General features: G+C 42.5%; 3 protein-coding genes across 6 annotated transcripts in view; 2 read left to right on the top strand and 1 right to left on the bottom strand.

Annotated features, from left to right (window-relative positions):
* Positions 1–7,948: 7,948 nt before the first annotated feature.
* Positions 7,949–55,087, bottom strand: hip1 (huntingtin interacting protein 1). Of its 3 annotated transcripts, none has more exons than XM_010873636.5 (32): positions 54,987–55,087; positions 54,764–54,902; positions 35,840–35,903; positions 33,993–34,135; positions 32,814–32,870; positions 31,250–31,330; positions 30,545–30,621; positions 30,009–30,070; positions 29,043–29,183; positions 28,396–28,453; positions 28,154–28,229; positions 27,856–28,005; positions 27,634–27,734; positions 27,424–27,496; positions 27,093–27,276; positions 26,698–26,786; positions 26,329–26,445; positions 25,644–25,745; positions 20,563–20,757; positions 20,325–20,472; positions 18,643–18,729; positions 17,258–17,365; positions 16,953–17,089; positions 15,412–15,522; positions 14,899–14,957; positions 14,603–14,696; positions 13,420–13,520; positions 12,915–13,020; positions 11,964–12,087; positions 11,780–11,841; positions 11,584–11,701; positions 7,949–11,235 (listed from the first exon to the last, which is right to left on the bottom strand). In XM_010873636.5, the coding sequence occupies exons 2-32, from the start codon at positions 54,881–54,883 to the stop codon at positions 11,231–11,233; spliced, it is 3,150 nt and encodes a 1,049-aa protein (XP_010871938.2). In that variant the 5' UTR covers positions 54,884–54,902; positions 54,987–55,087; the 3' UTR covers positions 7,949–11,230. The 3 variants fall into 3 exon arrangements, with proteins under 3 accessions (XP_010871938.2, XP_010871930.2, XP_012990632.2); XM_010873628.5 differs by having other exon boundaries at positions 7,949–11,241; XM_013135178.4 differs by lacking the exons at positions 54,764–54,902; positions 54,987–55,087 and adding an exon at positions 43,778–44,370 and having other exon boundaries at positions 7,949–11,241.
* A 3,694-nt stretch (positions 55,088–58,781) lies between these two features.
* On the top strand, positions 58,782–64,610 carry bcl7bb (BAF chromatin remodeling complex subunit BCL7B b). Of its 2 annotated transcripts, none has more exons than XM_010873615.5 (6): positions 58,782–59,374; positions 59,853–59,928; positions 60,087–60,174; positions 60,398–60,568; positions 61,291–61,361; positions 63,679–64,610. In XM_010873615.5, the coding sequence occupies exons 1-6, from the start codon at positions 59,283–59,285 to the stop codon at positions 63,745–63,747; spliced, it is 567 nt and encodes a 188-aa protein (XP_010871917.1). In that variant the 5' UTR covers positions 58,782–59,282; the 3' UTR covers positions 63,748–64,610. The 2 variants fall into 2 exon arrangements, with proteins under 2 accessions (XP_010871917.1, XP_010871909.1); XM_010873607.5 differs by having other exon boundaries at positions 58,783–59,374; positions 61,291–61,382; positions 63,679–64,609.
* Positions 64,611–66,346: 1,736 nt separating this feature from the next.
* baz1b (bromodomain adjacent to zinc finger domain, 1B) overlaps positions 66,347–72,089 on the top strand; it is a 16,547-nt gene continuing 10,804 nt past the window's right edge. The window contains exons 1-6 of the mRNA XM_010873595.4: positions 66,347–67,157; positions 69,535–69,651; positions 70,343–70,487; positions 70,639–70,849; positions 71,347–71,468; positions 71,709–71,906. Of these exons, the coding sequence (XP_010871897.2) occupies positions 67,039–67,157; positions 69,535–69,651; positions 70,343–70,487; positions 70,639–70,849; positions 71,347–71,468; positions 71,709–71,906 (912 nt within the window). The 5' untranslated portion in view covers positions 66,347–67,038. The remainder of the gene's footprint in view (positions 67,158–69,534; positions 69,652–70,342; positions 70,488–70,638; positions 70,850–71,346; positions 71,469–71,708; positions 71,907–72,089) is intronic.

Raw genomic sequence — 72,089 nt, forward strand, 5'->3', positions numbered from 1 at the left:
TCGTGCAGAAGAATGCAAATTGTGTGCCAGTATTTTCTGATAACATGCTGCATTCATCTTGCCATAAATTTTCACAAGATTCCTTGTGCCTTTAGAGCTCACACACCCCCAAAACATCAGTGAGCCTAACACCTCAAAAACATCCACGTGAGAGCTAACAAACTCATTGGCTATTTATACACACACATTAATTGCAATTTAAAAAGCCACAGGTCTGGGAAATTCACCTTTAATGTCCATTTTCACCTGTGTGTGTATCTGTAACAAGGCCAAACATTCAAGGGTATGTAAACTTCTGATCAGGGGCATTTGGGTGATTTCTGTTGTCATTATGATTTGAAAAGGAGCCAAAGAACTATATTATAATAAATGGGTTCATATGATCACTATCCTTAAATACAACACAGCTTTTTCGCATGATCAGTCTTATTTACAAAACCAATACCTAAATTTCACAATTTCTGCCAGGGAATGCAAACTTATGAGCACAACTGTAGGTTTTGCATTTGACATTAATACTCCTTTCATGACTCCTTGTTATAATAGTGACGTGTGTCTCCATAATATCAGATATCGGTAGACAGTGCTGATTCAATAATTGCCTGCCAAGCAGTGTCCAAGTAACAGATTCACCCACTCTCTGCATCAAATCACACATGGATGTCAGTGTTTTTGTGCCCACGTTTTATACGTTCCTCTCCATTTCCAACAGCATTAGCCCTTCTTCAGGTTGATTAGCTAGACAAACCAGTTACGTGCACAGGTATGTGCGATATGTAAAACACAGATTTGTGATGCACAATTTCGTAACTATGGTCATGCCTCTTTTCTGCAACACCCAGCAGGCGAGCCAAGCTGTAGACTTGTCCTATGCACATTTTGCCAAGCTGTTCTGCTTTTGATCATACCATTTGCTTGACCAGGAGGTTTTTGTCAAATCTAGTATTCAGAGAAGTCTCAATTGTGCTTGCAGGTGCCTGAACCATCACAAGGAGTCACTAGAGTGCGACAACTTGATTTAACCCTGTGCATCATCTCTACCACCGACAGCGTCTGGTGCTGAGCCAATTTGCAAACCCCTCTGCGAGATACCTTGGCACTCTCAGCCTGTTTTTAAAAAGACTCCTGATCACAATGGCGGTATGCAAGTGTTTTTGACCCTCTCCATGCTGCCAACCTGCTTGACAGTACATGCTTTTAGTTTTCATTTTCCTAGACAAGGATATTCACTTGCCTAAACACTTGCTTGCCAACCTAACGTCCTTTCCTGGCAACGGTGAGCCACAGGGGGCATGGGTTTGTATTGCATGTTGGGGTGGTCAGGTCAGAAACGATGGCCAATATTCTTCTTAACCAAGTGGTCCCCAGAGGAAAATGTGCCAGGCCCTGGCACAAAAACAGATTATGAAACTCTCAGCTGCACGCTCTGCACATACTGTGATGGGGATGTTGTTTTGCTCTGGTAGAGATTCAGCCATGGGCAAATTAATTAAAAATTATTATGACCGAGAGATAAAGCAACAGACATTGTTTAGGGTTTTAGGGAAGCCTGGCATCCAATGGCCTTTATTGAATACACACCACTTGGACATCCCATGCCCAGTTGGTTGGAAGGAAGCAAACATGGCGTGAGTGTTTGACAACAGGAATTTCTCTCTGACTTTTCACTGCTGCTACTGTTTCCCAGCCTTGGCTTGTGGACAGAGTCCAACCCACACAGACTGACTCTAAATAGCAGGGAAAGAAAAATACACAATGAATGTAATTTAAACTCCTACTTCATTTATGACATTGCAGTACAAGGCTCCACAACAGTCATATCACTCTGTCATCCTTCTGTAAACAGATTAGGAAACATTCCTATGCCTTTAGGAAACAGTGATATGCCTGTAAAAGATTCTTAAAGTTGTGTGGTTTTGAGGGTTGGATAAAGCATCACTGCTTTCTTATCAATATTGCTTTCTCATTTGATTTTGGGTACACTGGTGTGAAAGCTAACCATAAAGAGCCCATGAGGGGCAATGGCAAGAGTTGGCAACACTGCCACAAAACACTAACACACGTGGTGGCTATCTTTTATCAGTTATTATTCAAATGCCCAGTGTCAGCAATGTGTGGTGAGTAAACATGGGTCTACTCATTCACCAACACTTCCAGTGTCAACAAGTTCCCAAGGAGAAATGGTGGCAATTGATTACTTCTTCCCAGCTATGAAAACATTTGATTGCCCAGTGCTTTTTTGTAGTGTCTGGGGCAGGGGGGCTTTTAAGTCAGCAGTGGTCAAATAGCTGGATGATTTGTATCGTGAAACTAGAACTGGAGCCAGCCCATACCAGCCACAAAGTAATAACCAGGCTTACGAAAGAATTAATCAGACACGAACACACATGCACACTGAGAAAATGACACACATACACACTGAGAAAATAACCGACACACTGAGAAAATAACAGACACACATACAAACTGAGCAATTAACAGCAGCCACCTTTGGGAAGAACAGAAAACAGCTGCTCTTCAAGCCTCCAACCATACGGTCTCAGCCCAGGTGCCCCCCCACCCATACCAAAGTCTGGCCCACTGTCCAACCACGTTGCAGACACTAGCCCCAACCCTGCGGCCCTGGAAGCCTGACGGTTTCCATAGGAGGTAACTTAAAAAAGGCGACAGGTGCGGTTGTGCGCCTCGTGCGGTTGTGACCGCTCTACCGTGTGGACGCAGCTCAGCGGACTCAAACTGCAGAAGTGGCCCGTCCGTCATGCAGGGTATGTTCACCGGTGATAATGCACCGCAACCACGCTTCAGTCAGAGCGCTCCGCTGATTAGCGTTTTACGCTTGTTGTGGGAAACCTTTTGCCTGAACCAACAAAACAAAGGCTTTTTAAACCGTTGCGTGTAAGTGAATATTTCACATGGTGAGGCGATGTGCTGACAGACACGTGCACACATCAGATACACCGCTCGGTAAGGGAGACCATCAACACGGGTCTTCTAATGCAAGTGTAGACCCATTAAGTAACGCGAGCCGGTTCGCTAACCTTACCTCTGCTTGCGGGGCTATGATGATGAGGTTTTGAAAGCATAGATGGTTGCGTCTTTGGGAATAAAAATACAACATTTCATGATGACTGTGTTGCCTATTTTAAATTTAAATCGAAACATGTCGTGCAACTGTGGCCAGGGATTGGAATTTCCCTCGTCAACGTCCCCCAGTGGACAGCTTTCCATGTCGGAGTCTGTCATCTAATTAGCTACGTCTGGGCTCACACTCGGATGCAGATTTAATGGAGCGGCAAGGAACACCCAAACTCAAATCAAATCACGAAACGACTTAAGACAAAATTGCTACAAAATTGTAGATGAAATGTAACGGAGTAAAGAGTACGATTTATATATATTTTTTTAAATACTTGAGTAAGAGTAAAGAGTACAGCCACCAGAAAGTAACTAGAAAAGTAGTCGTTCCTCTGAAACTGTACTCTTTTACTCATTTGCGTTACTTGTAATGCGTTACTACCCACCCATGTAAATAGTATATTTTAAGTGTACTAAAGAATGAAATAAGTGTCAATTTTAACACACTTCAGTATTCTTATTATTAAATAGTACTTACACTATTTTATACAATTTATTATACTAAAGTGAAACTGAAGTGGTTCTAAAATAATACACTGAAGTATAATAAAAAAAAATTGGGCCTGGGAAATGGGTCTGGCCAGTTTCAAAATTACAGCTACAAACAAATGATCAACCACAGAGGAGCAGGATGCCCCGGCGAGAACGTGAGTCATGCCTAATCGCCCAATATAGGTGTCCCACCTCAGAAATGCTTATGTGGCAGAATGGAAGCAAATACCCACAGCAATGTTTAAAGATTTAGTGGAACAATCCTTCACAGAATTGTGGAGGCTTCTAAAACAGCAGCCGGGGACCAAATCCATATTGACGGCCATGATTTTAGAAGATGCTGGACGAGCAGGTGTCCACATACTTCTGGTCATGTAGTGTAACCAAAGCCCCATATACATCCATCAGAAGCCCGGTATCTGGCCAATAAATGAAAACATGAAGCACCCAGCACTTGTGTACATCAAATAAACAAAACAACAAATGTGTCAAGAGCCTACATCTGTGATGAAAACAACTGGGGGGGGGGGGGGTTATAGTGTAGTCTGAATGAATGTGTTGTTTGTTTGCCCAGCTCAGATCCCAATGAACCGCAGGGAACTAAAAATAGCTCCGCCTTTTTCTGAGCTGCTGACTGTCTCCTTCTCCATCCCCTACTGGTAATGGAACAGGGGACACACAGCAACACTGCATTGCCTACAAAACATATCAGACAAACGAGCAAACAGCATCCTCCACATGGACACGAGACCCTAAACACTGTGTCTGGTCAGATGCCGTCTCCAGGTCCGGTCTCAGGTAGAAAGAAATCCAGACTCAAATTACAGTGAACTAAGGTGCCTAGAAACTCCCTCCGGCCTGTAACATCTACGCACTGTCAGGGTAGAAGGGTTGTTTGTTTTCTGTGCTGGTAAATAAGTAAATTTAAGTCTGCCTTCCTTTAGTATGATATGTTTCTTATGGTGTGTATTCATTTGCTGAAAGGTTAGGTATTGAGGCAAAACGATTTGGGTTAAGGTTAGCTATTAAGGTAGTACATTATTACGGTTGCCGTTAGGTATTTAGGTTTTAAAAGGTCCCTCAGAGCAATTTAGGGAGGAGAGGCTCTGGAGGAGCAGCTGGATTAGGATTCGTGGTATCTCTAACGCTGCATGTGTGTAATAATTTAACGTTATAATAGTCCTGCCAATCAGGCAAAGTGCTTGCATTTTTAAAACTTAGAGCATGTGGTTGGATTTATTTATGAGGCCATTTTTAAGGGTTCAAAGGTCAAAGTCTGGTGGAAATTAAATCAATAACGTAATCAGGCAAAAATGTTTAATTAAAAGTGAGTAGATTATCAAATGCACACTAAGACTATGAAATGGATGCATTCATGTTTAACTGACATATTGTTTTCATGCTTTAAGTCATGCAAATATAGTAGAAATATCAAACATCAGGACCATTCTCAGATCATTCCCTACTAAACCAGAATCATTTTAAATCTAACTTTTGAGCCAGATATTAGCCTGCAATGTAATGTGATTTCTAAGATGTGAAATGTACATGTACAGGTGCATCTAAAAACAATTTGAATATTGTGGGAAAGGTCGTTTTTTCCCGTAATTCACATCAAAAAGTGACACCTCAATAGATTCTAAATTCATTACAAAAAGTTATTTAAATGAATAATACAGAAATGTCGACCTGAGAATAGCTCTAATCAGCTAATGAACTCAAAACACCTGCAAAGGTTTCTAATGTATGTTAATTCATGCGCTTAATACTTGGTCGGAGCTCCTTTTGCAGAGATTACTGCATCAATGTGGTGTGGCATGGAGGCAATCAGCCTGTGGCACTGCTGAGGTGTTATGGAAGCCCAGGTTTCTTTGATAACAGCCTTCAGATCGTCTGTGTTGGGTCTGGTGTGCCTAATTTTCCTCTTTACATTACCCCACAGATTCTCTATGGGGTTTAGGTCAGGCGGGTTGGCTGGCCAATCAAGCACAGTAATACCATGGGCAGCAAACCAGTTACCAGTTGTTTTGGCACTGTGAGCAGGAGGCAAGTCCTGCTGAAAAAGGAAATCAGCATCTCCATAAATCTTGTCAGCAGATGGAAATATGAAGGGCTCTAAAATACCCTGGTAGACGGCTGCATTGACTCTGGACTTGATAAAACTCAGTGGACCAACACCAACCGATAACATGGCACCCAAATCATCACTGACTGTGGAAACTACACACTGGACTTCAAGCAACTGGGATTTTGGGCCTCTCAACTCTTCCTCCAGACTCTGGGACCTTGACCATTTTCCAAAATTAAATGCAAAATTTACTTTCATCTGAAGAGAGGACAATGGTCCAGTTCTTTTTCTCCTTCACCCAGGTAAGACGTGATCTCTGGTTCAGGAGTGGCTTGACACCAGGAATGCAACACTTGTAGCACATTTCCTGGACACGTCTGTGCATGGTGCTTGATGCACAGACTCCAGCCTCAGTCCACTCCTTGTGAAGCTCCCCCAAGTTGTTTAATTGGCTTTGCTTGACAATCCTCTCAAGGCTGTGGTCATCCCTGTTGCTTGTGTACCTTTTCCTACCACACTTTTCCCTCCCAGTCAACTTTCCATGAATATGCTTTGATACAGCACTCTGCAAACAGCCAGCCCTTTCAGCAATGACCTTCTGTGTCTTACCCTCCTTGTGGAGGGTGTCAATGAGTGTCTTCTGGACAACTGCCAAGTCAGCAGTCTTCCCCATGATTGTGGTTGTGTGTACTGAACCAGACTGTATTGTATATTCTTTATTCCAATATTTTTTTCAATACTAGATTTTTGATTTCTGTGAGCTGTAAGCCCTAATCATCAAGATTGAAACAAAAAAGGCTTGACATTTTTCACTTCATCTGTAATGAATTTAGAATATATGGTAAAACTATGTTAAAAAACAAACAAACAATATTCTAAGGTTTTGAGATACACCTGTAGAAAAGAAATCATAGATACTGACCAAATGTACAGTAGAAAATCATAGCTATGGAATTTTAGCTTTCCAGCAACTCAACGTGGTCTCCTTGCCAGGCTCTCTTACATTTCTACAAGTGCTGTAAACTGTCATTTGTAATGAAGAAAGATCAGATTACAAATGGACTGATAAGTATGACTTCAGAATAGAATTGACTTGAATCAGGTATGGTTTCTGTTATTTTTAAACCGTTTGATTTTTTGTTGTAGTATGATATTGGTGTATCAGTCTACTCCCAGATCGATGACAGAGGATAAAAGGACCACAATGTTGTTTTTCCCATGCAACAGACCCAATCAATACTGTCCACAGAGACTAGCTGAACAGTGAAACAAGAGACATTGTGCTCCTGTCCAGGCATAACGCCACGTAGGCCTACAGTTCAGCTGTGTTGAATATGGTTATATAACACACGGTTTGACAGGGGATCTAGTGGGTTAACATGGCCACAGTGCCCTGCTAAGTATTTGTTTATATTTTTGACGCAGAATGTTGTAACATCTTGGTATCATCAATGTCAGATAAAGGAAATCCAAGTGAGACCGTTTAAAATCTGTAGTTTTCCTCATCATGTCTGATGCTGCAGATCACGGAGCTATTTATAATTTGAACAGACATGTCCAAATCAACTAACTAGCCAATGTCAGCTACAGGGCGTTTCTAGGTATTTTTTTGTAGTGATTAAATCACTATTATCTCATGGAATACAAAGTAGAGGTGGCAGAATGTTGAATATTTGCTTTACAATGTCAGAAACCCCAAGGAATGTTTATTTCTCTGGCAAGAGGCGTGACACGGCTTTTTCATTAAATGAGTATCAAAATGTGTAATCTGATTACTTATGTTTTATCTAAGGTTTCGCTTGAAAACATATTTAATAAAACATTTTGAAAGAGCATCAAATCAGAAAAAGGCCAAATGCATTCTAACAACACCTTGTGTCTTGGAATTGAACAATAATTTCCCACCTACAGTACAACTAATCACTTACGTAACAGTATTGCAGGAAACCCCAAGGAACTTGCTACATTAAACCATAACTTAATGTTAGACAAGACATCACTATGATTAATAAAGGCTTTGCAATATCCCCATGTCCCAAGTGGATTACATCATGAAAGTGGACTATCTAGAAATAATTAAGAAAGTGACTTGTGGGTTATTTGAATTATCTATTTTCTTAAATCACTTGATTAACAAACAACACATCCATGAAACAATTGTGTCAACAGACATGTCAAAAACAAAATGCTGGCAGCTCACTTTGACTAGTATTCATTAAAGTGAACAAAAGAAATAACCAAAACAAGCATGGGAAAGGTATTAATAAGTTGAAATATTTATTTTAAAAACTGAAAAAAACCACATACATATTATTTAGTATATCATAAAAAGACAATATTATTTTGAATATTGTTTGTTTCTCTTTAACTACAGTGAGTGGCAGTTCAAAAGGCTGGCTGAGCTGTTTGGACTACAGACAAACCAAAGGGTGAGAAATTAATGACCAGGAAGTAGGGAGAGAAGAACAGGGCTAAATCATCATTAAATACCCAGTGTCACAACTTTTTATATACAACAGCCAAAAGCATAGCAGGATAATACAAACTAGGTAAAGGGTCAATAAAGAAGTTGGCTTTCTTACAACTAAATCTCTATTTTTGATGACATGCTATAAAAGGGTCTCCAACATTTTCCACAATTTCTCAAGTTTTTATTACCTTTTTTATTTTTTTTTACTTAACCCAAACATCAATCCCAAGTCGTTGAAACAGGGAAAGGTAAGAACGTTTTTTTTTGCAGTGGACTGGTTTTGAACTCATGCTGCAGTGGCACAATGAACTGAAGGCAGCGTCCAAATCACCCTGAGCCACGTATTCCAGCTTCTAAAAACATTACATCGTTTTGGGTGCCATTGTTCCTGCTTCATGGACACCCTGCACAATGATGTAATGAATTGTTGTTTGGGTCACTTTCTTTCAAGAACAAGTGAAATTGCAAAAATAATGTGAGAGCTTTCAATAACATGGTTTGATGGTAAATAAAAATTAACATTGTTATAAGACACATAGGAAGACTAACTCCATAAACATGACACACAGAGACAATATACCGTTATGAAATCAGATCGTGGTTCAAACCGGATTAGTTCTTTCAAAAACTTTAATTCAGTTCTGTTCCCCTGAACCTGCCTGGTGTTCCAGAAAGGCGTGGTTGGCTGTACGCTTGGGAGTATTCCATTGGATCCATTGCACCACACAAGCTCCAAACCGCAGTTAACCGTATACAATTTTTTTTTATAAGTATAACAAATACAGGATGAAACCCTGATAACGGAATTTGTGGCAAACCAAACAACGCAATGTTCCCATTTACTTTCATAAAACCAGATTGAAAAGCAACAGTGGCCATGGGCAAGAGTGGAGGAACATATTTCATGATGAGTCTTTATTATAGCAGCTCTCCTGTGGAACTCTGCCCTCTAGTGACAGAACTCTGCCCTCTAGTGACAGAACTCTGCCCTCTAGTGACAGAACTCTGCCCTCTAGTGACAGAACTCTGCCCTCTAGTGACAGAACTCTGCCCTCTAGTGACAGAACTCTGCCCTCTAGTGACAGAACTCTGCCCTCTAGTGACAGAACTCTGCCCTCTAGTGACAGAACTCTGCCCTCTAGTGACAGTGTAATCTCAGATCATCACCTGGAGCCCTTATTGACACATTTTCATAAGACACCCATTGCAGCACAGTTGGGGGGGGGGGGGGAATGTGTGTGGTCACTACTGTAAGCTCTGGATCAAAGAATCTGCTTAATGTTTTAAATGTAATTAGGCTACAGGTGTGAGAATTGTGAACACCACTCGGCCATAATTGGTTCTGTGGACTGGTAGTGTTGATGATATAAGTGTCCACTGGCCAGCCCAGGGTATTTAACTCCAACCCTAAAATGTCCGGAACCTCATCATTAATTACACCCACCTGGTTTCCCAGGTCTAAATGAATTCCTGTTTGGAGTGTTGCAAACCTAGAGGAACTGGCCAGTTGAGTTTCAGGCGATTAGGCTTTACATATTCAACACCAAACCAACACTCCAGGTTTCCTCCTCTCTCTCTCTGACCAGGCACTGATACAGACCAGGCACTGACACAGACCAGGCACTGACACAGACCAGGCACTGACACAGACCAGGCACTGACACAGACCAGGCACTGACACAGACCAGGCACTGACACAGACCAGGCACTGACACAGACCAGGCACTGACACAGACCAGGCACCGACACAGACCAGGCACCGACACAGACCAGGCACTGATACAGACCAGGGACACCAGGTGAGTGTAACAAAGTACCCAGTGGAAACAAACCTTGAAAAGCTTCAGCTCCAGGAAGCGAGTAGAACAGCCCTGCTTTATAGCTACATCATCTGTGAAAGCACCAGACAACACAGCAGGGTGGTTTGTGCAGGGCTGCATTCAAATTCCCCACCTTTCTCCTTGGAGTGTGCGCACTGGCTCATTCCACAATATTTCTTACACTAGTTAAACCAATGATGTGCATCCTCCCAAAATGCCAGTCTGGGAGAAGGGTAACGAATCTGACGGCAGCCAGGGAAGAAAGTGCTCACGCCATATTAATGAGCCCAGGAGTCTCAGAGCCACACAGCCATTCAACAGGCCAACATGATCAGTGTCGGGCAGCAACCCGATTTTCACGCCATGTTCTCTAACGCACACCACCCAGGGTTCAAAGCCACCCGCCAGCATCATACGTCACTTCAACCCCACCCTCAAAGCCAGGCAGTCGCCCCTCAGACACTCCAAACTAGCCTCATTAGCGTATCAACAGGCTACCTGGGCCAGCTGTAATAAAAACAGTCACTGTGGTTTTTAAAAGAGGGTGAAAAGGCATAAATCTGTATCCCGGTGGGAGGATAGCTCCGATAGCGTTTGGGTTAGAGATAAAGGAACCGGGGGGGGGGGGGGGGGGGGGGGGTCTGGGGACAAGGAAGGAGGAGAATAAGAGTTCTCACTGATACACAGTGGAGAGGTTAAAACCCCTAAAGCGCAGCACCACGCCACCATTTAACACAAGAGGCCGTTATGCTTACACTGAAGAGACGTGCGCGGGCCAGGGCTAGATCCCAATTGGAAAACAGTCAAATCTCCCTCCGAGGAGCGAATGGCTCTTGTGCAATGCATCCTGGGATGTCTGGTTGTGAAGAACCTGTGCTTGTGGTGGGTCTCTCCGCGGTGACACTGGGGGTGCTTTGACCGCATGAAGGGAACCTTTGGATAACTGAAATAAATACTTGGCAGACGGGGGGGGGGGGGGGGGGCCTGTCTGCATGTGTGCTATTGGTCACCAGTCCAAAGGGGGAGGCGCCAGGCAGGTCGTTCGTCCACCGTTGCGGTCCCCTCTCATCACCGTCCGATTGGAAGCTCCCGGGGGTGGGAGGAGCATTTTAAAAAGCACCTTTTTATTTGGCTTTAATACATTTTTTTAAAGAGATAAGAGCAAGAGAAAGACTGAAGAGAGTTATAAAGGGGGCGAGAGGGGGGGCGAGAGAGAAGCCGGTCTTCTGGTTGGAGGAACGGAAATCAAACTGTACCTAGGAACAGAGGAGGGACATTAGACTGGGCTTCAGCATACCTCAACAACACGTTAATGGGCTTCAACATACCTCAGCAACACAATCCCTATTTAAGCAATGAGGCACACAGGGGTGTGGTATGTGCCCAATGTACCACCGCTGTTCTCAGGCAAGACACGGTAAGGAGCACAATATGCCATAACCCCTGTGATACCTCACTGCTCTTATAAGCCAGTTGTGAATGCAAGTCCCTTATACCACAGCTGTCAGCCAATTAACTTTCAGCACTCCAAACACCCGGTATATGTTACTATACAACAGTCTTTTACACAGGAGATCAGCGTAACCACGGCGACACACCTTCGTCCTCCTCCCCCCAACCCTCAGCCACCCCGGCCAGCTCGTAGTGTTTCTTCCTCAGCTCTCCCAGACGCTCCCTCTCCTTCTGCAGCTTTGTTTCCAGTTCCAACACGGAAACCTGACAACACACACAGGTGTTGCTTAGATCATGTCTCACACACACACACACAAACACACACACAAAAACATGTTTTACCTGTGAGTCCATCTCCTGCCTCTTGATCTGAGTCAGGGTCATACTAGAGAAATCCATGGTGTCTGAAGCACACAGTCATTGGAAGAGAGAAAGAGAGAAATAAATGCAACATTCACTAACGGAACACATGGCTGTCCCGTTACTTCCTCACTGTAACTCCACGGGCACCTGTTAACCCACTGACCTTTCTCCTCGATCTGGGATTTCCCTGACTTGGTGGAGGCCACGACCCCAGCTGTGGCTTGTGTGACCCCCCTGGAGGCCAGCTTTAGGCGGCCAAGGTTGGCGTTGTCTTTGTCTGCCTTCACCTGCATTACAGATCAGTGTGGCTTACCAATGGGGATAGGCAGTGTGATCGTTGTTAGTAGAGCATAAGTGCTTCCAAACCACATTTCTTGGTTTGATTCCCATGAGGGATTAATATAGAACTAAATACTTAGAAATCCTTGCACTTAAATAAGTCCCTAATTATGTCAACACAATTTTTTAAGGAAAAATAAATTTGTTTTTGTTATTTTGGTAAAAGTAAATGCAGAGGTTTGAAAATTAAGACCAACAGCATGGAGAAGATCGAAGGCCTCTAGTACACAGCCAAAAAATGCTACTTGTAGCAATCAATGAGCTTGATGCACCTTCTACTGGAAATGTTCTCCAAACTGTTGTCTTCCATGTTCTGTTTGGATGTGATTCAGGTATGGACTATTCACTGGCCAAATAAAAGGTCTAGAGCTTACTCTTGAACCATAAAAGGGTGCTTTTTGCTTGAATTTAGGGTTGTGGCCCAGCTTAAGACCCACAGTCTTCAAACGAGACTGTATTTAGACAGTGGGTTAAACAGCTCTCTGAAGGCCCTTGGCAATTCAGATTGTCAGATGTCACATGCATCCCAGAATCAGAGCCAGCAAAACAACACAGAGCATTACTGAACTTCACCAATAACTATTACTTACTTAAATAAAAGGTACCATACTTCTACCACTACCACACATAACCAAGCAAGCCTTTGCACTAAGGGGTGTTGAACAGCATCATTTTTCATTCATTTTAAATCTAAAATGACACAAGCTTACAAAAATGTAATTGATTCTGCAATTTTTAAGTTCCAATATCAAGATAGAAAAGAGTCCTGTCTCACCTTGGACGCAGCCACCAGTTGAGCGGTGCTGGCTGCGATCTCATGTGAACACACCATGAGCTCCTCGTACTTGCCTTTGCCCTGTACCACCAGGTCTGCAGCATCCCTGTGGGAGGCACATCGCACGCCAACGATGATGTGATGGGTTCTGTCCTACATCACATGACTTTCACAACCAGCCAGAACAAACGCCAGCGCTGCCATGCACTCGTGTAGCACTCGTGTAGCACTCGTGTAGCACTCGTGTAGCACTCGTGTAGCACTCGTGTAGCACTCATGACCAACAGTCTTTGCTAACCATCTGGTCTGACTGCTCCAAAAAAAAAAAATCCAGTTCAATCACTTTTTTCCTGGTTGTGTCATGTGGTCCGGCACAATGAAAAACCCCTGGCTCTTAATTCATTTATAACAAGAACCCAGTAGCGCTGTGAAATAAAAATGCTGTCCATACTCAGTTCCAATGCAGTAATGGTATTTGTATTTAAGAAAAGGTGATGCTACTTACACCAAGACAGTGGCACCCCAACCCACAGCTTTGGAGGCTGAGATCAAGCCTTCCGTCCAGCGAGAGTTCTTGGCATAGAACTCCTTCATGGAGGCTGCCCCCTGGTAGAGAAGAGAGGGACCCCATGATTTGAACGTGTATGAAATGTCATCATGTTTCCTTAAGGAGATACTACAAATACTTTCTTTTTCCCCCCATCCACTTTGTTTAGTCACAAGGGATGATTCAAACAGACTGAATAGAATGTTTGTATTATTGAAGTGCTTTTATTGATTTTATTTTGGACTAATTAAAAACACTAATTTACCTTGATTAGAAAAGTAATCACCCCCGTTTCATGTTAGAAAGAAAGGCAGCAATAAAAGCTAGGAGTTGTTTTGGGCAAGTTGTTAAAAGCTCTGACTTGGATGGACAGTCTTTGCATAACAACACAAAAAATAAAATCTTCAGACTCTGTCAAGGTGTTGTGAATCATGGCCACACAGCAATTCCTCCACAGATTTTCAAGCAGATTAGTCAAATAAGCAACATAGACAATCGGCCTTGTTGGTGTCTTCCTCTGTGCTTAGTTCATCCAGTTTCATTTTATCCCGGAACACTCTGCCTTCATGATTTACAATAAGTAGGTCGCAAATAAGGATTTGCAGAAAACATAAGGCTGTGCATGCAGGCCAATAATTTTGCCAGGATTAAAAAAATATCAGCATTACTTTCTTGTCTTAAAAGTACAGGATGCATGTTTGGGAAAATGTTTTATTCTGTGTATTGGTTATCTTCTTTTCAATCAGTCGATGATGTCATTACTGTAGAGTCACTACAATGCTGTTCATCTATCCAATCAGAGCCATTAAACTCTGCTGACAAATGTAAGCCCCACCCTCCAGTGTTCCACCATGACGGAGTTCACAAGCACCCAAGTCGCCACAAGGAGTCGCTAGAGCACCAAGTGAGGCCACCGCATTCGATTCCTATAGCCGGACTGTGGTGCCCAAAAGCACAGCCCTCTGCAGAACCCATCCGTGAGCAGAACTGGACCCTGGTCTCGCCAACTCCGAGGCACTGGGTACACCACTGTGGCACTTCAAGTGGTATGTAATATGTAGCTCCGTCAAAACAACCATGTTGGACTTTCAGCCAAGATGTGAGTGACTATGTGCATGTGACTGTTGTTTTGGTTCCTCACCCTGCCACTCTCCACAATGTCCCTCTGCAGATCTTTGGAAGACAAAACAAGCTCTTTGATGGCCTGCATCAGGTCTGTACAGGAGGCCAGGATCCTACAGAGGGGAGGAGGGGAGGGCAGAGGACATATTTGTTTTGGTAGGTCCACTGTTCGACATTTAGATCTGACTTATTTCACAAATTCATTCATCCGGTTTTCGAAGGGGAAATGTCATCATGCGTTTCATTTGCTGGGTCTAGGTATGTTTCCTTCAGTTCAGTGCCCAATGAACAACGACCCAGTATTGGGGGACTCACCTCTCATTGACCTCCATCTTGACCCCTGTGTCGACAGCACGTGACTTGTTCAGCATGCCCTGTTAATTCAGAAAAACAAAGAGGCAATCAGACACATTTTGGTTTAAGGCAGAAGATCAGCTTCACAAAGTACATTTTTGTTTTGGTGTGTGTTGGTTAAAACGAGGGGATGGCCTCCATGGTGACGGTTAAAACGAGGGGATGGCCTCCATGGTGACGGTTAAAACGAGGGGATGGCCTCCATGGTGACGGTTAAAACGAGGGGATGGCCTCCATGGTGACGGTTAAGGTGAGGATGCACACACACAGAGCTGGATACCTCTATCCTCTAACCTACCTCTAACCTCCATCCTACCTCTATCCTCTAACCTCCGTCCTACCTCTATCCTCTAACCTATCTCTATCCTCTAACCTACCTCTAACCTCAGTCCTACCTCCGCCCTACCTCTTACCTCTATCCTCTAACCTACCTCTATCCTCTAACCTCCGTCCTACCTCCGCCCTCCCTCTTACCTCTATCCTGGTGGCTGCTGACTCGACCGCGGCCGAGGTGGCAGCCATTTCCTGCTCCACCAGATCTCCCAGCTCCCCCTGCTGCAGCTCCAGACCCCGAGGACGCAGTTTCTAAAAGAGAGAGAATATAAAATGTACATAAAACCATTTATCTGGACAACTCAAAAGAGTGAAATACATAGTTGGATGTATGGAAATGTAATCTTCACTTCAATAATAGTAGAAGATTAACATAGCCTAATTTTTACAAATTAACGAAAAACCAATGGAAATGCAATTTCTCAGTGCTCAAAAAATATGAACACCCTTATCTTCATAACTGGTGTCGCCTCCTTCAGCTGAGAATTTCATGTAGCCATTTCTTGGTTTATCAATCTCTGACAGCACATTGACTGTGAGGAATATTTCTCAACTCTTCTTTACAGTACTGCCTCCTCTGCGTCATGTTTCTTCTTTGAGAGCAGCGGCTTCTTCGTTCCAGACCTCTCATGTAAGTTAAGTTTGTGCCGTCACTTTCTTAACTCGTGCACTTTCTTAACTCGTGCACTTTAACTCGTGCACTTCAACGATGAATGTGGCAAGAGAGGCGTCTAGATCCCTAAATGTTAGCCTGGGGTTCTTAGTGACTTTTATGAGCACCTTTCGGTCAGCTCTTTGGCTGTTCCATGTCTTATATCTATGGTGTCCAAATATGTCGAACATAAAATATAACTTTCCAGGGGGTGTACTTATCTTTTCACATGACTGTATGTTATTCAAATTCAAAGCATGCCAGAAGAATGAACATCCACAGGCCTTAACTGCTACTTTTATGTCCTACTGGTGCTCTCACTGGTCTAAGACTCTACCCTCCTAATGAAGGAGAGACGAAGCGAAGAAATATCCATCTGAGCATCTTTCCATGCAAGATATTTTGGGGTTCTTGTATATAGCGGCGCGAAGGCACCCTTCCCCCAAAATATCTGCCTCCCCTCGGGACCTAGTCAGGGGAGGTACTTGAAGGACCACTTGGACTTGCTAGACACGCACGCTATGGTCCTGTAAACAAGGAGTAGGAGCGGATCGACATCCTAGCCTATTGGTTTTGTACATAGTGCAACATGATCGAAGGCAAAAAAACCCTCACAACATGTCAGAACTGTGAGCGATGGATTGCAGGTCTCTTTTCGCTTGTGATTCCTTTACCGATGAGATGCAGTGTATAATGTCATCCTTGTCAGTTTTGTTTCTGTCCACGGCGAGTTCCCCTGGAGAGCGAGTTCAAGTTCATTCATGAATCCTTCCACGTAGCCAGACGACAGTTTTAAATAATTCCGTATCATTAGTGTCACCACCAGCAATCTGGACACACAACGGCACAGTACGACAGTAACACCATCCTCACTAACTCACCAGTAATTGTGTATAACATCCAGTTTACGTTTAAACAAATTACTGTAATTCCACCGTAACTGTGCCACATCCTGACATTTACTCCTGAGCGGCAACAACAAAGAAAGGACAGCAGCGGCCATGACTGCATTGAACAGACTGGAACTGACCTCTGCAGTGGCCAGGACACCGTCCAGCGCAGCCCTCAGGGTGGCGCTGTCTGCCGCCGCCAGGCTCTCCTGCTCCTTCATCTGAGCCAGCAGGGCCAGGGCCTCCCCCCCACACGCCTTCACGCTGTCTGACAGGGCTGTGGAGAGATACAGAGCTCACTCCCGCGGTCATCGTGACACATCGGCAGAAAACGCGAAAACCGATGTGGGCCCAGACAGGGTCAGGGCTGCTGGTCTGCGCACGTTCATAGGCGTTCGCGAAACAGCGCACACATCCTGGACGCGTGAGGGCGACGGGCACTCACCGTCTGCCTGCTCCACTGGCACCATGTGAGAGGTGGCACTGCCCTGCACGATTGTGTCACCCACCAGGTGGGCAAACTGGGTCACTGCCCGCACCAGCTCTGACAAACCTGGAACACCAAGGGTTGAATGTCAAACCATCGTACAACCTATTAGGGCTGCCACGACTAATCCATAATAAAAATGGACGGCAACAAATTTCGTTAATGATTTGTGGCTACGTGAGATGGCAAATAAAATAAAAACACTGAGGAGACTCAGTAAACCTAGAGTAAACCTAGTGTAAAACAAGTGTCTGCTTTTCATAGAGTTCCGCTTCGGATCATGGTGTAAATTACGAGTTGAAGTGAAAAATTATCTGTTGAGTCGTGCATTAACGAAACGGTCGCCATAGCACCAGTAAAAGCGCTGGGTTAACTGTGCGTGTGGAGCTGGTTTACAGTTGAGCAGGCTAACTAAGCTTTCACCTCTTCACGGATTTGATGCATCATGCCACAAATCTAGAGCAAAACGCATCTCCAGTCAACCTCATTGCATAGGGATGTTGTCTGTACTTCAGGCTCTATTTCAGCTCTATACTTCAGGCTCTATTTCAGCTCTATACTTCAGGCTCTATTTCAGCTCTATACTTCAGGCTCTATTTCAGCTCTATACTTCAGGCTCTATTTCAGCTCTATACTTCAGGCTCTATTTCAGCTCCATCTTGTTATGCGGCTTGGGCCAATGTGTAACATTTCATTTCCTTATTCCCCTCCCAAACTGCAGTCTGAAGTTAAATCCAGAATTGGTTTCTTGTTCTGTAATAATATGGCTGCGGAGTATACAGCGGGGAAAATTACCATGACCACTCTGCCATCCGCTTTGTAACCACTGCTCCCTGACCTTTACACCATGGTAAACAGACCTTTACACCGTGGTAAACAGACCTTTACACCGTGGTAAACAGACCTTTACACCGTGGTAAACAGACCTTTACACCGTGGTAAACAGACCTTTACACCGTGGTTAACTGACCTTTACACCGTGGTTAACTGACCTTTACACCGTGGTTAACTGACCTTTACACCGTGGTTAACTGACCTTTACACCGTGGTTAACTGACCTTCACACCGTGGTTAACTGACCTTCACATCTATATGCACAGATGCTATTTTTCCAGATGCTTTCTATTTGTTTCACTACTATTATCAAGTTTTAAAAAAATAACATTGTGAACGATGCTGAAAAACAGCTATTCAAAAAATAAATAAAACACTTGCATTATATCCAGGAGTTGATTTTCTTTTCATCAGGTAAATTGCAATAATAAAAATCAACCGATTAATTGCTTATCATAATAATTAGTTACAGCCCTGAAATCTATATAAAATCAATAGGAGGGTGTAACCTGAGTTGTCTGACAGGTAGGCATTCCTGGCAGAATGAAGTCTGTCCAAACAGTCCAGAGAGGCCTGACACCTGGAGGCCAGGTAGTCTGCAAAGACAATGGTCACAAGGGACACACACACAGACACACAACACTCGAGTTAACAAGGGTAACAAGACTGTGGATGGAGTGCATTGTTCATACATACACAGTGCCAACTGATGTATGTAAGGAAATTAGGGAACTGATAGTGAAATGTAGCCCAGTAAATAAGGAAATATACTTTTTTATAGAGAAGTGAATGAAATTGAGAGAATAATTCGATAAAATCTATCATAGCGTTTCATTGTGCATTCACGCAGTGCTCCTTAACAGTCTATAGCACATCATTTGACCACATCAGTGCATTTGTGTACATATTTGTTAAATCATAGGCACGTGTAAAACTCCTGTTAGAATTTTATCCCAGACTGAGATGATGGTGAGATTGCTGATCATGCTCCGTTTGGAAGATTCAGCCCACTCTGCATTTTGCAGACAGCGTCTTCTGAGACAGATGGGAGTTTTGGCAGAAAGTACAGATTGACTCTGCATATACAGTTTCCCAGAAAACCATTTAAAAGGATGCGTGCACGTTTTAAAACCTACTTTAGGAAGGCACTTCCAACCACTATCCACCCCAGGTTCTTGGAAAAGGGCCATTTTCAATAGGACCTTGTTGATCAGTCTGGCAACTCACTTAGACGAGCCAGCCTCATGCCTGCTTTACGCCTGATGCCTGCTTTACGCCTGATGCCTGCTTTACGCCTGATGCCTGCTTTACGCCTGATGCCTGCTTTACGCCTGATGCCTGCTTTACGCCTGATGCCTGCTTTACGCCTGATTTACACATTCCACACCCAGTTAAAGGTAAGGAAGGTGTATTAGTCATTTATTATAGGAACAGACAAGGCACAGCTCACCAGAAAAGTTGCATACCAACAAGTGAATCTATGTGAACAGGAGTCTTCCACTCAACTGGTTTGACAGAGGTGACGCGTAAAATAGGAACCGTGGTGGAAAGGTGACCAGGTAACGTAGAATGTATGACCCCTTCACAACGCCTTGACGTGTGGGAGCTGTTGAGGACGGTTGGCCTCTAACTGAATGTCGACTATGGTCATTCGAAGTACGGTATATTTGCCAAAGCTACAGAAATGTAAAAAAAAAAAAAAAAAAAAGTGTCCAAACGGTCCTCTGTTTGTAGCTACCGCTGGGCAGATTTATTTAATACAGACTCTGCCAGGAAGATCTGAGATGTGTGAGATAACGAGAAGCACAGTTCCTTTTATTTGGTCAAATCAAGAATCGGTGAAGGCGGTGGTTTAACTGCCACTCTTTGCCTGTTTCCGAGTGCAGTTTCAAAAGGCGGAACACAGACGGGACGCAGCCGAAGGGGTTGGGTTCTCAATTTCCTTCCTTAGAGGCTCAAAACCCTTTCAGGTTGCGTCAGGGTACGACACTGTTTTCTGCAGTCTTTAAAGGGATGATGAGGACAATATCCGGTTAATTAGGAGGCATACGGAAAGCAAACGGATGTGGCTGTGCACGAGCACCGGCGCTACGAACACAGTGGAATGTGCATAGTCCCTACGATATATGAGGCCCACTGGTGGCCAGAAGACGGCCTGGAGGTCGGGGGAAGGTCAGGGGCGGGGACTGACCTGCAGAGCTCGTGCAGCTGATATGAGCTGGATCGTCAAGCAGGGCGAGGGACTCTGTGACTATCCTCTCTGCCTCCTCCACAGCCCCCTGGAGGGTGGCCCAGCGTGCTGCCACCAGCTGGCTCTCCAGTGCCTGCTCCCTGCTCTCCTACACGACCCCAACCCACACAGATGTTGACTGAGAGAATTACAGATCACACACTCACACACAATACCACGGAGGCCCTGGCACACACACCTTCTGATTGAGCTGGTTCTGTAGGGCCTCTGCAGTCTTCACTCCGCTCTCCCTCTCATTGGCCAGGCTGCTCTGAATACGCTCCAGCTCCTCCCCGAGACCAGAAAGCTCTGCCTCTTTCTTCGACAAGGATTCCACTAGCTCCGCCTTCTCCGTCTCCATAATTGAGAGCTGAGCACCGAGCTCTTCACTTGACTAGGATGGTGAGGAAGAGGGGGAGAATTGAAATAGAAAGAAGACAGGAGAGGGACATGTAACAGTAAGGTGAGAAATGTCAGGAGCACAGGTCAGAAGAGTGAAGTACCATCTACTATCTCTTATACATTGGTGGTCAAAAGTTTGCATACCCTTGGAGAATAATATATGTACCATTTGTAAAGAATCCATGAGTGAGCAGGCAAAACACACATTTCTTATGGTATTCACATTCAACTGTAGGTCATAACAGAATGGCACAAAGAACAAATTAACTGGCTCCAGTTCACAAGTCTGCATACCCTTAAATCTTAATACAGTGTATTGCCCCCTTTAGCATAAATGAAGAATGCAAATTGTGTGCCAGTATTTTCTGATAACATGCTGCATTCATCTTGCCATCAATTTTCACAAGATTCCTGTGCCTTCAGAGCTCACACACCCCCAAAACATCAGTGAGCCTAACACCGCAAAAACATCCACGTGAGAGCTAACAAACTCATTGGCTATTTATACACACACACTAATTGCAATTTAAAAAGCCACAGGTCTGGGAAATTCAACTTTCATTTCCATTTTCACCTGTGTGTGTGTCACCTTGTGTGTCTGTAACAAGGCCAAACATTCAAGGGTATGTAAACTTCTGATCAGGGGCATTTGGGTGATTTCTGTTATCATTATGATTTAAAAAGGAGCTGCCAAACAACTATGTGATAATAAGTGGCTTCATATGATCACTATTGTTAAATAAACGACAGTTCTTTTGCATGATCAGTCATATTTTCAAAATCAATGCAGAAATTTCACAACTTCTGCCAAGGTATGCAAACTTATGAGCACTACTGCATGTTAATCAAAATATGCACATGCATTTTTGCCGAACAGTGTAAGCGGAGCCGGCTAAGAAAAGAGAATGTCAGGGCCTGTGTGAGGGCCTGTCCAACCAACCACCAATGTAGTCAAGCGTGGTTCAATCCTCACCACGGACCAAACAAATTAAGCATTAGGATTTCCTCAGGGTAGACTAAAACGTTGCTGGCTACAAGCTTCAGTCGCTACATTATACTAAGCCTCAAGTAAATCTGTTTACGGTAATATTGGAATGGTAATCCCTTTCTAATTTAAGTTGCTGAATGTAGCGTAGTGACCCTGTTATGCCTGTTGTAGGTTTGGATGTTAACTAATGTAGGGACAACAGTGGAGTTTTGACTAATTGGTTTGACAATGCGAGAAGTAAACAGACTCCTCATCGACACACACGTCACGTGCAACAACACCCGCTGTTTAAATAGCATAGTGCTTAAAGACAGTCTGTCACATAATAGGAGACCGCAGATCCAATCCTGCCTGGGCAACAACATTCATCCCTTCTAATCGTGGGCCAGCAGAACTAGGCTTGCCTGGTTCCTTTTCTTGGTTATTCCCGTGGGAGTGTTTTTCTACTTAAAATAAAAACAGGTTAACACATGATACTGCACATGCCCACCTCCACATTTTAGCAGTTACATTTCTATCCACAGTGGACATTTGTCGAGTCAAATCATTGGCTTCCATGTTAACCTACTCATGGATGACTTCAATAAACTTGAGACATGACAAGGCCAAGGAATTGAAAGGTACAGCTTGATTACAGAGGCAGAGTTCAGCCTGTCTACATGGTGGTTGATCTGCTTGCCTGGCTGGCTTTGTCCACCACCGCCTCTCTACCTCGCTAGCTCACTTTCTTTACCTGCTATGAACAATGTGTCTTCTGAAGTAGCCTACAGTAATCAGTGTCCCCGATCCACAAAACCCTCAGTCTTACCATAGCTATCTCTCTAACAATTAGTGCTGAGTCAGTTGATGTACTCTTGGATAATTGTAATGCCAAAATATTGAATGTCATGGATCGTGTTGCACCGGTAAAGGTAAAGAAAACTATGAGCAAACAGAAAACACCAATGGAGAACCACCATGATGGTAAGAACCCTGAAAAGAGAATGTAGGAAAGCGGAATGTAAGTGGAGGAAATCTAAACTTCAAATTCTCTATGACATCTAAAAACAAAGCCTTGGTAGCTTCAACAATGAGTTACGCAGGGCCAGACAGCAACATTTATCGGGAACGATCAACAAGAATATCAACAATACCCGCACTCTGTTTGTCATGGAGGACAAGCTTACAAACCCAATAAAGCAGACAGCATCAGAACTCATGTCCACTGTGAAATGTAATGAATATGCGTGTTTCTTTAGTGAAAAAATTTGAAGTATTAGATAGACCATCAGAACTGCACAGTCTAACAAGGACTCTGTACCGTCACCACGACATAACTTGGTTATTGTGTCGCATTTTTTAAAAAATTATAAAAAATTCCTTGAAGAAACAGTTCCATATCTTAAAGCTTCCACTTGCTGTCTCAACACACTGCCAGACAAAAATAAATAAAATAAAAACTCTATAACAATGGACCTGCAGTAAATAGTTAATAGTCCTCTGCAATCAGGCATTTTCCCAGCGTCTCAAAAAAAATGCTGCCATTAAGCCCCTATTAAAAGAGAGAACACTGGATGCATCTATAATGAACAACTATAGACCTGTATCAAATCTCCCTTTTATAGCCAAGATCATTGAGAAGGTTGTCTTCAATCAACTCAGCAATTTTGTAACCTCAAGCTGTCTCTTAGACAAATTTCAGTCAGGTTTCCGACCTCACCACAGTACTGAAACCGCCCTGATTAAAGTTTTAAATGACATACAGCTGAATACTGATTCTGATAAAATAACAGTTCTGGTTCTATTACAAACCCGATTCCAAAATAGTTGGGACTCTGTACAAATAAGGAATGGAATAATTTACAAATCTCATAAACTTATATTTAATTCACAATAGAATATAGATAACATATCGAATGTTGAAAGTGAGACATTTTGTAATGTCATGCCAAATATTGGCTCATTTTGGGTTTCATGAGAGCTACACATTCCAAAAAAGTTGGGACAGGTAGCAATAAGAGGCCAGAAAAGTTAAATGTACAGATAAGGAACAGCTGGAGGACCAATTTACAACTTATTATGTCAACTGGCAACATGATTGGGTATAAAAAGAGCCTCTCAGAGTGGCAGTGTCTCTCAGAAGTCAAGATGGGCAGAGGATCACCAATTCCCCCAATGCTGCGGTGAAAAATAGTGGAGCAATATCAGAAAGGAGTTGCTCAGAGAAAAATGTCAAAGAGTTTGAAGTTATCATCATCTACTTTTTTGGAATCGGGTTTGTAGGTCTCAGTGCAGCATTTGACACTGTAGATCATAGAACACTTCTAGATAGGCTGGAAAATTGTGTAGGACTCTCCGGGACAGTCCTTGATTGGTTCAGATCTTATCTAGATGGCCGGAGTTACTTTGTCACCATTAGTAATCATGAATCTGATAGGGTGGCTATACATGCGGAGTTCCACAGGGATCAAATTCTACAGAACAACAACATTAACTACCACAGCTATGCAGATGATACTCAAATATACTTGGCTCTCAAACTGTATGACAACAGCTCAATAGACTCACTGTGTCACTATATAGAGCACATAAATACCTGGATGAACCAAAATTGTCTACAATTGTGTTTGTGTTTGGCAACAAAAATTAACAAAAATAAAAGAACCAACATTAGTAAAGAGCTGGATTCTCGGGCCCTTAAAACCAGCGATCAAGTGCGTAATCTTGGTGTTCTGATAGACTCAGACTTCACATGTAACAGTCATATCAAAGTGGTCAACAAAACAGCATTCTATCATCGAAAAATATAGCCAGAATCAAAGCCTTGGTGTCCCAAAAAGACCAAGAGAAGCTCATCCATGCTTTTCTCTCTAGTAGGGTTGACTACTGTAATGGCCTCTTAACTGGACTCCCAAAAAAGACTGTAAAACAGCTGCAGCTCATTCAGAATGCTGCTGCTAGAATGTTAACCAGGACCAAGAGAACAGAGCACATCACTCCGGTTCTTAAATATTTGCATTGGCTTCCAGTCAGTTACACAATAGAGATGTTTTAGTTTATAAATCTCTGAATGGTTTAGGACCCAAATACATTTCTGATATGTTTGAAGAATATAAACCGAGCAGGGCTCTTAGATCCATGAACACAGGTCAGCTAGTAGAGCCTAGAGTCCAAACTAAACATGGAGACGCTGTGTTTAGCACTTATGCTGTACACAACTGGAATAAACTACCAGAAGATCTTAGACGTGCCCCAAACATATCAATTTTTAAATCCAGATTAAAAACACTTCTCTTTTCGCGTGCCTATGACCGAGCACATAAACTTAACCACACAGTTTAGCCATATAGCTTTTTTTAATAGCATTTTTCTTTGTAAAGCACATTGAATTGCAGAAGCGAATGCGTCAATTCATAAGGTTTCCAGGCGTGAGGGTGCAGAGACAGAGGACACAGACAGTGGACACAGACAGTGGACACAGACAGTGGACACAGACAGTGGACACAGACAGTGGACACAGACAGAGGACACAGACAGAGGACTGGTGATCAGGCCGTCAGTGACTCACGGTGTAGCGGACACGAACACCGTCTGAATGACACGGGGACTGAGATCGGCGCCAGTGCTACAGACAACCCTCCCCCCACAAACACATGCACACAGCACAGACTCACACTGAAGTGTCGGAGTCAGGAAATATGAAGAATGTAGGGTAGAGAAGTGATGAGGTCATGGTGAGGTCAGGGTGAGGTAATGCGTGTTAAAGACAAGGGCTTACTACTGGGTGAGACTTTCGGGAAGGAAAGGTGAGAAGCGTATGGTCGGGGAAAGGAAGTAGTGTTGTAGACTAGAGGAGGTGAGTGTAGGTCAGGTGGAGCGTGTAGGGGGTTTTGGGCGGGAGAGTTTGCTACCTGTTGAGATGCTGCCATGGTGACTCTCAGGGTCTCTAGCTCTGCCCTGCTGGAGACCAATTCTCTCTGCAGCTCCTGAAGCTGTTTTACCTGGTCGTGCTCCTGGGGTAGAAAAAGAAGGGCAGGACAGAGGGGGGCAGGACAGAGGGGCTCATGTTATTTGCTAAATCTCCTTAGTTTTTTTTCTACCTCTATTGACACGCTAATTTACAGCAAGTCATTTCAGTTACACAATTAAATGATTAGAGAAAAAGTAAAACATTAGCAATGCATTGTACTATGAAGTGGTAAAGTATATTACATTTGAAGTCATCTTTGTCCATGAAAGCGATAGACAAGCAAAGGGAAGAGAAAAAAAACAAACGGAAAGAGTTTGACACACTGGGCCGTTAGAAAATTGTCACGAGGCACCAAATGCCAGAACCCTTTACCTGCTCAAATTCATGACTTAGGGTCTAAGTAAACTTGATTTAATTTATTGAAATACACAAATGCAGGGTGTTGTAAACATCAGTGGAACTGCAGATTCAGATTCTTTGCAGGATTTATTCTTCCAACTCCATTTATCTCCTCAGCATTGGCCATGTTAACCCTTTTTACGACCAATGAATCCCTTCGTATCACAAACGGAGTTTGGAGTTTCAGCAGGTCAGGATACCGGGCTGTGGGAGCTCGTCTCTCTCACCTGTCTCTCTGCGTTCTCCTGGGCAGCCTTGACCTTCTCCTGCATCTCCCTCCTTATGCAGTCCACCTCGTCCTGAGCGGCCCGAGCCACGGTCATCTGACGGGTCACCTCTGCGTTCTAAACAGAAAACCACAAAACCATGGAGATACGGTCGGGGCTGGCAGGGTCTGACGAATTACCAACAAGAGTTGTGGAGGAACCGTGCTGCCAGAAGTCTATCTTCCAAATAAATGATGTAGCCCAACAGCGTGCGAAAAGAATGTCGGCGTGTTAGTGGCCCCCTACTTCCCAAACCCCTGGACGTCTGCAGGCCTGTGTACGTGGCGTGGGGCTAGGGTTTGGGTACCTACGAGGTCTGGGTGGGCCTACCTTCCTCAGCAGGTCAGCATGACCCTGCACCAGCTCTGTGTACTTCTCCTTCAGCTTGGTGTACCGCTGCTCATTAGCAACCGCCTTCCCTGCGAAACAGTGACAACGACGGAGCGGTCAGGAGAGTCACGGGAAGGGCTGTATCCCAACATGAGACACCATTTGCACACACAGTTCACGTGCTTGTGAAGGTCACGCGCTGATGTCAGCTGAATGCCCTTTGATCCTGGGGCTTGGGTTACGTCAAGCTTTATTTTGCAATGTCAACTGACATTTACTAACAAAGCGGATGGTAACATCAAGCAGTGTATCTGAGTGCTGAAGTGCCACACGACAGCGGGCGACTGCTAAACGCTGGAATCGTACAGATGTTCCCAGGATGCCTATGTACTCACTCTCGATCTCCGTGAGGCTGCGCTGCTCTTTCTCCGTGTCCTCTTTGACCCGACGCAGGTCATCAAGCTCCGCCCTCAGGAACTCGCTCTCCCCCAGGGCCTGCATCCTCAGGTGGCTCTGTTCTGCTAGCTCCGCCTCCAGCTCGCTGACACGCCCCCGCAGCGCCTGGCACAGACGCCCACTCTAAGAGACGGAGAGAGAAAACGAAAGAAGGCAAAGAGGTTCAACAATGCGCCAACACACTCCCTCCCCAGTTGTAGGTCACCACAGAGCACTAGCTGCACTGGCTCAAGGGGCTCATTAACTCTCCTCTCTACTCCCCTGCCTCACCTCCAATCTGAAGGACTCCAGCTCCTCCTTCAGGGAGTCGATCTCCTGTGTCAGCTGTTGGATCAGACGGTCTCTAATGGAAACGGGACATGTTCGGGTTAAAAAAAAATAAAAAATAATAATAATAATAATAATAATACGCCCGAAAAGACGACAACACGAAAACTCCCCTCTGGAGGGATTGGTGCCGGTTCTGTGGAGGCGTCTTACTTCTCGTCCTTGCACATCCCGTTCTGACTGTTGAAGTTGAAGGGGTCCGTGGAGGCGGACGTGCCAAACAGGTCGTCGAACCTGGGTTCCACCACAGCGGTCTAGTGGGAACAAACACAGTGGAACCGTTCGGTTTGTGGACAGACAGAAAAGATTCTGACTGGAAACCGGAAGGGCCTCATTGACGGGGATTTTGTTCTGGCACCAGTCGTGTTCAGTTACCGGCTGGTTCGGGACGTCTGTGTCCACCAGGTCTTCCGTCACCATGTCCACCATGTGCTCCGTTTCGGGGGAGGACGACTCGGCCGGGATGACCACCACGGGACTAATGTGCTCAGACAAGGCAGACGCTCGCAGGAAGTTAGGCGGATTCTGACCGGGGGGATCCACAGAGTCCACGATTAATGAACACCTTAGCACTAGCAGCTTAACAGAAACCCGGTTAAAGGGAACACAACAGAGGAGACGGTGTGTGTTGCAATAACCCAGTATCTCCCCGAATGATGATTCCAGGCCTTACCTCAGGTAACTGTGGGATCTGAATGAGCCTCTTGAAGTACTGCAGGTTACTGGAGCGGTAAAACAGACTCTTCAGCCTGATAACCAAGCATAAAGGCAACATGAAACCCAGAGCCGGGACTACAGATATAAACCAGTGCTAATATCTAACACACACTAAATAACAGAACAGTCTAAATAAACACAGACGGCGCTACAGTTAGTTAGGTTGTGAGACCACAGCCACAGTTTGTGTGAACTTACTTCTTAAACTGCTCCTGGAAGCGGTCTCTGTGGCCCTGGAGTGTATCGGCGGGAAGGCCTGCGACAGACCAACAGGTCAAAGCTGAGTGTGTGTGTGTGTGTGTGTGTGTGTGTGTGTGTGTGTGTGTGTAGCCAGTGTGAACACTTGTGTTTTCACTTACATTATGAGTAGGATAAAAATCTGAATTCTGAGCATCATGGTTATGGAGGCTGGAAGCTGATTGGCTGAAAGATGTGGTATATATAAGGCCGTATACCATGTGTCTGACAAATGCTTAAGTTGCACTGCCAGCCAGTTAATAATAAAAATAAGGAATTCAGTGGTTTAAGGTGTGTGTGAGCATTGTCCAGTGCTTCCTCTAGCTGATGTGGGAGGGATTTCACATGTGTGTATAAGCTAAAGTTTCAGGCCTTTGATTTGGTGAATTCTGTGCCCCTGGTACTTGTGTTGCTCATTTGGGGGACACTGGCAGATACAGTGCCGGGCTAGGGAGCATGACATTGAATGCAGTTCTCACTCCAAGTCTGTTCTCCTTGGCCCCAGATCAGTATTCAGCGATGAAGTATTAAGTCATTCCGCCATTTGTCCATTGGGTGGTGTGTGTGTGTGCGCGTGTGTGTGTGTGTGTGTGTGTGATGAGACTCACAGGAGTGGAGCTTGAAGAGCAGCTTAACAGTGTAGTCATACAGATGGCTGCTATCCAGGATGACCTGGATCAGAGGGGCCAGGCGACACTGACCTGCCGCTGTCACCGACACGGACCGCGACATGTCCAGGGAGCTGAACACTGGAAGAGAGGCCACACACAAACACGCAGTGATGGTCACACACACACACACACACACAAAGAAAGAAAAGCACAAAGTGTGCGGTACTGTGTGTTCATGTGAGTTGTGTCCGTATACTGTATGGGGGGTTGGGAACCACTTTTCTAGTCATTGTGTACTAGGTGTCTGTCTCCCTTTCATTTCGTCATCTGCCTCTGCTTCCTCCCTAAAGACCCGGGCCTTCAGTCCACACTGAGGTGTGGTTTCCTGTGCAACCAACTCCAGACACTCACACCCAGTCAAGCCTCTTAGCTCGGGGGTGACGTGATCCTGTGGCCTGCAAAACATCTCTCCTTATGGGAGGCAAAGGGTTGCGTGTGTGTGTGTGTGTGGACTGCGAGGGGGAGGGGAAAGAAAATGTCAGTACATTAATAATACAATTGATTGTTAATGTACTGAGTGGTCAAATGGAGAAGTGAACTGATGTTGAGATAGAGGAAGGTAGAATAAACTCTGTTATACTTTGTGACGCTTATGGTGATAACAATGTAACAATGTAACAATGTAACAATGCATTGGTCAGATTCTGAAGGCAGTACACCAATGGGGAAATTAGGACAGCATATGAAGCCAATACCAGGCTTCTCCATATTCATTTGGTGTCAAATAATACCAAATTTAACACCTTGATTTAATCATTAAAGAAGCTTTCAATTTTCAATTGAGTGTACAGATTAACATGTTCCTGACACACAAAAGCTAAAACATTTGTTTTGTGTAAGTCTGCAACTTTATATAAGCACAGTGGTAGAAAAGAGATGGAGAAGCAGACCAGAAGAGCTTACCACCCAGGAAGAGGTTAAGCTCACACTCCAGGTAGTCAAACATCTCCACAGTCAATTGGAAGCTATAGTGAGCGCACACACACACAGACACACACACACAGACACACACACAGACAGACAAACGATTGGAAAAAGGTTCACAGCACACACAAGGGGAGCAAACATCACACATACAGTACAAAGGTTAAACTCTGGATACATAGAGTCCATTTACTTAGCAATCACACCCCAAGGAAATTTACAAATATATCTTCCAGCAAGACAATTTATGACGCTAAACACACAGCCAAAGGCATACTGGCCAAGGGCCGACAGTCCTAGAATGGCACAGTCAAAATCTATAGATGCACCTATAAATAAAAGGCAATAATTTTGGATTATGTCATTTTATACACTAATTTTAAAAGAGAAACACTGAGTTAAATTAAATCAATACATCCACATTCAAGGCTCAGATGAACTAGTTTCTAATATGTATTATGATATATTCAGCCCTCTGTGGTTTGATGAGTACAAGAAAGCCAAGAGACACTTACAAGTTGTTGACATCATTCTCTCCTGCCTCATCAAGCTGTCTGTTTGACATCTGGAGGTTACCGGGGAAACGGGGATTCTGGGGGGGAGTGATAAACAAATCCTGTCAGAACTGGAGTTTAATCCAAAGGGATCTGGTTGATTAGTCACATCATCAAAAACATTTGGGAGGAGACAATTTGTGGAAGATGAACCTCAGATCTCCTTCTCCAAGGAGAGGAAATGAGGGTTTCAAAACGTACCCTTGGTTTTACTTCCAGGCATTTAAATAGTATCGAGAAAACACTGAATAAAACACCAGAGCCACAGCTAGTCCACGGTTTGCATTACTCCACCAACTTCAGCGGTCTATGAACATTGCTTACCCTAAAAGGCCATTCATTTTTGAGAAGTATGTTTGTCTTAGAGAAAACCCCCAGAGACACTGAGAGAAACAGAGACACAGGGGCCAGAGTGTTGTTAAGTTGGTGCAGCACGGCGCCTCAAACTCACTTTTATAAGCTTCTCTGGATAAGGCCGTGTGCTAATTGACAAAAGGTGTGACTGTCCATGTGAAACCGGGTTGAGACAGAAAATGGCCCAGGGGATGACAGAAAGATAAAGTGTCCCGGAGGGGTTCAGATACAGAGGGAGATGGAGAGAGGGAGACCGAGACGGATTAGGGAGGCCGTAAAGTGTCGGTCACAGGGGGGGGGGGCATCACTCACCTTCACGTGGAACTCCATCTTTGTGATGAGCAGTTTGAGGTAGACACTACACAACTTGCCATATCCTTCACTCAGGTGACCCTGAGGGCAGAGGGGGAACAAGATGGAGTTAGACGACTCAGAAAGACCACACCAACGGGGAGACGGACATTGTCAGGTGCCGACGTCGTGAAAGTCAGTCCCACGCAGAAGTTCAAGAGGGTGGAGGTCTGAGGACGACTTTGTGTAAGTGTTTACCCCTAAGACACTACCGCAAGAACAAGACCGCAAGTCAGAGTGTGTTTGTGTGTGTGTTTGACATTATCTTCCACAGTTGAATAGAGGGTGTCTGGGCAGGCTGAGTGGGCACACATTGCTCCTAGACTGACCCACCTGTTAAACACCTGCTAGACAGCAATGAAACAGGGAGTTAAACACACTCTCCATTCTAAGGGAGTTACTGAGAAATGCCCCACTGGCCATGAACACCGGATTACAACTTCCTGGGCGTTTGAAGGAAGACCAATAGAAAACAAAGAGCCAAGCATTGGAGCCTGGGCAGAGTGGCCTGACCTCAGTGATCAGCACAACTGGACTGGTGGAGCTCTGATGGAAACAGACCGACACACGGCTGAATCCAGTAACGGACTCTGATGCAGTCTTACTTTTCCATCGGGAGCCACTTGATAGAAAACCTCATCCTACATCAAGAACACGTCTTATTATCAGGCAAAGAGCACAAAGCCAACAATAGATTTTGCCTCGGGCTACAGGGGGAAACAACATTGGTTTAACGTTGATAATGTGTTTACAATATGCCTGATGTTTGTAAAATGATAGTGTTCACAGTACAACTAATGTTGGTTTAATGTTGAAAATGCATTTACAATGCTCATGATATTGGGTTAATTTTGACAATCTGTTAACAATGCGCCTGATGTTGGTTTGAGATTGACAAAGTGCTTACAATGCACATGATGTTAGATTAAAATTGATTATGTGTTAACAATACGACTGATGTTGGTTTAGTGGGGGGGGTACCACAGGAAGGTGCTCATTCTGGAAGTGGACTGCTTATCTGAAAACTATTTGAAGCAAAGTTTTGCTGACAAGCTGCTTGGTGACTGTGTTCGGATCTTCTATTTGATGAGTTTGGAGCCCTTTTGACACCATCATATGACCTGATATGATAGCAGAGCTCTACCCAAACAATAGTTGATGATAGAAAAAACAGGGTTGTAAGTGTTTCAGTGTGTGTATATATGTGTGTGTGTGTGTGTGTGTGTGTGTGAGAGTGTGTGAAAAACCAGCAATGAGGTAAATTGCTTTTTTTCGCTTCTCTTTTCATGAGCTAGTGAGCCACAACAGGAAGGAAGCTGTACTGACTGGTCATCAAGGCTCCACTCCCATAGTCCTACTCCATTTTATTGCCAGCAGCAAATACAGACAGAGACCCAACTAAATCAACATTGGTCTTTAATGCACCCCCCAACCATTCTGCTCAATGAACTTTTTCTCTGTACAGCTGCAACCCACAAACAAGTCTTGGGCTGAAATGTTAAGCCTGATCAAAACGGAAACTTACCCACATCCTGCTCATGTCACTAAGGTCAGCTTTGTTCCTCATCGAGTCCTTTATCACCTGAGCACACACACGCATACACACAAACAGACACAAACAGACACAGACAGACCAGCAAAAAGACCAACATAGAGAACTTAGACAGTGCTTAAGTCACACGCTTAGAATGTTAAAGACACAGTGGGGCGTGCTCAGGGTGTAAGGTACACTGGATACAGTGTGTGAGGAAGGCCAGTGTGTGGGTGTGTGAGGAAGGCCAGTGTGTGGGTGTGTGAGGAAGGCCAGTGTGTGGATGTGTGAGGAAGGCCAGTGTGTGGATGTGTGAGGAAGGCCAGTGTGTGGGTGTGTGAGGAAGGCCAGTGTGTGGGCTATTGCCTTAGTGCTCAGAAGGGAACAAATGGGGATGGTGGTGTGTGAAATGTTGATGATACTATAGACAGTTTGTAATGCCAGGCCTCGGAAGTGTAACTACTGTGGCTACAACTGTGGTTTACTTTTCACTGTCCAGCAGGATATTTCAGAAAGGAGAAGAGGCTACGTAGTCTGGTCACATTGGTTTGTGACATGGGTTGGGAGCAGATTAAAAGCTATTATTTGTTAAGACATTCTTTATGATCCAGTTTTCCTTGGATTAAGACTAGTCCGGGACTAAGAACCAATGCCACTAGAGAATTTCAAAATGTGCTAGGTGTCTGGGAATACCTGTCTGTAGGTTTACTTAATGTTCATTCTACAGGGTTAGTTGGCTAAGAATAGATGTTTAATTACAGTAACCTAGAAGAGTTAAAGAGGAAGGGGGAGGTGTTAAAAGACGCCATTCAGAACCTGGGAATGAATTAGGAATTAAACCAGGCCAGCCAGGGTGAAGATACCAACCAGGGCTTAGGTTAATGATCTTTAGTGGCCAGAGGGCCTTAACCTCAGTTTAACATCTCCTTAAACAGGAAACTGACCCCATAATCTATAACATGAGAGACAGCGGAGTCCATGCAAAAGACTGCATGTTGCAGGAACATCTGGCATGTTAGGAGTCATGTTCTTTGAGTACCAACAGCGTGAAACAAGGAGGCACTTCCACAGTTCACTAAATAACAAATGCTAAATTTTCGTTTTTGCACCGGCCTGAGGACCGTGGCCCTTGTGTGTGAACCAATGGCTCTGTGTTGGTGGGCTCATACTTACGTTGGGGTGGCCATCTCGCAGAAGCTTGTGGAAGACGTGGCAGAACTTCCAGCAGAGGACTGCATTGCTGGAAAGAGGCAGACGGTTGACGGCAGCCCAGAAGGTGTGGGCGCCCTTTTCGTGGTGGGTTCCCAGGATACAGGGTGAGACAGACCAGTCAAGGAGAAATGTATTGAAGGTGCACCAACGGTCGTCAAAAGTTAGAAAAGGTCAAAAAGTACAGTTCAGATAAATGTATCAGTGGCATAATGGGGCACACAGCTCTTTCCAAAAAAAAAAAAATACATTCAATATTAACTGTATTATAGCTCAGAAAACATAACGCATAACGAGAAAGTCCATACATGTTCATCTTTAAAGTGCTTCTTCATATATATAATGCTATCTAAACTACCAACCTTTCAGAGGTCAGGCTTCATATTGTTAATTTGATTAGTAAATAGTGGTGTAATACAATTTAGCAATGTATATACAAAAACAAAGGTAATGATAACAATGACACTTACGCGTGCAACATTATTAAAGGATCTACAGCAATGAAGTTCGATCAGTAGGCACATACATTATCACCGAATGCTGACATTGCTTGAACTGTTGATGTGCATTGTTGATGCTATTCTCTGACAATTTTTATTTAATATTTACAAACTTGAGGTGCATGATGACACTGGTTATAGACTGTGTTGTATTGAGGTATATGAGGACACTGGTTATAGACAGTGTGTTGTATTGAGGTATATGAGGACACTGGTTATAGACAGTGTGTTGTATTGAGGTATATGAGGACACTGGTTATAGACAGTGTGTTGTATTGAGGTATATGAGGACACTGGTTATAGACAGTGTGTTATATTGAGGTATATGAGGACACTGGTTATAGACAGTGTGTTATATTGAGGTATATGAGGACACTTTAGACAGTGAGTTGTTGTATTATTTGTTAGGCACAGTTAGTGTTAGTGCACCTACTGAGTTAAGTAGGAATGCAAGACCTTTCTATTGTTGGGTTTTAGATAGATGTTTTGCAATCAACTATAAAAGAAAGATTAACTTACTGGACCTGGGCCAGCATTAATGTTGGTGGGTTGAGCATAATGTAAACGATGAGGCATTCACCTGGATATTCAAAAGATCTCCCAAGTGGGAAGAACAGCCAAACTGATCTCGGTGGATTCAAGATTTACAAAATGTGAAATGAAACTTCTAGGGCCTTTTTGTGAGAGCAAATATTAAAAAAGTATATAAAAGTATGAGTTTGTACATTTTCTAAATGTATTATTAGCTTGCAACCTAATGCTTTGTAGCAATTATTTTAGCTAGCCCACTAATACAATGTACATTAGTCAATAAAAGCTCACCTGTTTTTCCAAATGCAAATTTTAGCCCCAAATGGTGAGAATTGATAAAGGGTTTGCTAGCTTGGGCAAAGTCCTGCGTCCTGTCTCCCCTAGTTTTTGTTCTTTTTTGACAATAAGTGAAACATTCAGTTTTTTTATAGATTAAAAATAAATGTTTGAGAGGGGGGTTACTGGGTGTTTTCCCCTTTGCTTAAGCTATGGTCACAACTATTAAAAAACATGTCAAAAATGTTTTTTTGACGAGTAAATAATCAGCTTTTAAAATATGTTTAGTGTTTATCTTCAACTTCCATTGTCATCTGAGATGCTTAAAAACTGTTACTTATGTCTGATTATGTATCACAGACTGTAAAGAAGTCTGCAACACACACGTAATGTTACATTATCGTGTTTGTTTTGTGGGAACACAACCCATGAAGGAGCCATGCAGCTCTTCTTTGGAGTGTGTGTTGGATAGCGTTTTCCTCTGGCTCTCGACAAAGAGGATATTCCTGGCATGCTTCTCTTTGACGGCGACCTCCTGTGTGTTGATGGCCTTGTTGATGCTCACAGCCTGTGCAGAGGAAGAAACAAAGAGGAGGAAGAGAAATCAGCGCAATAAGCCTTTTCATTCCTTGCTTGTTGGGGGGGTGACTTTTAAGTTCTCAGAATTCAGTATAACATGGAATACTGATGTCATAACTACACACTTGCATAATAATAATAATAGGCTATTATAGTTATTTCAGCCTTATGCAGGCCTGAGCACCAGTATAAAAAAAAAAGAGGAAATGGAAAAAAAGCCCTGGGCATTAACACAAATAGCCGTACATTTATATTTTGTTGACTGCAGTAGCCTTTATGTAGTGTTAAATTTTTTTTTTTTTACAGTATTGTTTGACAAGAATTAAGGACTTTGTAAGTGGTTTGTAAAACCATGGCCAAAATAAGGCAACTGTAAATCACATTGTAAGTATTGTGTTTAACGATGCAAGTAACTTAACAGAATAAAATGAATGATCACCATACAATACCACAATGTACACTTCCTGCTGCTTATAGGCTTATTGACATATTCAAGCCTGTCTCAAAGTACAACATTGTTCCTTACATGTAATAAATATGACATGTAACATTACATTACTTGTATTTCAAAGAAAAGCAGGCCTGACACCTCCTATAATGTCACTATTATTAATGAGACATCGTTGGAAGGATCATAGATCACACATCCATACAGACTTTTTTCAGATCCTCAAGTCTGCAGACTGAGGTGGGCACTGCAAAACATTTATATTGTAGTGAATTAACCAAAGCGTTCTCGATTTGAAGTATTCTTGAGCTTGCTGAGTTGTAGAAAGATCAGCTGTGACCAGGTTTCAGCCCGTTACCAGGGGACAACCAGGTTTCAGCCCGTTACCAGGGGACAACCAGGTTTCAGCCCGTTACCAGGGGACAACCAGGTTTCAGCCCGTTACCAGGGGACAACCAGGTTTCAGCCCGTTACCAGGGGACAACCAGGTTTCAGCCCGTTACCAGGGGACAAGCCGTTGACCCAAGGGCCTGATGACCAGAGGACGCAAAAACAGCCCCATGAAATCAAAGATCCACCAGCATATCAGACAGTCGGTATAGGGTTGTTCTCCCATAATGCATTTCACTCTCAACACCAAACCAACTGCTGGTGTGCATGGCAAAATAACTCAATTTGCACAATCTGACCACAGCAAAGGTTACAAACCAAGTTCCAATGCAGATTTGCAAACTCCACACATTTACATCTGTCGGGTGCTCTCTGGCCATGCACCAGTTTGTTCTGGAATCAAAATGTGAATGCATGTGCAGAAAATAACCCCATACCAACTGTAAAGGATTGGCAGGGATCTGGAACGATTCGATTTGCAAAAAATGGTCTGAGTAACCTTCTAATTACTTCTATAAACTCCAAAAATGATACAAAAATGCTCAGTTGCGTGTGGTGTCAGTAACTTACCTTCAGTCCTGTGAAGACTGAACAAAGGATAAGCAAATCCCACAGATATGCACACATCACTCAAAAGATATCACTCAAAAAACAGCACAACTCCATCAGCCATCTGCCAGGTAAACATTCCATTTATTGCAGACCCCTCCAAAAGCTAACTGCTTCCATTCAGTGGCCCCCATAAAAATACCACCAGCCACACAAACCTCAGGTTAGGGCTATGTGATATGGCCTGAAAATGTGTATTTAACATTTTGGACAGTAACGGAATATCACAGTTTTTTAATTGCAATACAAAAACATGTTTAAGGTGTACTAGACAAATATGGTAAATACTTCTGAAGTATTGGGTTAACTACTAGGCTTCTACTATTCTGTTACTTTATATATTAGGCCACATTTCACAAATACAATAAATCACAGAACAATAAAGTTGACAGAGAAAGGTCTACCACTAAAAGCTTACAAAATATTTCTGGACAAAAATAATTTTTGTCAGAGGCAACTTCTAGTCATTGACATGGGCAACAATGCCCACGTTTGTCTTAACTATCAGCAAAGTATGTGGTGGCGTTTCTCGTAATCTGCCTTTTTGAATCGAAACAATATCCAAACGACGAAGGGAAACGCCCATTTAGCGATAGGCCAATTTTATTCACGTAAATTGACTTGTTTCAAGTGACTATTGCAGTACTCCCTCAGAGACCTATCATGCAGGTTGCCATTTGAGACAAAAAGTAGCCCCTCCTTGTAACCCATCCCCACCCACCAGCTTCCCTTGAGTAGATACACAGTACTGTAAATACCTACAATATGTCCAATCCTGCACCTTGTCAGATAAAGAACATGATCTGAAGCAGGGCGCCGGTGGAATAATCTAACCTCCCACAGACGCCCGGACTCCTCGGTGGGTCCCTGGGTTGGCCAGGGGAGGACGGAAGGCAAACGGAGGGGATAAATGATCACGGGTCTCCTTCACCTCTGGGTCACCGAGAGAGCAGTCAGCGCGTCATGTTTCGGAAGAACTTGCTGACCATGGCGTTCAGAGGAATAGCCTTGCAGGGGTACTCTACAGATTTATGCTTGGGTTGGAGTACGGAACAGGCCAGAAAAAGTGTACGGTGAGGAATTCGCAAGCCAAACCTAAAAATATCTAAAGCTAGGGGATTTTAGGGGAAATTGTTTTGTTTTTCTATAGACGAGGAGCATAAGAGTCATGTGAAGAATGGCCGCCTCAAAATAGTCTAACGGTTCAACTTGGTTTTTTCTGTCAACGTCATTACAAATGGGAAAGTCACAGATCAAGGTGACAAGGGCAGGCTTTGTGCCGACATGGTCGATTCACAGGGCGAATTAAGTCACAGCTGTGCCTTCTGAAGAGGACGAGGGGAACGAGGAGAGGAACGCTAAGCTGGCCAACGTCTCTCAACACACTCGACTCGCAGGTTAAAATTCCACTCCACGTCTCGGTGCTTAGCGTGCAGCTCTGCGAAGGACGCATTGGGGATCTTCCAGTCACACGCGTACATCACTAAACATACAAACAGTATACACTCGTTACGTAAAATTAAAACATCCCAGTGTGATGTGTGCACGGTTGATATGGAGACAGACGCTACAGGTCAAAAACCGGCGGTTGGACAAACAGTGTGTGTGTGTGTGAGAGCGCGCGTGAACATCACAATACAGCACAACACCTGTGGTTTCCTCACAGTAAATGTCTGACAATGACAGGCATGCTAGTCAGACTGAATCCACTGCAGAAAGAATAACGGGTGATAACAGCTCAGGGGGAGACTGGACCAAGGACATTCTCTCTCACAAGGATTTTACTTGAATGAAAACACTGCAAATACATTACACACTCTGCATCTACAGAAACAGCACTCCTGTCTAGTCTCATATTTAAGTCCAAAGAAGAAAATCTTCCCCCACAAAATGTTCTAAAAACAAAAGGAAGACGTCCAGCAGCTCCCATTCAGCAATGACCGAATTAAGCCACAGAGTGACTGTCGATCAGAAAGAGTGCCAGCTGCCCAGGACTTTGGGCATGCCAATAGGACTAGAGGTTGAATCAGCTACTTGGCATCGACGGGCCTAACAACTGAACTCCTCAACCGATAAAGAGAGGATGACTGTTAAATAACATGTAAATGGATAAAAGGTATTAAGGGAGAATGACGGCGGGTGTGTTGGTGGGATCACAAACAGAGGATACGGGTTGCCTCACGGCCAGCATACTTGGAAGCATGGCCCACCTACGCCACTGAAGGTTAAACTCTTGTTGCTGTTGATCTGTTCGTGCTCAGTGTGACAGAGGCCCTGTCTAAAAACAAAACTTAACTGCTTAGATATTTCCACCAGGTAGAAACATCTGAAGGTCTTATGAGGCCACCCCCTATAGGGAAGAGACTCACGTTAGAACTGGAATGCAGTAAATGTCCATACACACCCTAAGACCCACATGGGAATCAAGGCGTAAGGAAAGAGCCTGCTATGGCTGTATTGCGGGGGGCGACCAGCGATGAAAATAAATGTTTTATCACACTCACCATATTGGGGAATTTTCTTGATGTTTTGGGAAAACTTTACATGCAAAAACAAAAGATTTCAAAGACTTTCAGGTTTTCCAAGTTAAAAGTTTATATCGCTCATGCTTTTAAGTCTACAAGGTCCTAAGGGATATGCTATGATATGACATTGATGGACTGAGATATCTGCCAATTGAAACCAGCGTCTGTTTTCACCTGCTTCAGCCAAGCCTCTTTCAAAAACGTTATGAAACCAGCCATCTTGACAGGGAGAAAGTTTACTTTCTAGAACTGAAGGACCAGGATGTGCTTTAAAAAATGCCCAGTCAGTGCTTGTTTAATAATGCAGCAATCTCTCGCTAATGAGTCATCTGTCTATGGATGAATGGTTTTGACTTCGCATAAATGTGCCTAAAGGCACATCCTATGGGGAAAACGCTGTTTCCACCTTTTTGCAGCAGATAATAACGGCACTCTCTACTCATGCATAACAAACATAGGACTGATAAAATCAATCAATAAAGAGAAAAGTCTGGATTTGGGGAGCTGCTATTCTAACATGATGATATGTGGATGAACAGGGTTGGGAGTTACGTACAGGGGTAGATCCATCCTGTGCGGGGTTATTATGTTTGGTGTTTTCGATGATCTACTGTCAACGAAGTTGTCAGACCTCACCAAAACAAAAAGTAAAGAAGCACAAAATTCACTGCTGCCACTGTACAACACATTCATCTGGCTGCTCCTCTACCCACATTCCACGCTTCCATTTTTATAATAACAACAACAATAACAGGCTAATTACAGAGATAATGACCAAAGACCCACGATGGCCTGTTGTGGTGCTACTACTAAGACTTGTCCACCACCTCAAACGGACTGGGTAAACAGTGAAGGACGGAGATGGAATGAAAACAGGAAACATGGATAGGTGCTTGTGAATGTTCTGGCACTGCACATGGAGGAGCAGCGGCGGAGGAGTGGTTAGTCGGGGTAGATTGTGGGTTGGTGGGGGTTCAGGCGCTCAGTGGGCTTCCTGCCTTGGCACACCCCGTCCTGCCCATTTCCTGCCTGATGAAAAACACCCGCAGACTCACCAACCCCCCCCCCCCACACACACACACACACACTCCCACCCCCCCACCCCAATCCGCTGGCCGCCAACCCAAACAGACCTCCCAGTTACAGTTACCGATTTCCTCTTTGACAGACTATTCCAGGCGCCCTAGAAGGTTGACGGGACAAGCACTCCTACGCTCAGACAAGCACAAATGTATGCGCAGAATCCATCCAGAACAGGTGATACCATGAGCAGACATGAAGAATCACGTAGGAGCCTACAGTGAATAGAGATGTGTAACAGACTACAAATGACCTATTAACCACTCGCGGAACAGTTACTCCACATTACTTCAGGTAACACAAAAATTTGTACAAAACAGTAAGAGCTTCAAAACACACACACACACACACACACCCTGTCTAGTAAGAAAATGTGTTCCAACCTAAAACAAAGCGTATCAACAATATCCCTTAAAAAAACAAGCAGCAAAAGTAACAGAGTGAAAAACCACGTGTTTGGGAAACATTAGTTAGGTCTACGCCTTTTTAAAAGGTTACCCGACTAAAAAGGGCCCTCTGTGTTGCTTGTTTCTCTAAAGGACCATTTTGTAAATTTGCTCACATCTCAGACCTAGACATCCGCCCCAATGGATCACTCTCTCTACACCTCTTCAAGAGCCTGGCACTGCTGGAAGGGCCAGAATAATAGAGAATCCCTCAGGCATGGTCACTCTTCCTGCCTATGTGAACACAGAGCCAATAGGGATTAGACCCGTGTATTGTTTATTAGAGAAATTGTAGCAAAATGCTTGTCAACAGGAAGAATATTTACGCAGTTTCTCCTTGTGCGGGCCAATAACTGCACCATGCGAAGTCGTGCGCTCAGAAAACACTCAGTCCCTTACTTTGAAGAACAGCGTTAATATAAAGATTACTTGAAACAAAACTGGTTGGTATTCGTACTTTCCAAACGAAATAGCTCTACTGTATTTTCCGCGGCATTGCTTTTTTCCCTTCCGCTCCTGTTGTCCACTGATACGATTATTACCTCAAAACACTGAGCTTGGAAACGTCTGTGACCTCACAGGCAGAAGGCTTTTGTCCCTGGCAGGCTTGGGGCGAAGGTCTCAAACAGCGGGTGGTTGAAGAGTCAAGCCGGCCAGAATGTGGCCCTTCAATGCTGCATGCCAGAGGACCTGGCTACCCTAATAAAACCTAAACCCCATGTCCCGTTTACCATCCTCCCTTGACAAGCCGGCTTTATGCAACCGCCGGGGAGAGAGGCCTCCTATCTGCTTTGTGTAACAAGTGGAAGCAACTTCTTTAAGTGTTCACTTCGTATAAGGACTTTAAAAAAGGCAATCTTAATTACCTTTTGGTTCCTCCACACACATTTCCACAGACATATGGATTACAATAACTAGACCCTCTGTAGACATGGCTTACACAAGGCTAGTTTTTAGTTAGCCTTAAAAAAATAGTAGGGCCCACGCCAAAGACTGAAATGACAGGGCTTTCTTTAATATTCAATGCATCACTTTCTCTCATGTATTGTGCATCTGGGTTGGTGTTCTCCATCTGTTGCCTCCCATTACATAAACAACCAAAGCACACATCTCAGATTAGAGGACATTGACAGGCAGGCCTTTAGCATCATCGAGAGCAGTTTTGAGACTTATCCTGTTTGATCCCGAGCAGTAAACAGCTCCAACAACACACTCATTTTATATTATGTGTATATAAAGCACCCAGTCTGCAGGGTCTGCACACAGCCCACTACTTGCTTCAAAGAACAACAGAGCACCTTTTTCCCCCCTCACACCCACTGTGCGCATCAAACAAAATGTTGTGCCCTCAACAACTACCTCTCCTCTGCACACTAAAGAGCATTCAGGAAGATCCCAGAGCCCCTGGAGAGGATTTTGTATCAGCCCCCCCTCCCCCCACCCCCCATATGGTGCCAGAGAAACCTACACTGGGCTGGCACTGAAAGGGCAATCTTGTTACTTTGCCCTGCTGGTGCACCTGCTCACGAACTCTCACACAATGTCCAGCCAATGTTGAAGTGACCCCGAGGTGATCTCTCGTTTGGGGATTCCCCTTTACCCAAATTACGAATCAATGTTGTCCATCTGCTATTCTAGGCCATTCAAGATCCATTATTTACAACAGCATGCAAAACCTCTTACTATCCGCCATGACACCGTTTGTATAATGACACATGCTGTAATAAAAATCTGACGGTTGTGCATCAATAAGACATCGTCCGAACACGTTGTGTCTGGTTTGCACTCTAACACGTTGATGCTGGTGAGTTAAAAAAAATTGGCTGTATCTTGCAATCCAACCCGTGGATACGTTTATGTTTCTATTAGCCTTATAGAAAGCATTTAACTGTTCATGACACACATTGCAAAGCACCTTGCTCCCACAAGTCGGAGTGACACTGCAATCGTCCAAGAAAACCACAGTAAGCTACAGTCAGATACCTAGTTGACATTCTAGTCACTGTGGAAAACGTGCGCGTGCTTACGTTATTTAATGACAACAGACAACGGGCTACGGTGGAAAAATTTGAGGAAAATTATCCGATCAGTCGGGGAAATCGGTAACAAACTATAGCATATTACACAAAACCGTAAAACAAGCATCGGATTGTACTGTTCTATAGCAATCCACGTACTGCCCACTTAAACACTTCCATACAGTTGCATGATTAACATCAACACAAAAACTGTAGGATAACTTGTAGCCTAATTACCTCACATCATGGAGGAAAGAAAATCCCTCCCATCCGAAACATGCTTTATCTGTTGCGCCTTTTCCGCAACAAATCCTAAATAGAAAATACATCGATATCTGGAAACCTACCATTTTACTAAGATCCATAGTCCCAGAAAAATGCAGGTCGCTGTGAGATCAAAGACGAATCAGTTCGCAGGCAATTATTCGAGAGTAAAGTCAACAACTAGAAAAAGAGAAATCTAGAAACGCTTAGGGGGGTAGATGGTGGTGGACTAGGCCCGTTAACTCAACATGTGTCCCGATTTGGTATCAAATAGTCTCCAATTCCTTTCCTTCCGGGTCCCTTATCCTCTCACTGATCCTACGTGCTCAGTTAACGGTGGGGGCTCACAGCCACGGTGTCCGAATATCGAGACGCGGAACCGAACGGTCTCGAAAACCACAGCCTACTAGAGTAGGCTACATGCGGGGAGGTGTACGGTATATGCTGCTTCTCGCCTTGTCTTCTTCGTATATTGTGATACCATTTTAAATACTTTAATCCACAAGATACAGCGCTTGTAAACACCGAAAACTGACTAGCCAATCTATCCGGGGCTTTTGTGTGCACAGCGCGCCCTAATGTAGACAATAGGTAAGGGGGGGGCATAAACCCCCGACCCGACTGTGGCCAAAATAACCTCGTACCTCCTAATTCCACAAATTCAAAAATACAGGGGGGAAAAAAACGATTAAACAACGTCGAAATGTCTAACACGCACGCCTTGGGCACGCCATGATGGTAAACAACGTAACTTTCCATTACCATGCAACAGAGTAACTCATGATTGTGTGATCATAACATTGCTTCCTGATGTAAATCTGTGGGCCACTTTAAAATATGATGTACTGTACAAATACTGTAGCCTTCAGTAACTTAAGTAAAGCAAGCCACTGTCAAAATCAAAGTTAGCCAATTATATTTACTACTGGAAAATGAGACGTTTGTCTTGAACTACTTTGCTGAGTCAATGTAGTTTACATCAGAGAAATGTTAGCTAAATAGTGTCCTCTGGTGTCTGAGTCAGAGATTTACATCAACAATGAAATAACTGCAATGAAACAATTACATTGAAAATTTGCCAGAGCACAAACAAGTCCATGCAAATCCTTGTTTTTGCACGTCATGCCTGGAAAACCACTATTATAACTGGCGGTAATTTAGAAGAATGGGCTGCAGCCATTCATGAAAATCATCCCTTTCTAACACGACAAACATCAGCTGATGAATATAAATTGAACCACAGTAATCAATATGTGACCCATTCTCCTGCTGGCAGACTGGCCACTCCGCACAAACAGCATCTCTCCAGACAAAGCCGGCTCTTCACCACAGATTCTGTTCCCTTACTGGTACAGTGTGTGGGACCATGGCGTGGGTGGGTCCACTAAGCACAGCTCTGTGGAGAACTGGCACTTCTCTCATATATCTAGGTGATTATGCACATTTATATTATAGTGGTACTTAGTGGTAGGATTTAAAATATTGACTATTTGCAAAATACTTTCTTTGTTATATACAAATTCATCATAGACACACACCCAACAGCTGGTGGTTTCCTGTCAGTTCTGTGGGAAAAGTTTAAATAATGTATTTGACTGAACAGAGTTCAGAGAGAGACAAAACCATCTGAAATGACATATTTCATTACATATGCCCTTCTATTCAGTTGGACAGGCTCAGCCTTTTACTAAAGAGTTTATCCAGCCCTGATGGCATCAGTCTTCAATACTAATAATACACAATATTAACAAAAACATCTAAATGTATGTTAAACAAAGTAGCTTAAACACTTTTCAATTAAAAACAATACTGTCCTTTGGAGAGGGCTGATGGGCTCAAATTGTTTTTAACACTGTCAAGACTATGCAAGAACATCAGAACAGACCACATGGTAGAATTACACGACTTGTCACGTGTGCCCTAATCATTAAAAAATGCTTGAGAATGTTCTATTGTACTTGAACCATCCTATAAGATTCTTATTGAAGGATGTGTTCATATGGCCATAATTAATTGAAAATAGACATTTCAATTAATCGCATGAACTTTCTTGGTCAGTTAAATAGTAATTACTGAAATATTAATTATTATTAAAAGTTGATTAGAAATGAGTTCAATAGTTATCATTACCTATTCCAATTGTTACAAGTAACTTCAATTTTTACTAGTACATTTCAATTGATACTAATACTATTCTAAAAGAACTAACTAGTTGCAATTACTAATTAGTTTGCTTGGCACTGTTATGCTTGACCTTAAATAAATGGAATTCTCAATACCAAAATATTCCTTTTCATTTCCACAACCTGCTTATTGACGAATAATGAGAGTTCATACAGAAAACGCCACCTATTAGTTTAACCATTTATTGGGGAACAATGCACAGTAATACACAATCTATGTCTTTGCGTTCCTCTGGGGTAAATCTCGGCCATCATATGATCATGTATAGAATACAACCAACATCAGATAACATCATTGTAATATTATTAATAGCAATCCCCACAGGCAATGTGCAAGGTACACAGTACCCCCACAGAAGGAAACCCATAAGTGAACAGGTGGAGTCAGGGATGGTAGGTGCCTTTGCACTCTTATGATAGTACGACCACCATCACATCAGACGGAGTAATCTGGCGATTAACTAGTATGAAATTTGGTAATGTGATGCCAGTGTCAATTGATGCATTGCCGGGTCAATGACCACTCAGGTTTCTTGGCTGAACTGGCCATGCTAATATATCTTTAAAAAAAAAATTCCATCAGTATGTCTTACTTTGAATCTTTTTGCAGTATTACAAACAACAAGAAAAATCTGTTTTTCTTTCTTCCAATTTAGTGTTGTTGCAGTATATTTAGTTTTCAAATCAGTTCTTTTGAAAAATACAAGAAAAAAACATTAAATCAACTTTGAAATGTAGATTCCCTTAAAAATCCTCATGAGAATCACCTAATTAGTGCCTTAATACAAAGTAAAAATGCAGTTCTCTTACAATGAATCTAATTTGTCAAAACAAATACAACAAAAACACTAAATCAGAACAAGAACTTAATCACAAGTATTTCTTTGTGCAAGGGAAAAAACCTTCAAACCAAATGCTACAGTTTCTAACGCAACAAAATGTTATTCTTTGAGGAACTCAGTCAAAGACATTACAGGGATATCATTCCAAGAGAAGAAAGATGTCCAGAATCTTTGTAACATTAAGAACATTATCAAGTCACATCTTCAGTAGCCAAGTAATTTCCCAGTGTCTCCACTGCATTAAGAACACATCTTCAGAAGCCAAGTCATTTCCCAGAGTGTCCACTGCATTAAGAACACATCTTCCGAAGCCAAGTAATTTCCCAGAGTTCACTGCATTAAGAACAAATCTTCAGAAGCCAAGTAATTTCCCAGAGTTCACTGCATTAAGAACACATCTTCAGAAGCCAAGTAATTTCCCAGAGTTCACTGCATTAAGAACACATCTTCAGAAGCCAAGTAATTTCCCAGAGTTCACTGCATTAAGAACACATCTTCAGAAGCCAAGTAATTTCCCAGAGTTCACTGCATTAAGAACCAATCTTCAGTAGCTGACTTATTTCCCAGAGCCTTTCGTAAAGTTGAGGACATTTTTAGGCTCACCTTCAAAGTCATTTTCTTGAGCCTTCCCAGTTAAGATTATTGTAAAGCCAATCTTTAGTACACAACTAATCGCAGGGCCCTAGCACATCAACCATTTACCCAGACCGACCATAGAGCAGCCAAGCTGCATTTAAAATGTGATTTCTGCCTTACCTCAAGATACTGTTCTATTTAAATCTTAATTGTGTGTGTGAATGGGAACGATCATACGATGACGTTTCATTTGGGTAAGGTATGTAGGATCTAATCACATTTGTGGAATCTTACAGGCTGAAAATTGGAAATACCTGGAAAGCAACACTATCAAACACCAAATCTTTGTCAGATGTCAACAGAACAAGCTACTGTGTCTCTCTAACATAAGTGCCGAAATAAAGCTAAACACACTCAGCTGGTTTCCGCATCTCTCAAGCCATGCATGTTTAGTTAGTGGGTGCATGCCATTTCCATACAGGGTAGGCTGCAAACAGACGCAATCAACAGATGAGGGTGGGGGGGGACAGATTCCAAACAGTAATACAATAAAAATATTTCTCGGGTAATTATAGAACCGCCCAGGAGGGCACTGTGGACACTAGAAGGCTAAATGGGCCTGTGCTATCCTTGTCTGTGCCCCCCCCCACGCTGTCTTGCCGAGGCCCGGTTGTGCCCAAGGAACATGGCCATGGCCTCTCACACAAATTCCACAGCTGCCAGGGCACGGTGGCGCCGGCACCACAGCCAATGCTTTCTCTTGGTCCAACCAAGGGACAGTACATGATCTATGTAGGGAGTGGCTTTACGGGAGAGGTCAGGCTCCTGGTAATGGGAGGTACATCATTAATCGAATAGTATCAAACAACACACACGGTTTCCACGCGTTTCATATACATTGAGGCAGATTACCTTATCCAGAGAGACTTATAGTAATGAGTTTTAAGTGCAGAGGTTGCTCTCCTCTATGTAACAGAAGATCTTCAGAATGCCCAAGTCAACTCCCTATACTCCGTTCTCTTTCTCCTCGATCTATCCACTGCGAACCATAGTGTCTTACTGTCCACCTAAGAGGAGCTTCACCTCCCTAGCTCAAGGCAATGCTCAAATCCCACCTCCCTACCCGGGCTCTTTGTTTTGCTACCTCAGGCCTCTTGGCAGTTCCACCCCTTCGGGCAGTTCCTGAACCGTACAGTCAAAACGGTGGAACCTTTGGAGGCTAGGATTGCATAATCTCTACCTTTAAAAAAAATAAATATATATCTACTTTTCATAGAATACTTAAAATAGCTCCACTACCACCACCTCTGTTGGTTGTCATTTGTTAACTTTTTATGTTCTACATTTGTATGGTCTTCTTTCCAGCACTGACCTTTACCGATAACAAATCGATTAGAATGCACTTAGTACTAAACAGTTTCTCCTAGCTCTTAAAAAATGTTAAACCTTACTGTAAGTTGCTCTGGATAAGAGCATCTGTTAAATGACCAAAATGTCAATACATTCTCTTGGGAAACCAACCCACAACCCTTTCGTTGTATGTACCATACCCTAACAACTGAGCTACGCACGACCACATCATTCCACAATCTCCTAAGATCATTCTGTTACACCATTCCAGACGCTAAGAAAAGTCATCCTCCCTCACCAGGCTCCTGTGATGTAGCAAACTGGTAACCTCCTCCCAAAGTCTCAGAATAACTCTCCCACTAAACATCCAGAGGTAGTCTGCCTCACATAGCAGCGGGTTGCAGGGGGCTGGAGGGAGGGAGGGAGGCAGGATCTGGATCTACATTTACAGCCTTAAATTATGGAAGCCACACTGCTGTGGATGTATCCCATAATATAAAGCCCAGACTGGGAACTAAGACACCCAGGAAGAAGTCTCAATTGTGCCCCCAGCTGAACGGAAGTGGTCCTCCCACAGACGCAGACATGTTCTTCTAATTTCATAGCACTATTCGAGGCAGACACACTGTCAACGCAGCAGGCAGCACTTAGCATGCAGATTGTTTCTATCAGTAATGTGCATCACCATACTGCATTCCAGGGAAGACGGATGAAAACAACAACAAAAAGATTCATTTATCATCAGCATACTAGCCTAGATTAAGAGTAGTAGTAGTCGTTTTAAAAAAAAAAAAATTCTAAAATACTGTCTTTCAAGATGTTCATTTAGCAAATTCTGTGTGTGCTGTGCCAGAAATTATAAGAAACTGTTGACAGGTATGGCAGTCCTTCAAGCAAGCACAGCAAAATGCCCAATAAGAGAGGGCACTACTTATTACAGGTCTCTGAACATGTCATTACACATGCTGTATGTATCATCTTGGCCAGGGCATAGTATTTTTATAACTTTGCGGACATAATCACGGAGCCGGTCTGAACACACCCTTGTTGTTCACCCTAGCCTCACCAACCAGGGACATTTAACTTCACTGCTACCATAGCAGATCCAGAGCAGGAGTGGGTAAAATATATATACAGTATCTCACAGAAGTGAGTACACCCTCACATTTTTGCTAATATTTGATATAGATATAGATAGATATATATATCTTTTCATGTGACAACACTGAAGAAATGACACTTCGCTACAGTGTAAAGTAGTGAGTGTACAGCATGTATAACAGTGTATATTTGCTGTCCCCTCAAAATAACAACATACAGCCATTAATGTCTACACCGCTGGCAACAAAAGGGAGTACACCCCCAAGTGAAAATGTCCACCGGAGTCATCTTGGTAACATGTTTTGCTGCTTGCCGTTCCATTTCAGGAATACATGGTAAACTGCTCTGTATTGCCCTCTAGGCCCATGCAAGATGTGACCCCACCGATGTCGGTAAATAGATAAGTCAACTGAATTTGAAACATGACACGCAACATAATTCGATTTTGGGAGAAGAATTCAATGGGTAAATTGGTTTTATTGGTGAGCAACACCGTTCTATCTAGACAAAGGTAGGGACGCACTGATATAGTGGCCATTAACAGGTATCAAATGATTGTTTGTTGAGGAAGTCAAATATTTACACATTTTACCTGAAAGTTGCCAGACCTTTAACCAGTTCAACCATAACAATATCTACTGCCAACTAAAGGAGTGTGATGTCATAAATATGCAGGTTTAGTTTTTGTGAGGCAGTGGTATATGAGACTGTATACCACAAGTATGACATCATATTTTGTTTATGCTAAAAAAAAATGTGTAATTGGTTTATAATTGCAATAAGACATCTTGGGGGTTTCAGATATACAAACAACAATCTAGCTAAAGTAGCTAGGCTGTTTTTTTCCAAATGCACTTTCAACTAGTGATGTTTGCAAAAACATAGAAAGCACACATTTAACCATGGCCTTCAGCCTTGGTTTAATCCCCAGCACAATGTGCACTGGTGTAATGATCATACTGTTCAATCTGCTTCCTGATAGGACACTTGTTAGGTGCATCGTTTTGGCAAAGGGGAAACGCTGACTAACAGGGATGGAAGATATTTTTGAGAAATAAGCTTTGCAAAGTGGAACATTTCTGGAACCTTTCATTTCAGCTTATGAAACATGGGACCAACACTTTGCACAGCAGTGGGATGAAACTCCAAAAAACACGTGCCGCTGATTGCATTAATGATACTGCCCTCGAGCCCAGCACACTTCCAGAGAGAGAGAGAGATATCTCTGGAGCCAGTTGCTCTGACCTGGTACCCCACACAGCGCATGCTCCACCCGACTCAGTATATGGAGAGCAGCTTCCTAATCCATCTCACTGTCCTAGTTGCTGGGAAGAAAGACAGCAAAGACCTGCTACACACATCTATCTTCAGCTTCGCAAATTAGCGCTCAAAAGCTTATTGACTAATTTAAGGGTCAAAGAAGATGGGAAAAGCAGGTTGCAGCCACCGCTGAAAATCTTTTGCTAGAGCGGGACAATTTAACAAGGCTTGATTTATCTGACCTACTTTTTGACGGCCCGGCCCCCTCCCCACGGTCTGAAAAGAGGGGGGAGGGACTGCCAAGCAGGTAGAGTCCCGTCCATACAGCTCAGAAGTGTGCATCAAAGATGTGCACGCGTTGCATTGGAGTTTGAGCTTGTATCAGCTACACTATATGGGATCTATAATTCATAGAATATCCAACCAATTGAAGGGCTTGAAACAGTGCCGCTCCCTTCCGTTCTCCCTAGGCATTTTCCTGTTCAGAAAGCAACTATACACTGACTACACTTCCCAGAACTCATCACAACATTACTCAGGCCATTGGTTCTAGTCCATGAGTCACTAAAAGGCTTTTACGAAAAAAGCTTTAGCTGCAGCTCGATATGGTACTGGTATTTATGGATACCCCAGACAGGAAGTCATTTTTGGGGTCTCTCTCTCTCTCTCTCTCTCTGCATTTATGTGGGCACCATGGAGATATTGTGAAACAGACATCTGCTCGTTATCAGGAAGGCTTCCTAAAACAATGACTTGTATTTTAAATCTGTGCTGTGAACTACAGTGGATTAAAAAAAAAAAAAAAAGTCTACACACCCCTGTTAAAATGCCAGGTTCTTGTGATGTAAAGGAATGAGACAAATTATTTCAGAACTTTCAGTTTGTTTTTCAATTGAACTGTTCACATTATAGGTCACATTACAAGTGGAAAAAGTTCTGACATGATTTATCTTTGTCTCATTCTTTTACACCACAAAAACCTGGCATTTTCACAGGGTTGTGTAGACTTTTTATATCCGCTTTATTTCAGTAGTTTTTGATGTGATAATGACCTAACAAAATAATTTATCTATGGTGTTTGAGAAGTAATTTTCATGGGATTACACCGAAATTAAATATTATCTATAAAACTATCTTGTTTAAACAGGTATAGTAGACTCATCATGTATCCTCTATTCAGTTGGACATTGTGTTTTGGATCACAGCCAAAACACAAAAGGGTAAAGGTGTTTTCAGAATGTGTCATTGGCTTGAATACTTTGGTTCAAGATGATCCAATGGCTGATTAACCAAATCAGGTTTTTTGTACAAAACCTCTCATTTTGACATTGTCACATACTACTTTAATAATGTAAGTCACAGGTCGTATTCCCATGCTCTGATGTTACATAGATCAATCTCTGAACAAGAGAGCATGACCATACCTACACCATGTATAGCATTGCCCACGATCGGTGCAATCTGGTATTCTTTTTAAATGCACTTAAAGCATAAAAGCATGAACAGTAATTTAAACAACACACACACCTATTCAGATGTGTACTGATTTACACATAGCTGATGGACCCACTCGGTTCCCCTGCCCCAGAAGATCCACAGACCACTCGTTCTCCATTGCAATCCATACCGAACCAGCAGATTTACCTAAGCCAGAATACGGTTCATCAACTACAGCTCAGCCTTCAAAACTGTAATACTATCCAAGCAATATCATGTAGGTTGTCCTTTTGCCACCAAAACAGCCCTGACCCATCAAGGCATGGACTCCACTAGAACTCTGAAGGTGTGTTGTGGTATTTGGCACCAAGACGTTGGCAGCAGAACCTTTAAGTCATTTTTGCTTTGTGGCAGGGTGCCTTATCCTGCTGGAAGAGGCCAATGCCATCACAGAATACCGTTGCCATGAAAGGGTGCACATGGTCTGCAACAATGCTAAGTTAGATGGTACGTGTCAAAGCATCAGTGAGCCTTGGCCGCCCATGAACCTTTCGCCGGTTCACCGCTTTTCCTTCGTTGCACTTTTAATAGATACTGACCACTACAGACCATGAACACCCCAAAAGGGCTGCAGTTTCGGAGATGCTCTGATCCAGTCGTCTAGCCATCACAATTTGGCCCTGGTCAAAATCGTTCAGATCCTTACGCTTGCCCATTTTTCCTGCTTCTAACACATCAACTTTGAGGACAGAATGTTAACATGCTGCCAAATATATCCCACCCACTGACAGGTGCCATGATAACGAGATTATCAGTGTTATTCACTTCACCTGTCAGTGGTCATAATGTTATGGCTGATCGGTGTACATCTGAACAGCACAGTACACGGACATGATATTTGTACTGCCTGCAAATGGCCATGTTATTGCTATTCATATGATTTCATATTTCTTTCTTTGTTATTCATATCACTAAATTACTGCTTCCATTATACATTTTTATTCTGGATTATAGGGGGAAAAAGTGTAAGCATTTAATTTTTAGTATGGAGAAAAAAAACAGAACCAGATAAAGCGTAGACATTTACTGTACGTTTAGGCGCTAATTAGGTCCAGTACAGATGTCTGTGGATGTTTAAAAGGCAAGAATCCACGGAACAAAATTCCATGTCAACAAATTTGCTCTACGCTGCTCTCCGATAGTATGAGAAGAACACCCTGTAAAACAGCCATTGAACTAAGCAGTTGTTGTCCTTTACGTTTTGCAATGAACACCCCTTCTAGATTGGTTTTATATCAGAAGAATGTTAGGAGAAAAAAACTAAGTTATGCCATGATCTATTACATAACCATTTTTATAGTTGAAACTTTTACAGCAGCTGTTTAGAATTTTTTGCAATATCTCACTTCATGTTTTAAATGAGCACCTGTTCTGTGATGTATTAATATGACCTAGGGAATGTTTATACCATATTTCATGCTTCTATGATGTCAAATAATGTGATCATTAAGGTGATTTGGCAGACACCGATACAGCTTTAATCTAACTGTATTACTTGCTGGAGTAGCCTGTTCTCTATACAGGTATAGGCAACAGCAGAGCCTGTGTCTACAGAATAAAAGCATGCACAGAAGGTCATCCACACACATGCAAATATGCCTTGGCAAACTCCTGCTAGTTTAGTCTGAAGATCCCAGTCAGGCTCTGAGCCAAGGCCTAATGGGTTTTAACTTAAATTAGGCGTCTGCAACCTTTTAGGGTGAGCCTGAAGCAGAGGAAGATTTCGTATGGAAAGGGTTAGTGGTAGCCTACCATTGCATAATAGGCAACTCAATCATGTAAACAAAGCATGATATATTAATACACACGCAATTTAGCAGACCCTTTATCCAAAGCGACAAACACTAATGCGTGTATGCATGCATGCATACCTAAATTTTAGGCAATGATGGACCCAGCGGGAATCAAACCTACAATTATCTGAATGACAAGCGCCGTATGCTAACCACTGAGAAACAGAAACACTTTTAACAGTCGCTCATTTGTCAGCTTGGTGAGCGCACGCCGTCGCGACGGTGAGATCACGAGCAAGTAAATACGTAGTTATATGGAAATCTGAAAGTGTGAAGGAGCACACATTTTACACATGTCCACGTTTTCACGCAAAACGAATCCATGCCAAATAAAATGTAAAGGACAACTCGAAACTCTTTCAGAGCTAATTAAATATATTCACATTTCTCTGTCGCTTTTTTAATTCTGCACAAGAAACCCCCCCAAATCCCCACAAGTAAGTTACTATACAAGTGCTTTCGGCTACCTGGCTGCGCTCAAAGCTCTCCTTGTCAAGTTCCAAACTGTTGGCCCCAGCGGTCCGACGAATCAGCGCTTTAGGAATTGGGTTTGGTACTTGCTGCATGGAGCTCTTTACCCGGTCCATTGTCTCTTTAGAAATTAAACTGCGAAAACAATATATATATACAAAGATATCGTCATTAGAACATTCAAACAAAAAATAGGGAAAAGCCTAATTCATTACTGACCTATTCTAGACGTAATTTGTCCAGTCCACAGCCCGAGCGAGCTACCCTTGTTTTACATGTTTTTTGCCGCGTTCATGTGCTACTCGTAATAGGGAAATTATGAATTATCCGATTTGGTAGCCTAGTTGTAAAATATCACGTGCTGTGTTCGACCAATGGAGTACGACCATGTTTCCTAGTTCCTACTAGCACATTAACGCGACAATAACCTCTGATCAACAGCAGAGTAGCTGGTTGGATAGTGCAGCTCTATAGTGTATCACCCCTGTTCTCATGATTAAAAAAAACTCCATGCAGAAAAAGTGCCGCATTATTTGTGCGACGTTGGTGGACGAGGTTTATATTTCCCCAAATGATATAGCCTCTTCCCAGCATTGTCAATAATTTACGGGCTGGAATTCGTTAAGGACCAGCCCGCACGAACAGTTCATTTTAAACTTTATTTATTTATTTTTTAAATGGGGGTACTGTAATGACTGCTCCGCGTTGCACAGCAGGCCCTCTTACACTCCCCCGCTCCAACTCGTCGGTGTACTAACCACCAGCATAAAAGTGATGGCAGCAACGCACTCTACACACCTGCTCCTAATTCATTCATTAGTTCGTGTATATGTATCTCTTGTTTGCACTGGCACCTCACTGAATATTGTTTGCTGTTGGTAGGCCAGGTTGGCACTGTCTAGTTCATTCAGATTTCGATGAAGTCTGTTAATCTTACTGAGTGTTGTCATTTTCCTTTTTGTTTTGCCTCACATTTTTTCTCCCTCGCACCTCACGTCTGTCTCGGACACAATATAATATGGCAGTTATAATAGTGTTCTAATACTATGTGTAGGTAATATGTTTTATTAAAGTGATTTATAAAATGTTATAATATACACTACTGTTCAAAGGTTTGAGGTCACTTAGATATTTCCTTGTCTTGGAAAGAAGAGCAAATTTTTTTTGTCCATTAAAATAACATCAATATCATAATGAGAAATACTGCGTGGACATTGCTAATGTTGTAAATGACTATTGTTAGCTGGAAACGGCAGATCTTTTATGGAATATCTACATAAGCGGACAGAGGCCCATTACCAGCAACAATCAGTCCTGTGTTACAATTGGACGTTGTGTTTTCTAATCCTAGTTTATCATTTTAAAAAGCTAATTATCATTGGAAAACACTGGTGCTGGCCTAGGCAGAGTTGCAAATTAAAAGCCATATCTCAGACAGGCCAATAAAAAGAAACATTTAATATTGGCCAAAAAAACCTATACTGGATAGAGTATAGGTATTCGGATCACAAAGAAGAACATTTGTGAGATGCAAACCAAATTAAAAGATTGGAGTGCTTGACGCCATCTCCCATGGTGGAGGCAACGTGATGGTCTGAGTGTGCTTTGGTTGTGGTAAAATTAGAGATTTGTACAGGGTAAATGGGATCTTGAAGGAAGGCTATCACTCCATTTGGCATCACTGTGCCATATCTTGTGGACACCGCTTGATTGAAGCCAATTTCCTCAAAAAACAACAGGACAATGACCCAAAGCACATCTCCAAAATATCCAAAAACATTTTTGGAAAGAAGCAATCAGCTGGTATTCTGTCTATAATGAAGTGGTCAGCGCAGTCACCAGATCTCTACCCAACTGGGCTGTTGTGCTAGCAGCTTGATCGTACCATAAATGGGCATTTCTTACGTACCATAAGAAGTGCCCATTAAGCCAATCCAACTTGTGGAGGATTCTCTCACAAAAGCAAAATTTGAAGGACACAACATTTCAATTAAAAATAATTATTTCTAAGCTTGTCAGTCACTACAGTATATGTCCTATGCATTTTGCTCTACTTCCTATTCAAACTAATTTAATGTGTGTTTTCATGGAAAACAAGGACATTTCTAAGTGACCCCAAACTTTGAATGGTAGTGCAGGTCACAAGAACTTGCAGGTTACTGTTGAATATCTTAACAAACTTGTGTACCCCCCACCCCCACCACCAGAAATAAAATGCACATAACTTTGATTTCACTGGCACAGACTTTGAAAAACTAATGGTTTCAGTGAAGGAAAGTGTCCTACTTACGATTGTCAGATGTTGGTTTTCCAAGCACATACTGCAAGTCGTTCTGGATAAGAGCGTCCGCTAAATGACTACAATATAATATGTAAACGTTATTGGCCAATCATTACATCAAGTTTCCATGGTCTCCAATGGTTGAATTTATATATTTGATAGCTGGCAAAAGGCTGGTTGTACTATTACGGATTTCTATTCCTCATCTCCCAATGATGCCAGAGAGACGATGGGATGATAATCCCGACTCTCAAATTTGCTGTGACCTCTGCCCCCAAACACCATTCCCATTCTACACTTCTATGTCCAGTTAACCTCTGTGTGTGTGTGTGTGTGTGTGTGTGTGTGTGTCAGTAAAGTGTGATTTTGTGTTACTCTAAGGTTGCATGAATCCCCTCTAACCGAGGATGTGCCAGTGGGTTATGAGAAAGGAAATACTAAGTGCTGGGTCTCTTTCATTTACAGCAGGCTCACTCTGACACTGCTTTGCTGTCATCTGGTATTGAACCTTCGGGAATGTGCCGTGTGTTTACTTATTTTCTGATGTGGATAAATATGGATGAAAAACTGGGCCCTAAAGAGGCATGGGTTTTCCTGGTTCGGCCCTGTTAGTCAAAAGCCTCGGTCCTAGCCCAACATTCAGCTAACGGGAATCCTTATTATAGGGCAACCCACATAGTTTTATTTGACTATTTGATACTATGTAGAATCAGTGCTGGATCAAATTGTCTCTTCTGAATTGTCTACATTGTGAGCCCCTGTTCATCTTATGTAAAATTAGCTCCAAATTATTTTGGAGCTCTTGCACCTAAAGTGAGTAACAGGACTATTTCAGCCTGAGAAATAACAGCTAGCAGGGGCACCAAAGCTAGCACTTACACCAGTGAGTGGGTGTCCATGTGCATGCATGGTGTTTAGGTAAGCATCTCAATGGCCAATCAACTAATGGACTACCAAGATATTTCAGCACATAGCTTTGATCTAGTACTTGCTATATTGGTCTACTGTACTTAATATAAAAGTTGGTTAGTATTAAAACCACACACCTTACTCAGATTATTTTTGTGATTGAGCTTTTGAAAGGTTATTGATATGAAATGTTTAAGAATTTCACAAACCTTCTACTTTTGTTGGGAAGCATGTGATGCAAAGAAATATGCACTTAGTGTTTGTGTACATTTTATGCTTGTAGACGATACATACAAACGTATACAAATTATATATTATTTCATAATGTAAAATTAATCCAAACATCAGATTAAACTTAATTTATACCTAGGGTCACCAGAAGGGAATATCTGGCATATGGGGCATTGCTTGGGAACGTAAAAACTAATATCTTCTTAACTTCTTCGGTGAAAGTATTCAAAACATGTATGAATAAGGTTCAGCGGGCATATCATGCCTAAGTTTGCCAATTTTGTAAAAGACAAAAGTAATTGAAATGGTTGGATACGTCAGAGTTCTGTAATGAACGACCCCTCAAGCTCAATGACAGAGAACATTCTTGCACAGAATGTAAAAACAACGCAAACATTTTAACAGAAAAATAGAACTCTGCTCTTCTAAGCAACATAATAACAAGAAACCAGGCAAGCCTAGTTCAGCCGGCCCCCAATAAAACACGTTGTTTCCTCGGTCGCCCACGTGAAAGGGCTGTGTCGTTAACCAATACACCGCCGAGCTGTACACTCGCCAGCTGTCAGTATAACCTCGTCTCTATCCTGAACAAATGCATTTCACAAGTAGGGTAATGTCAGTAAAAACTGTGCTATCCCCACTTTTGATTTTGCAGTGCAGATGTACAATCTTTAGTGAATATGTTCTCACCTAAATCTGAAGATAAGTTAAATAATTAAGGAAATTAAGTCCTTTAATCAATACGATTCGGTTCCCAACGTTGAACACGTTGCTACCAAAAGGAGCCGTTCAAAAAGAGGTTCGTGAACCACTCCCCCGATCACCACTACCTTGGTTTAGTAATCCTCCGAGGTTGATAGTATTTTTTGCTATGACTTTTCTAAAAATAAGCCCCCTGCATTATCGGGTGTGAGACAAAAAGTTTAATGAAGAAGCAATTCTCACTCCGACCTGAGAAAGGCAGCAATACGAAATATAGCGTCTAGTCTGCCGGAAACACACAACAAGAAGAAGCGTACAGGAGAACTAGCTCACGGTGCAAGTTTCGAGTTGCAAGAAAAGGCATCTTCTAAAAAGTATCAACAACTGTAAAAATGTCCGGACGGTCAGGTCGCGCGGAGACACGAAGTCGTGCTAAAGACGACATTAAAAAGGTGCTGGCTGCGATTGAAAAAGTGCGTAAATGGTAAGTCATAATCGCGTGGATTGTGTAAATAATACTCAAACATCTGCAACGCCACACTGCAAACTTCACTCGGAAAATAGTAGATGGCTTGGTGAGTGACTTAAAAGATAGCCAATGGAGAGACTGGGCTGACGAAGACCGGTAACTCTAGGGGTGGGACTAACGGATTTTGTTTTATACAAGATGTCAAAATGGCTACATTTGTCCACATGTTGTTACAATATTTATGCATTCTGATCATACTCTGACCCACATTGAAAATATCAAGCACCCATCTGTTGAACAGTACACATTTTAAGCTGAATAACATGCACACATTGAAAATAAAGCCGGTTACAACTGTGGTCTTATTAAAATATGGGCTATTTACATTGCCTAGATATACTCTAGGAGAAAATCAGCCCACACCAACAGAATCCTGTTCATACTTGTATATCTTTTATTGTATTATTGACTATTAAGAACTTCACATTTTAAGGGAGAAGAAGTGGGTGACAGTTGGAGACACATCCCTGCGCATATTCAAGTGGGTGCCTGTGTCAGACACTAAACAGGTACTGTGGATCAATTATAGCCTGACCGATTACTATGTTTGGCCATTCTTTGTTTGGTTCTTTAAACTTAATGAGACACACCAAGCTAACTGCTGCCTCTAGTTTACACAAACTCAAATCTTTTTTGGTTTTTGTTATTTTCTTTTTATTCCCTCCAGATTTACCGGAGCAAATCCACAACTGGAGAGGTTCGTGGTCTAAAAGATGTAGTGTTGGAAAATACCAGCTCTACTTTGGACTTCCAGGGTAAGGCATAGCTGACTGAGAAGCAAAGCAGCACTGTTTGGTGCAGATTACACCAGTGCACACAATATAACCTGTTTAGGGTCGATGCCATGTAAATGTAGTCATTTTAGATTAAAAAAAAAAAAAAACATATAGCCATTAACTGAAATTTCAATTCACCTCCTGAATTTAAATGATACTGATCTTAAATCATTCACAACTGCTCCTGTAATCTTCACCACAGACGAATGCAGCAACCAGAGTTTCCTGTCTGATGTTTATCAGCCCAAAATGGACAGCTGCAGCTCCAGCTCCCAGCACGCCAGTGAGGCCGTCAGTCCTTCGCCCCACACGTCGACCCTCCGCACATCTGAAGACTCCCAACCACCCATGCTTGGCCAGGAGAGTGTGGAAGGTACAGATGGGTGACAAATCACAGGAAAAACCCACATAAAGAATCTCAGCATGGTGTTGGGCCAGCAGGACAGCATCAGTCCACCTTGGCAAAGAGTCCACGAGTCTCTGGAGCAATACTGGAGGGACTGAACATCATTCGTCCCAAATATATTCCTTCACGTGGTGTTTTAATGACGTGATGGTTAGAACAGTCGGTCCAAAATCTCCAAACGGTGTTTCATTCGGGATGAGAGCTGGTGTCTGCGTGGGCCATAGCAGACACCAGATCTCACATAATCTTCATACTTATCAAACCATTCAGGGGCCCCTTGTGCCCTGTGGATGAGGAATTGTCATCCTGGAAGAAACCAAATAGTGAGCCCTCTTTCAGAGTCACTTTCCCCTTGACATCTTGATCCAAAATCGGGGTGAACTCGGCCTGCTCAGCATTTTTATGATAGGATGCTTAATTGCTTAATTGTATCATGCATTTACACCTGTGTGGAACCATCTGCCTTTATGTTCCTCCACAGATTTTTCTGGTTTTCCCTTTAATTTGTTACCCGTCCATATGTTGGTCTAGCATAGATACACACCAGCACACTGCACCAATGTGGTGATAGCAAATTTTTTTCAGACTGTCTTCTGTCCTGTAGATTTCATGTCGCCTGTCATGTCAACTGTTTCCTCAATAAGTCTTACAATAAAACATTTGTAAAAACTATTTCACTCTGCTTCCAGAACCATCCGAGCCAGCGGATGAGCCTCCAACATTGATCAAGGAGGACCTGCTTTTGCCCCTCAGTGTTCAAGTAAGCGCTCCATGCACAGAGGTTTGTAACTTTTTTATAGTGACAGATTTGGGATTAACTCACAGACTGCATGTTTTTGTGCTGCTCATTAAAGGGATAATTCGTCTAAAAATCATATTTATCAAAATAGTCCCCTACCAAAATTTTGTCCAGAATGGACATAATGATATTTTTCCAACCATACGTTATTCAGCCGGGTCCCCAGCTGTAATTAGCATTATTAGCATTGTCCAAATTCATGAATGGAAACACTTCGAACTAAATGTAGTAATCTGTCGCGGTAGCATTGATTATTATTATTATTATTTTTTTAACTGTACACTGACCAAACAACCTGTGGAATTTGATCAATCCAAACCAGCACTAACAAATTATTTTTGTTAGTGCTGTAGTGGGACCAACAGTTTCCATTCATGAATTTGGATGATGCTAAGAATGCTAATTACAGCCAGGGACAGAGCTGAATAACGTCTGGTTGGGAAAAAATGAGTCTATGTCCATTCTGGATTAACTTTTGGTAAGTACATTTTTAGATTAATATGATTTTTAGACAAACTATCTCTAAGAAAACGAACCGGCTTTTTGGGTGTGGTTTGTGGTTTGATGTGGTTCTGTAATATTTGCCACATCATGCCCTGGCATTTTTTATTTTTTTTACCCTCAAGTCACTATTGAATATTGACATCAAAGGTACTTAATTTTTCTAACAATCTTTAATTTGTTTTTTAATTTAGAAGAGTTGGTAACCAGAATTTTTTTTAATCTAAGAAGCACAATCACTAATTAATTGAATCTCATTGGGAGGCCCTGGCGCACAACTGAGCAAGAGGTTAAATACATTAGAGCAGAGGGGTCAAACCGGTTCCACGGAGGGCCGAGTGTCTGCAGGTTTTCCATCTCACCTTGTACTTGATTGATTAATTAGGTCACTAATTGGTTAGGTTTGAACTTGGGACCAATTTAAAGAAAAACATTTAAAACCTGCAAACACTCAGCCCTCCATGGAACCAGTTTGACATCTCTGCATTAGTGTCTAATTTTAAGAAACAGACAGAGGTCCTCAGTTGGCAGCTTCATTAAATAGTACCCGCAAAACACCAGTCTCAACATCAACATTGAACAGGCGACTCTGGGATGCTGGCCTTCTCTTGCTCAGTTGTTCACCGGGGCCTCTCACTCTTTCGGTTCTGGTTTGTGGTGTTCTGTGAAGGGAGCAATGCACAACATTGTACGAGATCTTCAGTTTCTTGGCAATTTCTCAAATGGAATAGCCTTCATTTCTCAGAACAAGAATAGACGAGTTTCAGAAGAAAGTTCTTTGTTTCTAGACATTTTGAGCCTGTAAACGAACCCACAAACACTGATTCTGAAGATAATGAAGTAGTCTAAAGGCCAGTTTTATTGCTTCTTTGATCAGCACAACAGTTTTCAGTGGTGTTAACATAATCGCAGAAGGGTCTATTATGATCTATTAGCCTTTTAAAATTATAAACTTGGATTAGCATATAAAACATGCAATTGGAACCCAGGATTGATGGTTATTGATAATGGGCCTCTGTAGGCCTATGTACATATTCCATACAAATTCAGCTGTTTCCTGCTACAATAGTGCAACATTAATTTGCAACATTAACAATGTCTACACTGTATTTCTGATCATTTTTTATTTTATTTTAATGGACAGAAAATTTGCTTTTCTTTCTAAAGGGACATTCCTAAATGTTTTTTCACTATCTATACCAGTGTGCCATGTGTCTTTAAAATAAAAAAAATTAAAAATGTAATCAATTATAAATTAAGGCTATAACAAAAAATTAAGAGAAAGTGAGGAAGTCTGAATACCTCTTCACTTTCAAATAGCCTATTCTTCTTTTTCATCATTTCAGTAAGTTAGCTAAATAGCAGCTACAGATATACCATATAAATATAAAGTAAATGCTATAGTAATGGTGATAGCCTGTACATAAACATATATCCTGTTAATCTTACTTACAGCAGTGCTCTGGGCCAGTATGTGTACTTAATATCAATAGAATGGTTAAAAAAACGAATTTGTCACTTAATAGGGTGCATCTTTGGTTTCAAAAACAGAATATTGCATTTTACAATTTATAAAACATTTACATTTTGAATACAGACGATCAACAAATAGGTGAAACTTAACAGAGTATCCAATAAATTATTCAGATTTGCTAAGGAACAGGTGAACACAATTTAAGAACTGTTAATCTTAAAGTTGGAAAATTATTTCTAACGGCACTATATAGCATGAAATAAAATACCACAATCAATATGTCAACTACAATATTTCTAACAGGAAGAAGAGAGTTCAGGAGCCCCTCCACTGAAGAAAATATGCACAGAGAAAATCGCTGTACTGAGATAGCTACTTCCCTAAATTGTTAAGCTGGGGTTGAAATGCTTGCAGCGCATGCATTTTGAAGGCTTCAAATGGGACATACTGTACATAGAGGATCATACAATCTGCATTTATGTTAATCAAGTCATTACAAATTGCATTTGTTATTGTTGAAAAAAGTTATTGTTAAAAAAAATGTTTTAAATAATTTAATACATTTTCTTTTAATACAATTGGATAAAAAAAATCACCTTTTCAAGGGAATGGTATGCTGTTTTGTGTGTTACACTGTACATACAGTTAATGTAATATGTGTTTTTGCTTTGCAGTATATACAATATTTATTTTGACCCAACTGTCTTATGTTATTTGTAAAATTGCACAGATCAATATGGTTATGGCGCCAAATCATTTTGTGAGGGATTCCAAGGGATGCAGTTGAGCAGGTCTTCATTAATATACTGTTGAGTTTCTTTTCTTTTTTTCACTATGAAAGTAGCACAACAATGGTAAGGGAAAGTAATTTCACTCACTTGATTGAATTGATTATGTTGTAATGTTTTTAAAACAATATTATACATTGTAAGACTTAGAAACCAGTTGGTCACGTCTATCCTTTTGATATATCTGGCTTGTTACATTTTCATTTGACACTGGATGTGACACTTTGCTTGAGTAAAACATACTTGTAATTCAGAAATGTTTTGTTCTTATGGCTGTTCATGCTCTTACTTTGTGTTTCAATGTATATATTTTATTTCATAATTGTTTCCTACCTAACTTAGTTCATGCCTCTGGCAGTCAGCGTCAAACAGTAATTTGACTGCTTAACAATGTAAGTACACGGATACAATGGGAACTGTCCCAATATGGCCTAATAAATAAAAACGTAAGGGGGGGGGGGGGGGGGGGGGGGGGGGGAAATCTGTATTTTCTGACTCAAAAAAGCAATGTTTGGTCAGATTTTTATGTGAACATATTGACTATAGCCAGACAAATACATTTAGAAAAGAAATATTGGGCAAAATGATTATTTTATTGCAACTTAATAGAATGCCAAACTATTTGAATGGGGTGTTATACCCCACTATTGGGGCAAAATCAGTACCAATTGATAGGCCTATTACATTATATGTTAATATATGCTCACTGAACAAGCCATTAAACTAAAAACTACTTCTAGGGTATACCTTGAACTTTTGTTCATTTACCAGGCCACCCTACACAGTGGCATATTACCATAATCAATTACAGGCCAGACGGTTACCGAAACAAACGTCCTACTCGATTCAAAAGAAAAACATGACTAATTTAGAAAATGAAACCTCAAGTTAAGCCTAAGCGTCGTTTGACAAGACATGTAGGGTTTATAGTGAGACACTTTTCCAACAGGAAGTACAGGGACATATACGCGGAAACCATTTTTTGTCGGCGTTTCCCGCTCGGTGACTGTAAATGGAAGACAACACAAAAGTAGACACTTTCCAATTACAATTTATTTTTTAAGGATTAGGGTACTTACATACATGACTAGCGGACGGCTGCAGATGGTTGTCCTTCAAGACGTTTCTCCGATCTACACAGGAACTCTGGAGCTTTGTCATCTTCCTTCTCCCCGATTGTTCACTTTGGTCGTGTTGTTAGGCTGTAACGTAATAAAATGTGGAAAAGGTGAAGGGGTCTGAATACTTTACGAATGTACTGAAAAATGCTATGTTTATATCTGACCAGCAGGTGTCACGGTTGTGTAGCGAGTTTTAAAGCTTCGAGTAATTAACAATTTTTCGAAACGATCATTAAATGTTTCTGAAGGCCCCGTTATTACTAGCAAGCTTAAATATGTTGTCACTTAGTTTTTAACCCGGTGCATTATTTAAGAAAAACATCTTAAATAATGCATGAATATAATTATATTGATTCACAACAACGATCTGTAGGTGTTGCGGAGAGGGGGAGACATTTGGGTTACTGTCTTTCTTTGACTTTGGCCTTGGCTTTAGGGTGATTAGAAGCAGGGTCCTTTCAGATAGTAGTCAGATGTCCCAACTATTTGGGCACATTACCACCCATGAATGAACGGAGAACGGGCTTACAAGACCTTGCAGTCCAACCATAAAAATATGAGAACATTTTTGAACGCCCACTCCCTTACAATTGCCTCATTTTCTTGCTTTTTATTAGAACTATGGCTAGATTAAACCCCTAAAACACGTTGAAAGTTACTAGTCGAGTAAATCATGGGACAGATGGCTGAGATGATGGCGTGTGATTTTGGAAAATATATGTATCTGTAGACTAATATAGTTTAACAGAAAACTGCACACATTTGTTTCTATTATAAAATGCAGAAAACATAATTTTGTCTGTTGTCTTTATGGACACAAATATAGCATGTTTTTTGCTACTAAAATCAGTTGTATGTATGGTAAATTGACCACGCAGTGAAGGGCAAACACCTCCACAAGCAAGTCGAAGCAAAGGGAAATAAAGGATTTGAGCGTGTGCACGTTAACTCGGCGGCTCAATATGAAATAGACAGGTAGAAATGACCAGTGAGTGATCGATTTTGTGGGCGCTGTACTCGTGAGACCAATCGAAAACAGAGGGCGGGATAAATCAATACGACGTTGTTTGCTTCCGGGGAAACAGAGTTTTGGGGTTTTTGCCGGGTAAGAACTCCCGCCATTTTTCTAACCCAAGTGTTATCGTCTTGCATTTTTTCCAATGTAGTTATTACGACCCGTTGTTATCATTATTACAAGTTCAACTTCAAGGACGTAAATACATAGTAATACTATACACTTCGTGAGAAGAGGCCTAGTTTTTGGAGACAAGGGTGTAGTAGAGTGCGCCAGACCCCCTGACGGGAACCTCAGCTATTGCCGCGAGTTCGAGAATCTTGTGAAGCTTGCATCTCCATCCTCTTTTTGGACTAGCAGAACTTTCTCCAAATACCTATAGAGTACATTCTTATTGTACACCTTTAAACAGACGATTTTGCCACGTTTGTGTTAAATAATGACACTACTACCAGCAAACGGAACAAGGATGCGACGTGACTGCTAGGAAGAAGTGCTGTGTTATTGTTTTGCAACGAGGATTTAGCCGACTAACGTTAGCTAGCTTGCTAGCCAGCTAGCCAGTAGTAGGTTAGCAAGCTAAATGCTACACGTTGAATGCCCCGGGAACGTGGAGAGTGCTTGGTGATATTCTTTTGGATACTTGACTACATGCTAAGGCTGTATAATCATATTTTCCGTAGTTTTGTGCTAGGAGTTTTATTTTTAGAGTCGTCATCGCTGCCGTCTTGTACTCACGATGGCACCACTGCTGGGCCGGAAACCATACCCACTGGTTAAGCCGCTAGCCGGGCCGCCAGGCCCAGATGAGGAGGTTTACATCATCGAACACACCAATGAGGCCTTCAGGAACAAAGAGTATCCTTTCACATTAGGGCAAAGCCGTCTCTCGGCGAATCAGTTAACCAATTAACTGGTTACTAAGCACAACCGTAGTATGCATACTATGTGATACGTTTAATTTTTTGTCAGTGTGTTAAATGTTATTCACTTTCTGAAGTTTAATAATAGCTACGATAACTAGCTAGCTGTGTCAGTTGTGCTTTTGCATTGTTTTAGCAGATTTCCCTGTATCTTACCAAGCACAGTTATAGACTCGGCGTAATCGTACTAGCTTAAGTTATGTCCTTGGCTATATTAAGACTAGTTACCTCGACTAGCACCATAACTACTATTATTTTTATTGTTTACTAACCATCTGGCTAGGTATCTTATGTATCTGTAATTAATAGTTTACTGTTTGGGTGACTCTCACATGCCGACTCATTGGCGCGTTTGATAGCATAGCTAGCTACAGTCAGTACTGTGTGGGAGACGGGTTTGGCAACTCCGTTCCTGGCGTGTTGACGGCCGTGGTTTTTGCAGGGGTTTGTCCCAATTACGCACAACACTAAGCTACATCGTAAAATAGTCCAAGTAGTTTAGCGATGGCCTCTGTTAGACACCTGGTCTTGTAAATCAGAAAACATGAAGTGCGGAACTCATAAGATCATGTTTGTATAGCCCCGGAGTACACTAGTAAGGAGGAAACTTGAGACAGACTCCTTCACGTTATGTCACATCAATTTTTGACACTGGCTAGCTCGATCATGTCGGTCAGATTTGACTTGTAGATCAAGCTGTCAAGTTGTACTTGTTGAATTGACAACCCCTTTAAGAGAGTGCCACACTATATGCTCAATGCAAATTATGTTCTAAGTGCATGTTGCTCAACTGTCAAACCAAAAAGCACTTTAATGCTTGACTTTGTAGTCTCCTACTATTGTAATAATATAGCTTCAGGAATATTGTGGTGCAATCATTGCTACTGTTAGTCTTTCTAAAACCTCAATAACCCTATCTGATATATGGTTACAAGATATCTATAAGTAAGCCCTATTCCAAAACTTCTGATCTGCAATTTAAAGAGTTGAGCATGTACTGTACCAAATAATGTCTAACTAGCTGTGATTTTCCTGGTAGCCATTTTGAAACTAGCAGAGAACACACATATGTTTGATGTACAGTTACAAGGTAACATACTTAGTGTTGGGTTAGTAAGCAAATAGTTGCTGGTTTAGACCATGGAATTGATGTTAAGCCTGTTGATGTGTCCTTGAGCAAGGCATTTAACCCCACATGCTCCTATAAGTGTGTTAAATGACTAACATTTCAAAATGTTATGACTTAGCTACTTAAAATAGCACAAGCGTTCATATGATGGCAACCTAGCCTGAACATTTTTACATAACATCTAATGTTATCTAATTTGACTCACACTGTTTCCTCCCACAATTTACCTGAATCCTGGCTTTCCTATAGGTTTGGCTTTATGAGCCTAGTGAACTAGCTAGAAGAATTATTAGAAGAGTCAAGTAGTTTAGTTGTGTTGTCAATTGATCCTATGTTTTTATTATATGTTTTTATTATGCCAATGCTGGCTAGCAATAGGTAGAAAACATTTCCTTTAAACTGCACGCAGGAACACTGGGTGACCCCGGATAGGTTGAAAAGCAAATATTTTCAGAATTGTCAAATATAAGTCTGCCTTCCTGTCAGCATTTCTCTGCAAGAGCCCCATACTTCAGTTGTGCAGATTGTAGCAGCTAACAGGAGGCAGCTACTAATTTGTTTATACTAATGTTAGCTAGTTACTACCTTTCCAGTAGCTAGCTTTATTATTCAAATTTTGTTTTACTGGCTAGATGCATCCCTATCCCAAATCTATTGTTTTATTTAATATGAAGTTTGGCTCTGGCTTAGCTACATTGTTAGCTAGCATGCTACCTTTCATTACAAACTTAAAAAGGCTGCCCATTGATGAGTTCAGAACACTATAGTTGTGGAATGCTTTTTGGGTCTTTGTGTGTCAAAATTGAATTGATGTGAAATAGGCTTTTAATATGTGAAGTAGCAAAACTCACTTAATGTCTTGTGCATTGATTTGAGATAGCTAGATTGGTACTTACCTGGCAACCAGCTGTAAAAAAAAAAAAAAAAAAAAGACCAGAAACCAAGGCCCTGCGTGCTATTATACTCTGTGTTGCCAAGCTTTGTTGGGGTGACAGGTTCCAGTTGCAAACATTAATACAAGTGCGTATTTACTAATGATTTGTGCGTATTTACAAGTGCGTATTTTGACTAATATCATGGCATGCTGTGGAGTTACACTTTTATCACATCATTCACATGGATGTTATGACAAATTAGGTGGGGGGAGAGATATGTCTTGTAGTTTTCCTGACGATATGGCCAGAGAGTACGAGGCACGCCTGCAGAGGTATGCCGAGCGCATCTGGACGTGCAAGAGCACTGGGAGCAACCAGCTCACTCACAAGGAGGCCTGGGAGGAGGAGCAGGAAGTCACCGAACTGTGAGTAATAATGTCCGTGTTCATTCGTTAATCTCCTCACCCTATCAGAGAGGGCTCCGTTTTAATAGAAGTTCACATCATGTTTACGTGCGTAAGCAGAACGATGCAGCTCCATATGTAGAGCACACCGCTTAGCGTTTTCTCTTTACACTGCTCTGTTGTTGGATGTTATCTGCTCGCCCGTCCTTACATTATATTGACTCTGTGAATAGTTGTCTTGGAGGCAATGTCTTTTTTTTTTATGGCTGTGGATCTGACTACTCTCCTCATGCCACCATGTATCTGGAAAACATCTGCCGTGTCTTATGTCCTGCCGTAGCTCATACTCCCTTAGCCTTTCACACTTATCTGTTGCTTTATCTCCTCAGCCCCCTTGTCCTCAATTTGCTCAAGAACAGTGATCTGAACTAGTCTACCATACTCCTGATGGCACATTATAAAACAAATAGAATTTCTAGTCCTACTGTCCGGCCTTTTAAATATTTTCCAGAGCAGGAGTACTTCAGAATTCAGATGTAGCGTGATGCCCGATTCATACGAGCGCATAGTCCACTTTGCCTGGTATACATAGTCTGGCATACCAACATACTGGTTTGGATGAGGTGGCCGGTACCCACCAGACATTATGTTCTGGTTATACCAGCACCAACCAAACTCTTACGATGGTTTGACATGACTTTTTGCTGGTCAGGCTCCAAGAGGAGTATCCACTATGGTTCGAGAAGCCCGTCCTGGAGATTGTCCATCACAACACTGTCTCCTTGGACAAGCTGGTAGACCTGGCGTGGGTGGAGATTCTAACCAAGTACGCAGCGGATGAAGAGTGTGACTTTCTGGTGAGGTTCTTTTATTTTGGAAGAACACTTTAGATATATTATCTTGGTTCACGTGGTGAGCTGGAAGTTAAGGGAAGTGGAAATGTGGTTAATGGGTATTCCTCCAAATGCATTGTCTTTTTCCTCATTAATTTGTTTTGGGGGTTGTTAGGTGGGAAAGGAAAAGAGCTTGCGGGTTAAGGTTGTGAAGATACACCCACTTGAGGGGAATGCTGAGGGTGAGACGTCAGAGAAGAAGCTGGAGGGGGCCTGCGACTCTCCTTCCAGTGACAAGGAGAATGCCAGCCAGGAGAACCAGAAGAAGGAACAACCGCTGCCCTGTGAAGAGGAGAACCCCAGGGAGAGCAGGAGAGAGAGCCTCAGTGAGTACAGCACCTTTGGAAAGTTACATTTCCACCCCTAATGTCATGAAACGGTTATGGCTTTAACTGCAAAAAGACACTTCCTTTAGTTACTGCTCAAATGTTTTGACTTGACCGTATGTCCTATATTTCACCTGGTTAGATCACATTGAGATCCCTTTTTCAAGTGCGACCTGTCCACGAAATTAGCACCTGAAGTTACAGACTGAAGTATGCATTAAACGCAAAGCATCACAAGATAATGCAATTAATTTGTAGTTCAAAACATTTACAACCCCCCCCCATGCTGTTTTCTAGCACTCCATCTTGCATTTAAATTTATACAGGCCAGTATCATTTAATTTAAAATCCCTATGTAGCTCGTTCCAAGCTGAAGGGCCAGAGATCTGGAAAACCTTCCTAACCAAACTCAGGATGTCATTGGCTGTTGGTTGTAGCCTGTAGCTGTCATTTGACCATTGAATATTAAGATCTATTTTGGCTTTGTTTGCCATCAGGCGACCGGGCGCGGCGTTCCCCCAGGAAACTTCCCACCGCAATGAAGGAGGAGAAGAAGAGATGGGTGATGCCGAAGTTCCTGCCACACAAATACGACGTCAAGCTGATCAATGAGGACAAGGTTGGTGTCCTCTCAGCTGTTTAAAATGCCCCTTGTTGACCTTAGGCCAACAAGTGTGTATGTTTAATGCAACTGGGTTGTTCGTTATTCACAAAACCCTTTAAAGGGTTACCTGAAGTTTTAGGGAGGAAAAAAAACAAAAACGTCTTAGTTTTTTGCTGCAAAAACGTTTCCTTGGCACGCTTTGTCGGTTTTATGTGATCCTTACTCTCTCTTTCTTGCCCTAAACCGTATGCGCAGGTCATTAGTGATGTCCCGGTGGACAGCCTCTTCCGGACAGAGCGCCCTCCAACCAAGGAGATAATGCGCTACTTCATCCGGCACTACGCACTGCGGCTGGGGATGGGAGAGACCGCCCCCTGGGTGGTCGAGGACGAACTGGTGAAGAAGTACCACCTTCCGAGCAAATTCAGCGACTTCCTCCTGGATCCGCAGAAGGTGAACTTGGGTTCATGGTGGTGTTGGGATTTTTATGGGTCTGGGGATCAGCGTAAATTTTTTTAACAGGCGCTGATTCCCGAGCGCGACCCGTTCCGTATCATCCCCGACGACGCCCAGTTGGGTTGAGGTCCTGGGGGCGGTGGGGTCTACGGCATTGACCCAGGGTTTGGCGGCATGACA

The sequence above is a fragment of the Esox lucius genome, chromosome 1, assembly GCF_011004845.1.
Source record: "Esox lucius isolate fEsoLuc1 chromosome 1, fEsoLuc1.pri, whole genome shotgun sequence".
NCBI lineage: Eukaryota > Metazoa > Chordata > Actinopteri > Esociformes > Esocidae > Esox > Esox lucius.

Coding starts and splice junctions, on each gene's coding strand:
- hip1 (XM_010873628.5), bottom strand. CDS start 54,883: ATGGACCGGGTAAAGAGCTCCATGCAGCAAGTACCAAACCCAATTCCT. Junction 27,735..27,855: donor CAGACGTCCCGAACCAGCCG/GTAACTGAACAC, acceptor TGTTCCCACTAG/ACCGCTGTGGTGGAACCCAG. Junction 26,787..27,092: donor CAGCCTCACGGAGATCGAGA/GTGAGTACATAG, acceptor ACTGTTTCGCAG/GGAAGGCGGTTGCTAATGAG.
- bcl7bb (XM_010873607.5), top strand. CDS start 59,283: ATGTCCGGACGGTCAGGTCGCGCGGAGACACGAAGTCGTGCTAAAGAC. Junction 59,375..59,852: donor ATTGAAAAAGTGCGTAAATG/GTAAGTCATAAT, acceptor TCACATTTTAAG/GGAGAAGAAGTGGGTGACAG. Junction 60,569..61,290: donor TGGCCAGGAGAGTGTGGAAG/GTACAGATGGGT, acceptor CTCTGCTTCCAG/AACCATCCGAGCCAGCGGAT.